Source organism: Schistocerca gregaria, unplaced genomic scaffold (assembly GCF_023897955.1).
Source record: "Schistocerca gregaria isolate iqSchGreg1 unplaced genomic scaffold, iqSchGreg1.2 ptg000169l, whole genome shotgun sequence".
Taxonomy (NCBI): Eukaryota; Metazoa; Arthropoda; class Insecta; order Orthoptera; family Acrididae; genus Schistocerca; species Schistocerca gregaria.
The window spans coordinates 4,413,429-4,485,517 of NW_026061724.1; positions in this window are offsets into that span (position 1 = coordinate 4,413,429).

Consider the following 72,089-nt stretch of genomic DNA (forward strand, 5'->3'; position numbering starts at 1 on the left):
TGAATGTAACGAATGGGTGGGAAAGAGCAAGGGGCAGCGGCTGTGTAGAACGAAAACACCAATCCTCAGGGGTGTGAGCGTTTCGAGATGAGTCGTATACATGTAAATGTTGGTCGTCAGTGACCGTGTGGCCTAATGGATAAGGCGTCGGACTTCGGATCTGAAGATTACAGGTTCGAATGCTGTCACGCTTGTGTTTTTCCAGTTGTGAAAAAGAAACATAACGTTGTAATGTAGCAATTGAGCAGTACGAAACAGTCTGAATGTTGCTGTTGACCATTTTTTGCTTGGAGATGCTCTTCAGCTTGAAACACACACAACAAGACCGGTGTTAACTAGCGAAATGGTCGGCAGAGTGCCGACACAGCGAGTTTTGACTATCACTTGCACATCTAAAACAACGTCGGAAAGTAACTCGTTCGGCTTTTGAGTCACATAAAGTATGTGTGTTAATTTTGACGCCACTAGCTCTGCATGTTGTCATGCAATTTCTTTACCTCTCAGAAATGATTATGACATAAAAGTGAAGTACGTGACGAGTGTGACGTTAGGAAAACATTAGGCATCATGGAGAGATTCTGTATGGGACCACCCAACCCAAACGAGTACTGTGTGACGTGCTACCCGGCAGGTATTCACCGAGGTAGCCGGCTAGCTCAGTCGGTAGAGCATCAGACTCTTAAACCCAGGGTCGTGGGTTCGAGCCAGACGCTGGGCGGAACGGAATTTTGTTCCACTGCCGGTGTAAATCACCGTTTTTCTGATTAACGAGATTTAATGGAAATAGCAACTTGAAACTTTGCCTACGTCTCTGTCAGTCGCAAGGAAATTGTATTTGAAGGCGAAGGTGATTTTGTAGACATGTGTGAAAGACATGTTCTGAAATGCAAGTGTTGTTGTTTGGAGAGCACATCGGTTACGTGTCAGATGTGTAGCCAAGCAGTAATTTGTCGCCATAGCTGCAAATATTAGCCGGTAATATGAAGTGTTGTCAGCTAAAGTCTGATGATGCAGACGACCGTTAGGACGAAGTACCCAACAGTACCGCTAGGCCGCGCCTCTTTAGCTCAGTGGTAGAGCACTGGTGTTATAAACCAGGGGTCGTAAGTTCCATCCTCACAGGAGAAAGATGAATTTTGGAAATCAGTTGCCCGTCGTGGCCGTATTGCAAACAGTACCTGTGATGACGAACAATTAGCGACAGGCGTTTTTTTAAGAATTACTCTCAGATGCGATTAAGGCGAATGGCGCAGATAAAGCATTTGCCAAAGCGGTACAGCATAAGGTGGGACGAGGCAGTCTGAATTACATTTTATAGATGTATTTCTCACATATCTCAGAGCCTCTCGCGATATTCGTCGTCGTCGTCGTCGTCGTCGTCGCCGCCGCTTCTGCAGAAGTAGCAAATGGCAATCGTAGCAAATGCGGCGAGGGACGCCCTGCCTTCGATTCCGAATGCACAAAGTGTGTGGTCTTGTTTCTCAGTCTATATTTGGTCGGTCACGTCAGAGGTTGAATGTAACGAATGGGTGGGAAAGAGCAAGGGGCAGCGGCTGTGTAGAACGAAAACACCAATCCTCAGGGGTGTGAGCGTTTCGAGATGAGTCGTATACATGTAAATGTTGGTCGTCAGTGACCGTGTGGCCTAATGGATAAGGCGTCGGACTTCGGATCTGAAGATTACAGGTTCGAATGCTGTCACGCTTGTGTTTTTCCAGTTGTGAAAAAGAAACATAACGTTTTAATGTAGCAATTGAGCAGTACGAAACAGTCTGAATGTTGCTGTTGACCATTTTTTGCTTGGAGATGCTCTTCAGCTTGAAACACACACAACAAGACCGGTGTTAACTAGCGAAATGGTCGGCAGAGTGCCGACACAGCGAGTTTTGACTATCACTTGCACATCTAAAACAACGTCGGAAAGTAACTCGTTCGGCTTTTGAGTCACATAAAGTATGTGTGTTAATTTTGACGCCACTAGCTCTGCATGTTGTCATGCAATTTCTTTACCTCTCAGAAATGATTATGACATAAAAGTGAAGTACGTGACGAGTGTGACGTTAGGAAAACATTAGGCATCATGGAGAGATTCTGTATGGGACCACCCAACCCAAACGAGTACTGTGTGACGTGCTACCCGGCAGGTATTCACCGAGGTAGCCGGCTAGCTCAGTCGGTAGAGCGTCAGACTCTTAAACCCAGGGTTGTGGGTTCGATCCAGACGCTGGGCGGAACGGAATTTTGTTCCACTGCCGGTGTAAATCACCGTTTTTCTGATTAACGAGATTTAATGGAAATAGCAACTTTAAACTTTGCCTACGTCTCTGTCAGTCGCAAGGAAACTGTATTTGAAGGTGAAGGTGATTTTGTAGACATGTGTGAAAGACATGTTCTGAAATGCAAGTGTTGTTGTTTGGAGAGCACATCGGTTACGTGTCAGATGTGTAGCCAAGCAGTAATTTGTCGCCATAGCTGCAAATATTAGCCGGTAATATGAAGTGTTGTCAGCTAAAGTCTGATGATGCAGACGACCGTTAGGACGAAGTACCCAAGAGTACCGCTAGGCCGCGCCTCTTTAGCTCAGTGGTAGAGCACTGGTGTAATAAACCAGGGGTCGTAAGTTCCATCCTCACAGGAGAAAGATGAATTTTGGAAATCAGTTGCCCGTCGTGGCCGTATTGCAAACAGTACCTGTGATGACGAACAATTAGCGACAGGCGTTTTTTTAAGAATTACACTCAGATGCGATTAAGGCGAATGGCGCAGATAAAGCATTTGCCAAAGCGGTACAGCATAAGGTGGGACGAGGCAGTCTGAATTACATTTTATAGATGTATTTCTCACATATCTCAGAGCCTCTCGCGATATTCGTCGTCGTCGTCGTCGTCGTCGTCGCCGCCGCTTCTGCAGAAGTAGCAAATGGCAATCGTAGCAAATGCGGCGAGGGACGCCCTGCCTTCGATTCCGAATGCACAAAGTGTGTGGTCTTGTTTCTCAGTCTATATTTGGTCGGTCACGTCAGAGGTTGAATGTAACGAATGGGTGGGAAAGAGCAAGGGGCAGCGGCTGTGTAGAACGAAAACACCAATCCTCAGGGGTGTGAGCGTTTCGAGATGAGTCGTATACATGTAAATGTTGGTCGTCAGTGACCGTGTGGCCTAATGGATAAGGCGTCGGACTTCGGATCTGAAGATTACAGGTTCTAATGCTGTCACGCTTGTGTTTTTCCAGTTGTGAAAAAGAAACATAACGTTTTAATGTAGCAATTGAGCAGTACGAAACAGTCTGAATGTTGCTGTTGACCATTTTTTGCTTGGAGATGCTCTTCAGCTTGAAACACACACAACAAGACCGGTGTTAACTAGCGAAATGGTCGGCAGAGTGCCGACACAGCGAGTTTTGACTATCACTTGCACATCTAAAACAACGTCGGAAAGTAACTCGTTCGGCTTTTGAGTCACATAAAGTATGTGTGTTAATTTTGACGCCACTAGCTCTGCATGTTGTCATGCAATTTCTTTACCTCTCAGAAATGATTATGACATAAAAGTGAAGTACGTGACGAGTGTGACGTTAGGAAAACATTAGGCATCATGGAGAGATTCTGTATGGGACCACCCAACCCAAACGAGTACTGTGTGACGTGCTACCCGGCAGGTATTCACCGAGGTAGCCGGCTAGCTCAGTCGGTAGAGCATCAGACTCTTAAACCCAGGGTCGTGGGTTCGAGCCAGACGCTGGGCGGAACGGAATTTTGTTCCACTGCCGGTGTAAATCACCGTTTTTCTGATTAACGAGATTTAATGGAAATAGCAACTTTAAACTTTGCCTACGTCTCTGTCAGTCGCAAGGAAACTGTATTTGAAGGTGAAGGTGATTTTGTAGACATGTGTGAAAGACATGTTCTGAAATGCAAGTGTTGTTGTTTGGAGAGCACATCGGTTACGTGTCAGATGTGTAGCCAAGCAGTAATTTGTCGCCATAGCTGCAAATATTAGCCGGTAATATGAAGTGTTGTCAGCTAAAGTCTGATGATGCAGACGACCGTTAGGACGAAGTACCCAAGAGTACCGCTAGGCCGCGCCTCTTTAGCTCAGTGGTAGAGCACTGGTGTAATAAACCAGGGGTCGTAAGTTCCATCCTCACAGGAGAAAGATGAATTTTGGAAATCAGTTGCCCGTCGTGGCCGTATTGCAAACAGTACCTGTGATGACGAACAATTAGCGACAGGCGTTTTTTTAAGAATTACTCTCAGATGCGATTAAGGCGAATGGCGCAGATAAAGCATTTGCCAAAGCGGTACAGCATAAGGTGGGACGAGGCAGTCTGAATTACATTTTATAGATGTATTTCTCACATATCTCAGAGCCTCTCGCGATATTCGTCGTCGTCGTCGTCGTCGTCGCCGCCGCTTCTGCAGAAGTAGCAAATGGCAATCGTAGCAAATGCGGCGAGGGACGCCCTGCCTTCGATTCCGAATGCACAAAGTGTGTGGTCTTGTTTCTCAGTCTATATTTGGTCGGTCACGTCAGAGGTTGAATGTAACGAATGGGTGGGAAAGAGCAAGGGGCAGCGGCTGTGTAGAACGAAAACACCAATCCTCAGGGGTGTGAGCGTTTCGAGATGAGTCGTATACATGTAAATGTTGGTCGTCAGTGACCGTGTGGCCTAATGGATAAGGCGTCGGACTTCGGATCTGAAGATTACAGGTTCGAATGCTGTCACGCTTGTGTTTTTCCAGTTGTGAAAAAGAAACATAACGTTTTAATGTAGCAATTGAGCAGTACGAAACAGTCTGAATGTTGCTGTTGACCATTTTTTGCTTGGAGATGCTCTTCAGCTTGAAACACACACAACAAGACCGGTGTTAACTAGCGAAATGGTCGGCAGAGTGCCGACACAGCGAGTTTTGACTATCACTTGCACATCTAAAACAACGTCGGAAAGTAACTCGTTCGGCTTTTGAGTCACATAAAGTATGTGTGTTAATTTTGACGCCACTAGCTCTGCATGTTGTCATGCAATTTCTTTACCTCTCAGAAATGATTATGACATAAAAGTGAAGTACGTGACGAGTGTGACGTTAGGAAAACATTAGGCATCATGGAGAGATTCTGTATGGGACCACCCAACCCAAACGAGTACTGTGTGACGTGCTACCCGGCAGGTATTCACCGAGGTAGCCGGCTAGCTCAGTCGGTAGAGCATCAGACTCTTAAACCCAGGGTCGTGGGTTCGAGCCAGACGCTGGGCGGAACGGAATTTTGTTCCACTGCCGGTGTAAATCACCGTTTTTCTGATTAACGAGATTTAATGGAAATAGCAACTTTAAACTTTGCCTACGTCTCTGTCAGTCGCAAGGAAACTGTATTTGAAGGTGAAGGTGATTTTGTAGACATGTGTGAAAGACATGTTCTGAAATGCAAGTGTTGTTGTTTGGAGAGCACATCGGTTACGTGTCAGATGTGTAGCCAAGCAGTAATTTGTCGCCATAGCTGCAAATATTAGCCGGTAATATGAAGTGTTGTCAGCTAAAGTCTGATGATGCAGACGACCGTTAGGACGAAGTACCCAAGAGTACCGCTAGGCCGCGCCTCTTTAGCTCAGTGGTAGAGCACTGGTGTAATAAACCAGGGGTCGTAAGTTCCATCCTCACAGGAGAAAGATGAATTTTGGAAATCAGTTGCCCGTCGTGGCCGTATTGCAAACAGTACCTGTGATGACGAACAATTAGCGACAGGCGTTTTTTTAAGAATTACTCTCAGATGCGATTAAGGCGAATGGCGCAGATAAAGCATTTGCCAAAGCGGTACAGCATAAGGTGGGACGAGGCAGTCTGAATTACATTTTATAGATGTATTTCTCACATATCTCAGAGCCTCTCGCGATATTCGTCGTCGTCGTCGTCGTCGTCGTCGCCGCCGCTTCTGCAGAAGTAGCAAATGGCAATCGTAGCAAATGCGGCGAGGGACGCCCTGCCTTCGATTCCGAATGCACAAAGTGTGTGGTCTTGTTTCTCAGTCTATATTTGGTCGGTCACGTCAGAGGTTGAATGTAACGAATGGGTGGGAAAGAGCAAGGGGCAGCGGCTGTGTAGAACGAAAACACCAATCTTCAGGGGTGTGAGCGTTTCGAGATGAGTCGTATACATGTAAATGTTGGTCGTCAGTGACCGTGTGGCCTAATGGATAAGGCGTCGGACTTCGGATCTGAAGATTACAGGTTCGAATGCTGTCACGCTTGTGTTTTTCCAGTTGTGAAAAAGAAACATAACGTTGTAATGTAGCAATTGAGCAGTACGAAACAGTCTGAATGTTGCTGTTGACCATTTTTTGCTTGGAGATGCTCTTCAGCTTGAAACACACACAACAAGACCGGTGTTAACTAGCGAAATGGTCGGCAGAGTGCCGACACAGCGAGTTTTGACTATCACTTGCACATCTAAAACAACGTCGGAAAGTAACTCGTTCGGCTTTTGAGTCACATAAAGTATGTGTGTTAATTTTGACGCCACTAGCTCTGCATGTTGTCATGCAATTTCTTTACCTCTCAGAAATGATTATGACATAAAAGTGAAGTACGTGACGAGTGTGACGTTAGGAAAACATTAGGCATCATGGAGAGATTCTGTATGGGACCACCCAACCCAAACGAGTACTGTGTGACGTGCTACCCGGCAGGTATTCACCGAGGTAGCCGGCTAGCTCAGTCGGTAGAGCGTCAGACTCTTAAACCCAGGGTTGTGGGTTCGATCCAGACGCTGGGCGGAACGGAATTTTGTTCCACTGCCGGTGTAAATCACCGTTTTTCTGATTAACGAGATTTAATGGAAATAGCAACTTTAAACTTTGCCTACGTCTCTGTCAGTCGCAAGGAAACTGTATTTGAAGGTGAAGGTGATTTTGTAGACATGTGTGAAAGACATGTTCTGAAATGCAAGTGTTGTTGTTTGGAGAGCACATCGGTTACGTGTCAGATGTGTAGCCAAGCAGTAATTTGTCGCCATAGCTGCAAATATTAGCCGGTAATATGAAGTGTTGTCAGCTAAAGTCTGATGATGCAGACGACCGTTAGGACGAAGTACCCAAGAGTACCGCTAGGCCGCGCCTCTTTAGCTCAGTGGTAGAGCACTGGTGTAATAAACCAGGGGTCGTAAGTTCCATCCTCACAGGAGAAAGATGAATTTTGGAAATCAGTTGCCCGTCGTGGCCGTATTGCAAACAGTACCTGTGATGACGAACAATTAGCGACAGGCGTTTTTTTAAGAATTACTCTCAGATGCGATTAAGGCGAATGGCGCAGATAAAGCATTTGCCAAAGCGGTACAGCATAAGGTGGGACGAGGCAGTCTGAATTACATTTTATAGATGTATTTCTCACATATCTCAGAGCCTCTCGCGATATTCGTCGTCGTCGTCGTCGTCGTCGTCGCCGCCGCTTCTGCAGAAGTAGCAAATGGCAATCGTAGCAAATGCGGCGAGGGACGCCCTGCCTTCGATTCCGAATGCACAAAGTGTGTGGTCTTGTTTCTCAGTCTATATTTGGTCGGTCACGTCAGAGGTTGAATGTAACGAATGGGTGGGAAAGAGCAAGGGGCAGCGGCTGTGTAGAACGAAAACACCAATCCTCAGGGGTGTGAGCGTTTCGAGATGAGTCGTATACATGTAAATGTTGGTCGTCAGTGACCGTGTGGCCTAATGGATAAGGCGTCGGACTTCGGATCTGAAGATTACAGGTTCGAATGCTGTCACGCTTGTGTTTTTCCAGTTGTGAAAAAGAAACATAACGTTTTAATGTAGCAATTGAGCAGTACGAAACAGTCTGAATGTTGCTGTTGACCATTTTTTGCTTGGAGATGCTCTTCAGCTTGAAACACACACAACAAGACCGGTGTTAACTAGCGAAATGGTCGGCAGAGTGCCGACACAGCGAGTTTTGACTATCACTTGCACATCTAAAACAACGTCGGAAAGTAACTCGTTCGGCTTTTGAGTCACATAAAGTATGTGTGTTAATTTTGACGCCACTAGCTCTGCATGTTGTCATGCAATTTCTTTACCTCTCAGAAATGATTATGACATAAAAGTGAAGTACGTGACGAGTGTGACGTTAGGAAAACATTAGGCATCATGGAGAGATTCTGTATGGGACCACCCAACCCAAACGAGTACTGTGTGACGTGCTACCCGGCAGGTATTCACCGAGGTAGCCGGCTAGCTCAGTCGGTAGAGCGTCAGACTCTTAAACCCAGGGTTGTGGGTTCGATCCAGACGCTGGGCGGAACGGAATTTTGTTCCACTGCCGGTGTAAATCACCGTTTTTCTGATTAACGAGATTTAATGGAAATAGCAACTTTAAACTTTGCCTACGTCTCTGTCAGTCGCAAGGAAACTGTATTTGAAGGTGAAGGTGATTTTGTAGACATGTGTGAAAGACATGTTCTGAAATGCAAGTGTTGTTGTTTGGAGAGCACATCGGTTACGTGTCAGATGTGTAGCCAAGCAGTAATTTGTCGCCATAGCTGCAAATATTAGCCGGTAATATGAAGTGTTGTCAGCTAAAGTCTGATGATGCAGACGATGGTTAGGACGAAGTACCCAAGAGTACCGCTAGGCCGCGCCTCTTTAGCTCAGTGGTAGAGCACTGGTGTAATAAACCACGGGTCGTAAGTTCCATCCTCACAGGAGAAAGATGAATTTTGGAAATCAGTTGCCCGTCGTGGCCGTATTGCAAACAGTACCTGTGATGACGAACAATTAGCGACAGGCGTTTTTTTAAGAGTTACACTCAGATGCGATTAAGGCGAATGGCGCAGATAAAGCATTTGCCAAAGCGGTACAGCATAAGGTGGGACGAGGCAGTCTGAATTACATTTTATAGATGTATTTCTCACATATCTCAGAGCCTCTCGCGATATTCGTCGTCGTCGTCGTCGTCGTCGTCGCCGCCGCTTCTGCAGAAGTAGCAAATGGCAATCGTAGCAAATGCGGCGAGGGACGCCCTGCCTTCGATTCCGAATGCACAAAGTGTGTGGTCTTGTTTCTCAGTCTATATTTGGTCGGTCACGTCAGAGGTTGAATGTAACGAATGGGTGGGAAAGAGCAAGGGGCAGCGGCTGTGTAGAACGAAAACACCAATCCTCAGGGGTGTGAGCGTTTCGAGATGAGTCGTATACATGTAAATGTTGGTCGTCAGTGACCGTGTGGCCTAATGGATAAGGCGTCGGACTTCGGATCTGAAGATTACAGGTTCGAATGCTGTCACGCTTGTGTTTTTCCAGTTGTGAAAAAGAAACATAACGTTTTAATGTAGCAATTGAGCAGTACGAAACAGTCTGAATGTTGCTGTTGACCATTTTTTGCTTGGAGATGCTCTTCAGCTTGAAACACACACAACAAGACCGGTGTTAACTAGCGAAATGGTCGGCAGAGTGCCGACACAGCGAGTTTTGACTATCACTTGCACATCTAAAACAACGTCGGAAAGTAACTCGTTCGGCTTTTGAGTCACATAAAGTATGTGTGTTAATTTTGACGCCACTAGCTCTGCATGTTGTCATGCAATTTCTTTACCTCTCAGAAATGATTATGACATAAAAGTGAAGTACGTGACGAGTGTGACGTTAGGAAAACATTAGGCATCATGGAGAGATTCTGTATGGGACCACCCAACCCAAACGAGTACTGTGTGACGTGCTACCCGGCAGGTATTCACCGAGGTAGCCGGCTAGCTCAGTCGGTAGAGCGTCAGACTCTTAAACCCAGGGTTGTGGGTTCGATCCAGACGCTGGGCGGAACGGAATTTTGTTCCACTGCCGGTGTAAATCACCGTTTTTCTGATTAACGAGATTTAATGGAAATAGCAACTTTAAACTTTGCCTACGTCTCTGTCAGTCGCAAGGAAACTGTATTTGAAGGTGAAGGTGATTTTGTAGACATGTGTGAAAGACATGTTCTGAAATGCAAGTGTTGTTGTTTGGAGAGCACATCGGTTACGTGTCAGATGTGTAGCCAAGCAGTAATTTGTCGCCATAGCTGCAAATATTAGCCGGTAATATGAAGTGTTGTCAGCTAAAGTCTGATGATGCAGACGACCGTTAGGACGAAGTACCCAAGAGTACCGCTAGGCCGCGCCTCTTTAGCTCAGTGGTAGAGCACTGGTGTAATAAACCAGGGGTCGTAAGTTCCATCCTCACAGGAGAAAGATGAATTTTGGAAATCAGTTGCCCGTCGTGGCCGTATTGCAAACAGTACCTGTGATGACGAACAATTAGCGACAGGCGTTTTTTTAAGAATTACACTCAGATGCGATTAAGGCGAATGGCGCAGATAAAGCATTTGCCAAAGCGGTACAGCATAAGGTGGGACGAGGCAGTCTGAATTACATTTTATAGATGTATTTCTCACATATCTCAGAGCCTCTCGCGATATTCGTCGTCGTCGTCGTCGTCGTCGCCGCCGCTTCTGCAGAAGTAGCAAATGGCAATCGTAGCAAATGCGGCGAGGGACGCCCTGCCTTCGATTCCGAATGCACAAAGTGTGTGGTCTTGTTTCTCAGTCTATATTTGGTCGGTCACGTCAGAGGTTGAATGTAACGAATGGGTGGGAAAGAGCAAGGGGCAGCGGCTGTGTAGAACGAAAACACCAATCCTCAGGGGTGTGAGCGTTTCGAGATGAGTCGTATACATGTAAATGTTGGTCGTCAGTGACCGTGTGGCCTAATGGATAAGGCGTCGGACTTCGGATCTGAAGATTACAGGTTCGAATGCTGTCACGCTTGTGTTTTTCCAGTTGTGAAAAAGAAACATAACGTTTTAATGTAGCAATTGAGCAGTACGAAACAGTCTGAATGTTGCTGTTGACCATTTTTTGCTTGGAGATGCTCTTCAGCTTGAAACACACACAACAAGACCGGTGTTAACTAGCGAAATGGTCGGCAGAGTGCCGACACAGCGAGTTTTGACTATCACTTGCACATCTAAAACAACGTCGGAAAGTAACTCGTTCGGCTTTTGAGTCACATAAAGTATGTGTGTTAATTTTGACGCCACTAGCTCTGCATGTTGTCATGCAATTTCTTTACCTCTCAGAAATGATTATGACATAAAAGTGAAGTACGTGACGAGTGTGACGTTAGGAAAACATTAGGCATCATGGAGAGATTCTGTATGGGACCACCCAACCCAAACGAGTACTGTGTGACGTGCTACCCGGCAGGTATTCACCGAGGTAGCCGGCTAGCTCAGTCGGTAGAGCGTCAGACTCTTAAACCCAGGGTTGTGGGTTCGATCCAGACGCTGGGCGGAACGGAATTTTGTTCCACTGCCGGTGTAAATCACCGTTTTTCTGATTAACGAGATTTAATGGAAATAGCAACTTTAAACTTTGCCTACGTCTCTGTCAGTCGCAAGGAAACTGTATTTGAAGGTGAAGGTGATTTTGTAGACATGTGTGAAAGACATGTTCTGAAATGCAAGTGTTGTTGTTTGGAGAGCACATCGGTTACGTGTCAGATGTGTAGCCAAGCAGTAATTTGTCGCCATAGCTGCAAATATTAGCCGGTAATATGAAGTGTTGTCAGCTAAAGTCTGATGATGCAGACGATGGTTAGGACGAAGTACCCAAGAGTACCGCTAGGCCGCGCCTCTTTAGCTCAGTGGTAGAGCACTGGTGTAATAAACCACGGGTCGTAAGTTCCATCCTCACAGGAGAAAGATGAATTTTGGAAATCAGTTGCCCGTCGTGGCCGTATTGCAAACAGTACCTGTGATGACGAACAATTAGCGACAGGCGTTTTTTTAAGAGTTACACTCAGATGCGATTAAGGCGAATGGCGCAGATAAAGCATTTGCCAAAGCGGTACAGCATAAGGTGGGACGAGGCAGTCTGAATTACATTTTATAGATGTATTTCTCACATATCTCAGAGCCTCTCGCGATATTCGTCGTCGTCGTCGTCGTCGTCGTCGCCGCCGCTTCTGCAGAAGTAGCAAATGGCAATCGTAGCAAATGCGGCGAGGGACGCCCTGCCTTCGATTCCGAATGCACAAAGTGTGTGGTCTTGTTTCTCAGTCTATATTTGGTCGGTCACGTCAGAGGTTGAATGTAACGAATGGGTGGGAAAGAGCAAGGGGCAGCGGCTGTGTAGAACGAAAACACCAATCCTCAGGGGTGTGAGCGTTTCGAGATGAGTCGTATACATGTAAATGTTGGTCGTCAGTGACCGTGTGGCCTAATGGATAAGGCGTCGGACTTCGGATCTGAAGATTACAGGTTCGAATGCTGTCACGCTTGTGTTTTTCCAGTTGTGAAAAAGAAACATAACGTTTTAATGTAGCAATTGAGCAGTACGAAACAGTCTGAATGTTGCTGTTGACCATTTTTTGCTTGGAGATGCTCTTCAGCTTGAAACACACACAACAAGACCGGTGTTAACTAGCGAAATGGTCGGCAGAGTGCCGACACAGCGAGTTTTGACTATCACTTGCACATCTAAAACAACGTCGGAAAGTAACTCGTTCGGCTTTTGAGTCACATAAAGTATGTGTGTTAATTTTGACGCCACTAGCTCTGCATGTTGTCATGCAATTTCTTTACCTCTCAGAAATGATTATGACATAAAAGTGAAGTACGTGACGAGTGTGACGTTAGGAAAACATTAGGCATCATGGAGAGATTCTGTATGGGACCACCCAACCCAAACGAGTACTGTGTGACGTGCTACCCGGCAGGTATTCACCGAGGTAGCCGGCTAGCTCAGTCGGTAGAGCGTCAGACTCTTAAACCCAGGGTTGTGGGTTCGATCCAGACGCTGGGCGGAACGGAATTTTGTTCCACTGCCGGTGTAAATCACCGTTTTTCTGATTAACGAGATTTAATGGAAATAGCAACTTTAAACTTTGCCTACGTCTCTGTCAGTCGCAAGGAAACTGTATTTGAAGGTGAAGGTGATTTTGTAGACATGTGTGAAAGACATGTTCTGAAATGCAAGTGTTGTTGTTTGGAGAGCACATCGGTTACGTGTCAGATGTGTAGCCAAGCAGTAATTTGTCGCCATAGCTGCAAATATTAGCCGGTAATATGAAGTGTTGTCAGCTAAAGTCTGATGATGCAGACGACCGTTAGGACGAAGTACCCAAGAGTACCGCTAGGCCGCGCCTCTTTAGCTCAGTGGTAGAGCACTGGTGTAATAAACCAGGGGTCGTAAGTTCCATCCTCACAGGAGAAAGATGAATTTTGGAAATCAGTTGCCCGTCGTGGCCGTATTGCAAACAGTACCTGTGATGACGAACAATTAGCGACAGGCGTTTTTTTAAGAATTACAGTCAGATGCGATTAAGGCGAATGGCGCAGATAAAGCATTTGCCAAAGCGGTACAGCATAAGGTGGGACGAGGCAGTCTGAATTACATTTTATAGATGTATTTCTCACATATCTCAGAGCCTCTCGCGATATTCGTCGTCGTCGTCGTCGTCGTCGTCGTCGTCGTCGTCGCCGCTTCTGCAGAAGTAGCAAATGGCAATCGTAGCAAATGCGGCGAGGGACGCCCTGCCTTCGATTCCGAATGCACAAAGTGTGTGGTCTTGTTTCTCAGTCTATATTTGGTCGGTCACGTCAGAGGTTGAATGTAACGAATGGGTGGGAAAGAGCAAGGGGCAGCGGCTGTGTAGAACGAAAACACCAATCCTCAGGGGTGTGAGCGTTTCGAGATGAGTCGTATACATGTAAATGTTGGTCGTCAGTGACCGTGTGGCCTAATGGATAAGGCGTCGGACTTCGGATCTGAAGATTACAGGTTCGAATGCCGTCACGCTTGTGTTTTTCCAGTTGTGAAAAAGAAACATAACGTTTTAATGTAGCAATTGAGCAGTACGAAACAGTCTGAATGTTGCTGTTGACCATTTTTTGCTTGGAGATGCTCTTCAGCTTGAAACACACACAACAAGACCGGTGTTAACTAGCGAAATGGTCGGCAGAGTGCCGACACAGCGAGTTTTGACTATCACTTGCACATCTAAAACAACGTCGGAAAGTAACTCGTTCGGCTTTTGAGTCACATAAAGTATGTGTGTTAATTTTGACGCCACTAGCTCTGCATGTTGTCACGCAATTTCTTTACCTCTCAGAAATGATTATGACATAAAAGTGAAGTACGTGACGAGTGTGACGTTAGGAAAACATTAGGCATCATGGAGAGATTCTGTATGGGACCACCCAACCCAAACGAGTACTGTGTGACGTGCTACCCGGCAGGTATTCACCGAGGTAGCCGGCTAGCTCAGTCGGTAGAGCATCAGACTCTTAAACCCAGGGTCGTGGGTTCGAGCCAGACGCTGGGCGGAACGGAATTTTGTTCCACTGCCGGTGTAAATCACCGTTTTTCTGATTAACGAGATTTAATGGAAATAGCAACTTTAAACTTTGCCTACGTCTCTGTCAGTCGCAAGGAAACTGTATTTGAAGGTGAAGGTGATTTTGTAGACATGTGTGAAAGACATGTTCTGAAATGCAAGTGTTGTTGTTTGGAGAGCACATCGGTTACGTGTCAGATGTGTAGCCAAGCAGTAATTTGTCGCCATAGCTGCAAATATTAGCCGGTAATATGAAGTGTTGTCAACTAAAGTCTGATGATGCAGACGACCGTTAGGACGAAGTACCCAAGAGTACCGCTAGGCCGCGCCTCTTTAGCTCAGTGGTAGAGCACTGGTGTAATAAACCAGGGGTCGTAAGTTCCATCCTCACAGGAGAAAGATGAATTTTGGAAATCAGTTGCCCGTCGTGGCCGTATTGCAAACAGTACCTGTGATGACGAACAATTAGCGACAGGCGTTTTTTTAAGAATTACACTCAGATGCGATTAAGGCGAATGGCGCAGATAAAGCATTTGCCAAAGCGGTACAGCATAAGGTGGGACGAGGCAGTCTGAATTACATTTTATAGATGTATTTCTCACATATCTCAGAGCCTCTCGCGATATTCGTCGTCGTCGTCGTCGTCGCCGCCGCCGCTTCTGCAGAAGTAGCAAATGGCAATCGTAGCAAATGCGGCGAGGGACGCCCTGCCTTCGATTCCGAATGCACAAAGTGTGTGGTCTTGTTTCTCAGTCTATATTTGGTCGGTCACGTCAGAGGTTGAATGTAACGAATGGGTGGGAAAGAGCAAGGGGCAGCGGCTGTGTAGAACGAAAACACCAATCCTCAGGGGTGTGAGCGTTTCGAGATGAGTCGTATACATGTAAATGTTGGTCGTCAGTGACCGTGTGGCCTAATGGATAAGGCGTCGGACTTCGGATCTGAAGATTACAGGTTCTAATGCTGTCACGCTTGTGTTTTTCCAGTTGTGAAAAAGAAACATAACGTTTTAATGTAGCAATTGAGCAGTACGAAACAGTCTGAATGTTGCTGTTGACCATTTTTTGCTTGGAGATGCTCTTCAGCTTGAAACACACACAACAAGACCGGTGTTAACTAGCGAAATGGTCGGCAGAGTGCCGACACAGCGAGTTTTGACTATCACTTGCACATCTAAAACAACGTCGGAAAGTAACTCGTTCGGCTTTTGAGTCACATAAAGTATGTGTGTTAATTTTGACGCCACTAGCTCTGCATGTTGTCATGCAATTTCTTTACCTCTCAGAAATGATTATGACATAAAAGTGAAGTACGTGACGAGTGTGACGTTAGGAAAACATTAGGCATCATGGAGAGATTCTGTATGGGACCACCCAACCCAAACGAGTACTGTGTGACGTGCTACCCGGCAGGTACTCACCGAGGTAGCCGGCTAGCTCAGTCGGTAGAGCATCAGACTCTTAAACCCAGGGTCGTGGGTTCGAGCCAGACGCTGGGCGGAACGGAATTTTGTTCCACTGCCGGTGTAAATCACCGTTTTTCTGATTAACGAGATTTAATGGAAATAGCAACTTTAAACTTTGCCTACGTCTCTGTCAGTCGCAAGGAAACTGTATTTGAAGGTGAAGGTGATTTTGTAGACATGTGTGAAAGACATGTTCTGAAATGCAAGTGTTGTTGTTTGGAGAGCACATCGGTTACGTGTCAGATGTGTAGCCAAGCAGTAATTTGTCGCCATAGCTGCAAATATTAGCCGGTAATATGAAGTGTTGTCAGCTAAAGTCTGATGATGCAGACGACCGTTAGGACGAAGTACCCAAGAGTACCGCTAGGCCGCGCCTCTTTAGCTCAGTGGTAGAGCACTGGTGTAATAAACCAGGGGTCGTAAGTTCCATCCTCACAGGAGAAAGATGAATTTTGGAAATCAGTTGCCCGTCGTGGCCGTATTGCAAACAGTACCTGTGATGACGAACAATTAGCGACAGGCGTTTTTTTAAGAATTACTCTCAGATGCGATTAAGGCGAATGGCGCAGATAAAGCATTTGCCAAAGCGGTACAGCATAAGGTGGGACGAGGCAGTCTGAATTACATTTTATAGATGTATTTCTCACATATCTCAGAGCCTCTCGCGATATTCGTCGTCGTCGTCGTCGTCGTCGCCGCCGCTTCTGCAGAAGTAGCAAATGGCAATCGTAGCAAATGCGGCGAGGGACGCCCTGCCTTCGATTCCGAATGCACAAAGTGTGTGGTCTTGTTTCTCAGTCTATATTTGGTCGGTCACGTCAGAGGTTGAATGTAACGAATGGGTGGGAAAGAGCAAGGGGCAGCGGCTGTGTAGAACGAAAACACCAATCCTCAGGGGTGTGAGCGTTTCGAGATGAGTCGTATACATGTAAATGTTGGTCGTCAGTGACCGTGTGGCCTAATGGATAAGGCGTCGGACTTCGGATCTGAAAATTACAGGTTCTAATGCTGTCACGCTTGTGTTTTTCCAGTTGTGAAAAAGAAACATAACGTTTTAATGTAGCAATTGAGCAGTACGAAACAGTCTGAATGTTGCTGTTGACCATTTTTTGCTTGGAGATGCTCTTCAGCTTGAAACACACACAACAAGACCGGTGTTAACTAGCGAAATGGTCGGCAGAGTGCCGACACAGCGAGTTTTGACTATCACTTGCACATCTAAAACAACGTCGGAAAGTAACTCGTTCGGCTTTTGAGTCACATAAAGTATGTGTGTTAATTTTGACGCCACTAGCTCTGCATGTTGTCATGCAATTTCTTTACCTCTCAGAAATGTTTATGACATAAAAGTGAAGTACGTGACGAGTGTGACGTTAGGAAAACATTAGGCATCATGGAGAGATTCTGTATGGGACCACCCAACCCAAACGAGTACTGTGTGACGTGCTACCCGGCAGGTATTCACCGAGGTAGCCGGCTAGCTCAGTCGGTAGAGCGTCAGACTCTTAAACCCAGGGTTGTGGGTTCGATCCAGACGCTGGGCGGAACGGAATTTTGTTCCACTGCCGGTGTAAATCACCGTTTTTCTGATTAACGAGATTTAATGGAAATAGCAACTTTAAACTTTGCCTACGTCTCTGTCAGTCGCAAGGAAACTGTATTTGAAGGTGAAGGTGATTTTGTAGACATGTGTGAAAGACATGTTCTGAAATGCAAGTGTTGTTGTTTGGAGAGCACATCGGTTACGTGTCAGATGTGTAGCCAAGCAGTAATTTGTCGCCATAGCTGCAAATATTAGCCGGTAATATGAAGTGTTGTCAGCTAAAGTCTGATGATGCAGACGACCGTTAGGACGAAGTACCCAAGAGTACCGCTAGGCCGCGCCTCTTTAGCTCAGTGGTAGAGCACTGGTGTAATAAACCAGGGGTCGTAAGTTCCATCCTCACAGGAGAAAGATGAATTTTGGAAATCAGTTGCCCGTCGTGGCCGTATTGCAAACAGTACCTGTGATGACGAACAATTAGCGACAGGCGTTTTTTTAAGAATTACAGTCAGATGCGATTAAGGCGAATGGCGCAGATAAAGCATTTGCCAAAGCGGTACAGCATAAGGTGGGACGAGGCAGTCTGAATTACATTTTATAGATGTATTTCTCACATATCTCAGAGCCTCTCGCGATATTCGTCGTCGTCGTCGTCGTCGTCGTCGTCGCCGCCGCTTCTGCAGAAGTAGCAAATGGCAATCGTAGCAAATGCGGCGAGGGACGCCCTGCCTTCGATTCCGAATGCACAAAGTGTGTGGTCTTGTTTCTCAGTCTATATTTGATCGGTCTCGTAAGAGGTTGAATGTAACGAATGGGTGGGAAAGAGCAAGGGGCAGCGGCTGTGTAGAACGAAAACACAAATCCTCAGGGGTGTGAGCGTTTCGAGATGAGTCGTATACATGTAAATGTTGGTCGTCAGTGACCGTGTGGCCTAATGGATAAGGCGTCGGACTTCGGATCTGAAGATTACAGGTTCGAATGCTGTCACGCTTGTGTTTTTCCAGTTGTGAAAAAGAAACATAACGTTTTAATGTAGCAATTGAGCAGTACGAAACAGTCTGAATGTTGCTGTTGACCATTTTTTGCTTGGAGATGCTCTTCAGCTTGAAACACACACAACAAGACCGGTGTTAACTAGCGAAATGGTCGGCAGAGTGCCGACACAGCGAGTTTTGACTATCACTTGCACATCTAAAACAACGTCGGAAAGTAACTCGTTCGGCTTTTGAGTCACATAAAGTATGTGTGTTAATTTTGACGCCACTAGCTCTGCATGTTGTCATGCAATTTCTTTACCTCTCAGAAATGATTATGACATAAAAGTGAAGTACGTGACGAGTGTGACGTTAGGAAAACATTAGGCATCATGGAGAGATTCTGTATGGGACCACCCAACCCAAACGAGTACTGTGTGACGTGCTACCCGGCAGGTATTCACCGAGGTAGCCGGCTAGCTCAGTCGGTAGAGCATCAGACTCTTAAACCCAGGGTCGTGGGTTCGAGCCAGACGCTGGGCGGAACGGAATTTTGTTCCACTGCCGGTGTAAATCACCGTTTTTCTGATTAACGAGATTTAATGGAAATAGCAACTTTAAACTTTGCCTACGTCTCTGTCAGTCGCAAGGAAACTGTATTTGAAGGTGAAGGTGATTTTGTAGACATGTGTGAAAGACATGTTCTGAAATGCAAGTGTTGTTGTTTGGAGAGCACATCGGTTACGTGTCAGATGTGTAGCCAAGCAGTAATTTGTCGCCATAGCTGCAAATATTAGCCGGTAATATGAAGTGTTGTCAGCTAAAGTCTGATGATGCAGACGACCGTTAGGACGAAGTACCCAAGAGTACCGCTAGGCCGCGCCTCTTTAGCTCAGTGGTAGAGCACTGGTGTAATAAACCAGGGGTCGTAAGTTCCATCCTCACAGGAGAAAGATGAATTTTGGAAATCAGTTGCCCGTCGTGGCCGTATTGCAAACAGTACCTGTGATGACGAACAATTAGCGACAGGCGTTTTTTTAAGAATTACTCTCAGATGCGATTAAGGCGAATGGCGCAGATAAAGCATTTGCCAAAGCGGTACAGCATAAGGTGGGACGAGGCAGTCTGAATTACATTTTATAGATGTATTTCTCACATATCTCAGAGCCTCTCGCGATATTCGTCGTCGTCGTCGTCGTCGTCGCCGCCGCTTCTGCAGAAGTAGCAAATGGCAATCGTAGCAAATGCGGCGAGGGACGCCCTGCCTTCGATTCCGAATGCACAAAGTGTGTGGTCTTGTTTCTCAGTCTATATTTGGTCGGTCACGTCAGAGGTTGAATGTAACGAATGGGTGGGAAAGAGCAAGAGGCAGCGGCTGTGTAGAACGAAAACACCAATCCTCAGGGGTGTGAGCGTTTCGAGATGAGTCGTATACATGTAAATGTTGGTCGTCAGTGACCGTGTGGCCTAATGGATAAGGCGTCGGACTTCGGATCTGAAGATTACAGGTTCGAATGCTGTCACGCTTGTGTTTTTCCAGTTGTGAAAAAGAAACATAACGTTTTAATGTAGCAATTGAGCAGTACGAAACAGTCTGAATGTTGCTGTTGACCATTTTTTGCTTGGAGATGCTCTTCAGCGTGAAACACACACAACAAGACCGGTGTTAACTAGCGAAATGGTCGGCAGAGTGCCGACACAGCGAGTTTTGACTATCACTTGCACATCTAAAACAACGTCGGAAAGTAACTCGTTCGGCTTTTGAGTCACATAAAGTATGTGTGTTAATTTTGACGCCACTAGCTCTGCATGTTGTCATGCAATTTCTTTACCTCTCAGAAATGATTATGACATAAAAGTGAAGTACGTGACGAGTGTGACGTTAGGAAAACATTAGGCATCATGGAGAGATTCTGTATGGGACCACCCAACCCAAACGAGTACTGTGTGACGTGCTACCCGGCAGGTATTCACCGAGGTAGCCGGCTAGCTCAGTCGGTAGAGCATCAGACTCTTAAACCCAGGGTCGTGGGTTCGAGCCAGACGCTGGGCGGAACGGAATTTTGTTCCACTGCCGGTGTAAATCACCGTTTTTCTGATTAACGAGATTTAATGGAAATAGCAACTTGAAACTTTGCCTACGTCTCTGTCAGTCGCAAGGAAACTGTATTTGAAGGTGAAGGTGATTTTGTAGACATGTGTGAAAGACATGTTCTGAAATGCAAGTGTTGTTGTTTGGAGAGCACATCGGTTACGTGTCAGATGTGTAGCCAAGCAGTAATTTGTCGCCATAGCTGCAAATATTAGCCGGTAATATGAAGTGTTGTCAGCTAAAGTCTGATGATGCAGACGACCGTTAGGACGAAGTACCCAAGAGTACCGCTAGGCCGCGCCTCTTTAGCTCAGTGGTAGAGCACTGGTGTAATAAACCAGGGGTCGTAAGTTCCATCCTCACAGGAGAAAGATGAATTTTGGAAATCAGTTGCCCGTCGTGGCCGTATTGCAAACAGTACCTGTGATGACGAACAATTAGCGACAGGCGTTTTTTTAAGAATTACTCTCAGATGCGATTAAGGCGAATGGCGCAGATAAAGCATTTGCCAAAGCGGTACAGCATAAGGTGGGACGAGGCAGTCTGAATTACATTTTATAGATGTATTTCTCACATATCTCAGAGCCTCTCGCGATATTCGTCGTCGTCGTCGTCGTCGTCGCCGCCGCTTCTGCAGAAGTAGCAAATGGCAATCGTAGCAAATGCGGCGAGGGACGCCCTGCCTTCGATTCCGAATGCACAAAGTGTGTGGTCTTGTTTCTCAGTCTATATTTGGTCGGTCACGTCAGAGGTTGAATGTAACGAATGGGTGGGAAAGAGCAAGGGGCAGCGGCTGTGTAGAACGAAAACACCAATCCTCAGGGGTGTGAGCGTTTCGAGATGAGTCGTATACATGTAAATATTGGTCGTCAGTGACCGTGTGGCCTAATGGATAAGGCGTCGGACTTCGGATCTGAAGATTACAGGTTCGAATGCTGTCACGCTTGTGTTTTTCCAGTTGTGAAAAAGAAACATAACGTTTTAATGTAGCAATTGAGCAGTACGAAACAGTCTGAATGTTGCTGTTGACCATTTTTTGCTTGGAGATGCTCTTCAGCTTGAAACACACACAACAAGACCGGTGTTAACTAGCGAAATGGTCGGCAGAGTGCCGACACAGCGAGTTTTGACTATCACTTGCACATCTAAAACAACGTCGGAAAGTAACTCGTTCGGCTTTTGAGTCACATAAAGTATGTGTGTTAATTTTGACGCCACTAGCTCTGCATGTTGTCATGCAATTTCTTTACCTCTCAGAAATGATTATGACATAAAAGTGAAGTACGTGACGAGTGTGACGTTAGGAAAACATTAGGCATCATGGAGAGATTCTGTATGGGACCACCCAACCCAAACGAGTACTGTGTGACGTGCTACCCGGCAGGTATTCACCGAGGTAGCCGGCTAGCTCAGTCGGTAGAGCATCAGACTCTTAAACCCAGGGTCGTGGGTTCGAGCCAGACGCTGGGCGGAACGGAATTTTGTTCCACTGCCGGTGTAAATCACCGTTTTTCTGATTAACGAGATTTAATGGAAATAGCAACTTGAAACTTTGCCTACGTCTCTGTCAGTCGCAAGGAAACTGTATTTGAAGGTGAAGGTGATTTTGTAGACATGTGTGAAAGACATGTTCTGAAATGCAAGTGTTGTTGTTTGGAGAGCACATCGGTTACGTGTCAGATGTGTAGCCAAGCAGTAATTTGTCGCCATAGCTGCAAATATTAGCCGGTAATATGAAGTGTTGTCAGCTAAAGTCTGATGATGCAGACGACCGTTAGGACGAAGTACCCAAGAGTACCGCTAGGCCGCGCCTCTTTAGCTCAGTGGTAGAGCACTGGTGTAATAAACCAGGGGTCGTAAGTTCCATCCTCACAGGAGAAAGATGAATTTTGGAAATCAGTTGCCCGTCGTGGCCGTATTGCAAACAGTACCTGTGATGACGAACAATTAGCGACAGGCGTTTTTTTAAGAATTACTCTCAGATGCGATTAAGGCGAATGGCGCAGATAAAGCATTTGCCAAAGCGGTACAGCATAAGGTGGGACGAGGCAGTCTGAATTACATTTTATAGATGTATTTCTCACATATCTCAGAGCCTCTCGCGATATTCGTCGTCGTCGTCGTCGTCGTCGTCGTCGTCGCCGCCGCTTCTGCAGAAGTAGCAAATGGCAATCGTAGCAAATGCGGCGAGGGACGCCCTGCCTTCGATTCCGAATGCACAAAGTGTGTGGTCTTGTTTCTCAGTCTATATTTGGTCGGTCACGTCAGAGGTTGAATGTAACGAATGGGTGGGAAAGAGCAAGGGGCAGCGGCTGTGTAGAACGAAAACACCAATCCTCAGGGGTGTGAGCGTTTCGAGATGAGTCGTATACATGTAAATGTTGGTCGTCAGTGACCGTGTGGCCTAATGGATAAGGCGTCGGACTTCGGATCTGAAGATTACAGGTTCGAATGCTGTCACGCTTGTGTTTTTCCAGTTGTGAAAAAGAAACATAACGTTTTAATGTAGCAATTGAGCAGTACGAAACAGTCTGAATGTTGCTGTTGACCATTTTTTGCTTGGAGATGCTCTTCAGCTTGAAACACACACAACAAGACCGGTGTTAACTAGCGAAATGGTCGGCAGAGTGCCGACACAGCGAGTTTTGACTATCACTTGCACATCTAAAACAACGTCGGAAAGTAACTCGTTCGGCTTTTGAGTCACATAAAGTATGTGTGTTAATTTTGACGCCACTAGCTCTGCATGTTGTCATGCAATTTCTTTACCTCTCAGAAATGATTATGACATAAAAGTGAAGTACGTGACGAGTGTGACGTTAGGAAAACATTAGGCATCATGGAGAGATTCTGTATGGGACCACCCAACCCAAACGAGTACTGTGTGACGTGCTACCCGGCAGGTATTCACCGAGGTAGCCGGCTAGCTCAGTCGGTAGAGCATCAGACTCTTAAACCCAGGGTCGTGGGTTCGAGCCAGACGCTGGGCGGAACGGAATTTTGTTCCACTGCCGGTGTAAATCACCGTTTTTCTGATTAACGAGATTTAATGGAAATAGCAACTTGAAACTTTGCCTACGTCTCTGTCAGTCGCAAGGAAACTGTATTTGAAGGTGAAGGTGATTTTGTAGACATGTGTGAAAGACATGTTCTGAAATGCAAGTGTTGTTGTTTGGAGAGCACATCGGTTACGTGTCAGATGTGTAGCCAAGCAGTAATTTGTCGCCATAGCTGCAAATATTAGCCGGTAATATGAAGTGTTGTCAGCTAAAGTCTGATGATGCAGACGACCGTTAGGACGAAGTACCCAAGAGTACCGCTAGGCCGCGCCTCTTTAGCTCAGTGGTAGAGCACTGGTGTAATAAACCAGGGGTCGTAAGTTCCAACCTCACAGGAGAAAGATGAATTTTGGAAATCAGTTGCCCGTCGTGGCCGTATTGCAAACAGTACCTGTGGTGACGAACAATTAGCGACAGGCGTTTTTTTAAGAATTACTCTCAGATGCGATTAAGGCCAATGGCGCAGATAAAGCATTTGCCAAAGCGGTACAGCATAAGGTGGGACGAGGCAGTCTGAATTACATTTTATAGATGTATTTCTCACATATCTCAGAGCCTCTCGCGATATTCGTCGTCGTCGTCGTCGTCGTCGTCGCCGCCGCTTCTGCAGAAGTAGCAAATGGCAATCGTAGCAAATGCGGCGAGGGACGCCCTGCCTTCGATTCCGAATGCACAAAGTGTGTGGTCTTGTTTCTCAGTCTATATTTGGTCGGTCACGTCAGAGGTTGAATGTAACGAATGGGTGGGAAAGAGCAAGGGGCAGCGGCTGTGTAGAACGAAAACACCAATCCTCAGGGGTGTGAGCGTTTCGAGATGAGTCGTATACATGTAAATGTTGGTCGTCAGTGACCGTGTGGCCTAATGGATAAGGCGTCGGACTTCGGATCTGAAGATTACAGGTTCGAATGCTGTCACGCTTGTGTTTTTCCAGTTGTGAAAAAGAAACATAACGTTTTAATGTAGCAATTGAGCAGTACGAAACAGTCTGAATGTTGCTGTTGACCATTTTTTGCTTGGAGATGCTCTTCAGCGTGAAACACACACAACAAGACCGGTGTTAACTAGCGAAATGGTCGGCAGAGTGCCGACACAGCGAGTTTTGACTATCACTTGCACATCTAAAACAACGTCGGAAAGTAACTCGTTCGGCTTTTGAGTCACATAAAGTATGTGTGTTAATTTTGACGCCACTAGCTCTGCATGTTGTCATGCAATTTCTTTACCTCTCAGAAATGATTATGACATAAAAGTGAAGTACGTGACGAGTGTGACGTTAGGAAAACATTAGGCATCATGGAGAGATTCTGTATGGGACCACCCAACCCAAACGAGTACTGTGTGACGTGCTACCCGGCAGGTATTCACCGAGGTAGCCGGCTAGCTCAGTCGGTAGAGCATCAGACTCTTAAACCCAGGGTCGTGGGTTCGAGCCAGACGCTGGGCGGAACGGAATTTTGTTCCACTGCCGGTGTAAATCACCGTTTTTCTGATTAACGAGATTTAATGGAAATAGCAACTTGAAACTTTGCCTACGTCTCTGTCAGTCGCAAGGAAACTGTATTTGAAGGTGAAGGTGATTTTGTAGACATGTGTGAAAGACATGTTCTGAAATGCAAGTGTTGTTGTTTGGAGAGCACATCGGTTACGTGTCAGATGTGTAGCCAAGCAGTAATTTGTCGCCATAGCTGCAAATATTAGCCGGTAATATGAAGTGTTGTCAGCTAAAGTCTGATGATGCAGACGACCGTTAGGACGAAGTACCCAAGAGTACCGCTAGGCCGCGCCTCTTTAGCTCAGTGGTAGAGCACTGGTGTAATAAACCAGGGGTCGTAAGTTCCATCCTCACAGGAGAAAGATGAATTTTGGAAATCAGTTGCCCGTCGTGGCCGTATTGCAAACAGTACCTGTGATGACGAACAATTAGCGACAGGCGTTTTTTTAAGAATTACTCTCAGATGCGATTAAGGCGAATGGCGCAGATAAAGCATTTGCCAAAGCGGTACAGCATAAGGTGGGACGAGGCAGTCTGAATTACATTTTATAGATGTATTTCTCACATATCTCAGAGCCTCTCGCGATATTCGTCGTCGTCGTCGTCGTCGTCGCCGCCGCTTCTGCAGAAGTAGCAAATGGCAATCGTAGCAAATGCGGCGAGGGACGCCCTGCCTTCGATTCCGAATGCACAAAGTGTGTGGTCTTGTTTCTCAGTCTATATTTGGTCGGTCACGTCAGAGGTTGAATGTAACGAATGGGTGGGAAAGAGCAAGGGGCAGCGGCTGTGTAGAACGAAAACACCAATCCTCAGGGGTGTGAGCGTTTCGAGATGAGTCGTATACATGTAAATGTTGGTCGTCAGTGACCGTGTGGCCTAATGGATAAGGCGTCGGACTTCGGATCTGAAGATTACAGGTTCGAATGCTGTCACGCTTGTGTTTTTCCAGTTGTGAAAAAGAAACATAACGTTTTAATGTAGCAATTGAGCAGTACGAAACAGTCTGAATGTTGCTGTTGACCATTTTTTGCTTGGAGATGCTCTTCAGCTTGAAACACACACAACAAGACCGGTGTTAACTAGCGAAATGGTCGGCAGAGTGCCGACACAGCGAGTTTTGACTATCACTTGCACATCTAAAACAACGTCGGAAAGTAACTCGTTCGGCTTTTGAGTCACATAAAGTATGTGTGTTAATTTTGACGCCACTAGCTCTGCATGTTGTCATGCAATTTCTTTACCTCTCAGAAATGATTATGACATAAAAGTGAAGTACGTGACGAGTGTGACGTTAGGAAAACATTAGGCATCATGGAGAGATTCTGTATGGGACCACCCAACCCAAACGAGTACTGTGTGACGTGCTACCCGGCAGGTATTCACCGAGGTAGCCGGCTAGCTCAGTCGGTAGAGCATCAGACTCTTAAACCCAGGGTCGTGGGTTCGAGCCAGACGCTGGGCGGAACGGAATTTTGTTCCACTGCCGGTGTAAATCACCGTTTTTCTGATTAACGAGATTTAATGGAAATAGCAACTTTAAACTTTGCCTACGTCTCTGTCAGTCGCAAGGAAACTGTATTTGAAGGTGAAGGTGATTTTGTAGACATGTGTGAAAGACATGTTCTGAAATGCAAGTGTTGTTGTTTGGAGAGCACATCGGTTACGTGTCAGATGTGTAGCCAAGCAGTAATTTGTCGCCATAGCTGCAAATATTAGCCGGTAATATGAAGTGTTGTCAGCTAAAGTCTGATGATGCAGACGACCGTTAGGACGAAGTACCCAAGAGTACCGCTAGGCCGCGCCTCTTTAGCTCAGTGGTAGAGCACTGGTGTAATAAACCAGGGGTCGTAAGTTCCATCCTCACAGGAGAAAGATGAATTTTGGAAATCAGTTGCCCGTCGTGGCCGTATTGCAAACAGTACCTGTGGTGACGAACAATTAGCGACAGGCGTTTTTTTAAGAATTACTCTCAGATGCGATTAAGGCGAATGGCGCAGATAAAGCATTTGCCAAAGCGGTACAGCATAAGGTGGGACGAGGCAGTCTGAATTACATTTTATAGATGTATTTCTCACATATCTCAGAGCCTCTCGCGATATTCGTCGTCGTCGTCGTCGTCGTCGTCGTCGTCGTCGCCGCCGCTTCTGCAGAAGTAGCAAATGGCAATCGTAGCAAATGCGGCGAGGGACGCCCTGCCTTCGATTCCGAATGCACAAAGTGTGTGGTCTTGTTTCTCAGTCTATATTTGGTCGGTCACGTCAGAGGTTGAATGTAACGAATGGGTGGGAAAGAGCAAGGGGCAGCGGCTGTGTAGAACGAAAACACCAATCCTCAGGGGTGTGAGCGTTTCGAGATGAGTCGTATACATGTAAATGTTGGTCGTCAGTGACCGTGTGGCCTAATGGATAAGGCGTCGGACTTCGGATCTGAAAATTACAGGTTCTAATGCTGTCACGCTTGTGTTTTTCCAGTTGTGAAAAAGAAACATAACGTTTTAATGTAGCAATTGAGCAGTACGAAACAGTCTGAATGTTGCTGTTGACCATTTTTTGCTTGGAGATGCTCTTCAGCTTGAAACACACACAACAAGACCGGTGTTAACTAGCGAAATGGTCGGCAGAGTGCCGACACAGCGAGTTTTGACTATCACTTGCACATCTAAAACAACGTCGGAAAGTAACTCGTTCGGCTTTTGAGTCACATAAAGTATGTGTGTTAATTTTGACGCCACTAGCTCTGCATGTTGTCATGCAATTTCTTTACCTCTCAGAAATGATTATGACATAAAAGTGAAGTACGTGACGAGTGTGACGTTAGGAAAACATTAGGCATCATGGAGAGATTCTGTATGGGACCACCCAACCCAAACGAGTACTGTGTGACGTGCTACCCGGCAGGTATTCACCGAGGTAGCCGGCTAGCTCAGTCGGTAGAGCATCAGACTCTTAAACCCAGGGTCGTGGGTTCGAGCCAGACGCTGGGCGGAACGGAATTTTGTTCCACTGCCGGTGTAAATCACCGTTTTTCTGATTAACGAGATTTAATGGAAATAGCAACTTTAAACTTTGCCTACGTCTCTGTCAGTCGCAAGGAAACTGTATTTGAAGGTGAAGGTGATTTTGTAGACATGTGTGAAAGACATGTTCTGAAATGCAAGTGTTGTTGTTTGGAGAGCACATCGGTTACGTGTCAGATGTGTAGCCAAGCAGTAATTTGTCGCCATAGCTGCAAATATTAGCCGGTAATATGAAGTGTTGTCAGCTAAAGTCTGATGATGCAGACGACCGTTAGGACGAAGTACCCAAGAGTACCGCTAGGCCGCGCCTCTTTAGCTCAGTGGTAGAGCACTGGTGTAATAAACCAGGGGTCGTAAGTTCCATCCTCACAGGAGAAAGATGAATTTTGGAAATCAGTTGCCCGTCGTGGCCGTATTGCAAACAGTACCTGTGATGACGAACAATTAGCGACAGGCGTTTTTTTAAGAATTACTCTCAAATGCGATTAAGGCGAATGGCGCAGATAAAGCATTTGCCAAAGCGGTACAGCATAAGGTGGGACGAGGCAGTCTGAATTACATTTTATAGATGTATTTCTCACATATCTCAGAGCCTCTCGCGATATTCGTCGTCGTCGTCGTCGTCGTCGTCGTCGTCGCCGCCGCTTCTGCAGAAGTAGCAAATGGCAATCGTAGCAAATGCGGCGAGGGACGCCCTGCCTTCGATTCCGAATGCACAAAGTGTGTGGTCTTGTTTCTCAGTCTATATTTGGTCGGTCACGTCAGAGGTTGAATGTAACGAATGGGTGGGAAAGAGCAAGGGGCAGCGGCTGTGTAGAACGAAAACACCAATCCTCAGGGGTGTGAGCGTTTCGAGATGAGTCGTATACATGTAAATGTTGGTCGTCAGTGACCGTGTGGCCTAATGGATAAGGCGTCGGACTTCGGATCTGAAGATTACAGGTTCGAATGCTGTCACGCTTGTGTTTTTCCAGTTGTGAAAAAGAAACATAACGTTTTAATGTAGCAATTGAGCAGTACGAAACAGTCTGAATGTTGCTGTTGACCATTTTTTGCTTGGAGATGCTCTTCAGCTTGAAACACACACAACAAGACCGGTGTTAACTAGCGAAATGGTCGGCAGAGTGCCGACACAGCGAGTTTTGACTATCACTTGCACATCTAAAACAACGTCGGAAAGTAACTCGTTCGGCTTTTGAGTCACATAAAGTATGTGTGTTAATTTTGACGCCACTAGCTCTGCATGTTGTCATGCAATTTCTTTACCTCTCAGAAATGATTATGACATAAAAGTGAAGTACGTGACGAGTGTGACGTTAGGAAAACATTAGGCATCATGGAGAGATTCTGTATGGGACCACCCAACCCAAACGAGTACTGTGTGACGTGCTACCCGGCAGGTATTCACCGAGGTAGCCGGCTAGCTCAGTCGGTAGAGCATCAGACTCTTAAACCCAGGGTCGTGGGTTCGAGCCAGACGCTGGGCGGAACGGAATTTTGTTCCACTGCCGGTGTAAATCACCGTTTTTCTGATTAACGAGATTTAATGGAAATAGCAACTTTAAACTTTGCCTACGTCTCTGTCAGTCGCAAGGAAACTGTATTTGAAGGTGAAGGTGATTTTGTAGACATGTGTGAAAGACATGTTCTGAAATGCAAGTGTTGTTGTTTGGAGAGCACATCGGTTACGTGTCAGATGTGTAGCCAAGCAGTAATTTGTCGCCATAGCTGCAAATATTAGCCGGTAATATGAAGTGTTGTCAGCTAAAGTCTGATGATGCAGACGACCGTTAGGACGAAGTACCCAAGAGTACCGCTAGGCCGCGCCTCTTTAGCTCAGTGGTAGAGCACTGGTGTAATAAACCAGGGGTCGTAAGTTCCATCCTCACAGGAGAAAGATGAATTTTGGAAATCAGTTGCCCGTCGTGGCCGTATTGCAAACAGTACCTGTGGTGACGAACAATTAGCGACAGGCGTTTTTTTAAGAATTACTCTCAGATGCGATTAAGGCCAATGGCGCAGATAAAGCATTTGCCAAAGCGGTACAGCATAAGGTGGGACGAGGCAGTCTGAATTACATTTTATAGATGTATTTCTCACATATCTCAGAGCCTCTCGCGATATTCGTCGTCGTCGTCGTCGTCGTCGTCGCCGCCGCTTCTGCAGAAGTAGCAAATGGCAATCGTAGCAAATGCGGCGAGGGACGCCCTGCCTTCGATTCCGAATGCACAAAGTGTGTGGTCTTGTTTCTCAGTCTATATTTGGTCGGTCACGTCAGAGGTTGAATGTAACGAATGGGTGGGAAAGAGCAAGGGGCAGCGGCTGTGTAGAACGAAAACACAAATCCTCAGGGGTGTGAGCGTTTCGAGATGAGTCGTATACATGTAAATGTTGGTCGTCAGTGACCGTGTGGCCTAATGGATAAGGCGTCGGACTTCGGATCTGAAAATTACAGGTTCTAATGCTGTCACGCTTGTGTTTTTCCAGTTGTGAAAAAGAAACATAACGTTTTAATGTAGCAATTGAGCAGTACGAAACAGTCTGAATGTTGCTGTTGACCATTTTTTGCTTGGAGATGCTCTTCAGCTTGAAACACACACAACAAGACCGGTGTTAACTAGCGAAATGGTCGGCAGAGTGCCGACACAGCGAGTTTTGACTATCACTTGCACATCTAAAACAACGTCGGAAAGTAACTCGTTCGGCTTTTGAGTCACATAAAGTATGTGTGTTAATTTTGACGCCACTAGCTCTGCATGTTGTCATGCAATTTCTTTACCTCTCAGAAATGATTATGACATAAAAGTGAAGTACGTGACGAGTGTGACGTTAGGAAAACATTAGGCATCATGGAGAGATTCTGTATGGGACCACCCAACCCAAACGAGTACTGTGTGACGTGCTACCCGGCAGGTATTCACCGAGGTAGCCGGCTAGCTCAGTCGGTAGAGCATCAGACTCTTAAACCCAGGGTCGTGGGTTCGAGCCAGACGCTGGGCGGAACGGAATTTTGTTCCACTGCCGGTGTAAATCACCGTTTTTCTGATTAACGAGATTTAATGGAAATAGCAACTTTAAACTTTGCCTACGTCTCTGTCAGTCGCAAGGAAACTGTATTTGAAGGTGAAGGTGATTTTGTAGACATGTGTGAAAGACATGTTCTGAAATGCAAGTGTTGTTGTTTGGAGAGCACATCGGTTACGTGTCAGATGTGTAGCCAAGCAGTAATTTGTCGCCATAGCTGCAAATATTAGCCGGTAATATGAAGTGTTGTCAGCTAAAGTCTGATGATGCAGACGACCGTTAGGACGAAGTACCCAAGAGTACCGCTAGGCCGCGCCTCTTTAGCTCAGTGGTAGAGCACTGGTGTAATAAACCAGGGGTCGTAAGTTCCATCCTCACAGGAGAAAGATGAATTTTGGAAATCAGTTGCCCGTCGTGGCCGTATTGCAAACAGTACCTGTGATGACGAACAATTAGCGACAGGCGTTTTTTTAAGAATTACTCTCAAATGCGATTAAGGCGAATGGCGCAGATAAAGCATTTGCCAAAGCGGTACAGCATAAGGTGGGACGAGGCAGTCTGAATTACATTTTATAGATGTATTTCTCACATATCTCAGAGCCTCTCGCGATATTCGTCGTCGTCGTCGTCGTCGTCGTCGTCGTCGCCGCCGCTTCTGCAGAAGTAGCAAATGGCAATCGTAGCAAATGCGGCGAGGGACGCCCTGCCTTCGATTCCGAATGCACAAAGTGTGTGGTCTTGTTTCTCAGTCTATATTTGGTCGGTCACGTCAGAGGTTGAATGTAACGAATGGGTGGGAAAGAGCAAGGGGCAGCGGCTGTGTAGAACGAAAACACCAATCCTCAGGGGTGTGAGCGTTTCGAGATGAGTCGTATACATGTAAATGTTGGTCGTCAGTGACCGTGTGGCCTAATGGATAAGGCGTCGGACTTCGGATCTGAAGATTACAGGTTCGAATGCTGTCACGCTTGTGTTTTTCCAGTTGTGAAAAAGAAACATAACGTTTTAATGTAGCAATTGAGCAGTACGAAACAGTCTGAATGTTGCTGTTGACCATTTTTTGCTTGGAGATGCTCTTCAGCTTGAAACACACACAACAAGACCGGTGTTAACTAGCGAAATGGTCGGCAGAGTGCCGACACAGCGAGTTTTGACTATCACTTGCACATCTAAAACAACGTCGGAAAGTAACTCGTTCGGCTTTTGAGTCACATAAAGTATGTGTGTTAATTTTGACGCCACTAGCTCTGCATGTTGTCATGCAATTTCTTTACCTCTCAGAAATGATTATGACATAAAAGTGAAGTACGTGACGAGTGTGACGTTAGGAAAACATTAGGCATCATGGAGAGATTCTGTATGGGACCACCCAACCCAAACGAGTACTGTGTGACGTGCTACCCGGCAGGTATTCACCGAGGTAGCCGGCTAGCTCAGTCGGTAGAGCATCAGACTCTTAAACCCAGGGTCGTGGGTTCGAGCCAGACGCTGGGCGAAACGGAATTTTGTTCCACTGCCGGTGTAAATCACCGTTTTTCTGATTAACGAGATTTAATGGAAATAGCAACTTTAAACTTTGCCTACGTCTCTGTCAGTCGCAAGGAAACTGTATTTGAAGGTGAAGGTGATTTTGTAGACATGTGTGAAAGACATGTTCTGAAATGCAAGTGTTGTTGTTTGGAGAGCACATCGGTTACGTGTCAGATGTGTAGCCAAGCAGTAATTTGTCGCCATAGCTGCAAATATTAGCCGGTAATATGAAGTGTTGTCAGCTAAAGTCTGATGATGCAGACGACCGTTAGGACGAAGTACCCAAGAGTACCGCTAGGCCGCGCCTCTTTAGCTCAGTGGTAGAGCACTGGTGTAATAAACCAGGGGTCGTAAGTTCCATCCTCACAGGAGAAAGATGAATTTTGGAAATCAGTTGCCCGTCGTGGCCGTATTGCAAACAGTACCTGTGATGACGAACAATTAGCGACAGGCGTTTTTTTAAGAATTACTCTCAGATGCGATTAAGGCGAATGGCGCAGATAAAGCATTTGCCAAAGCGGTACAGCATAAGGTGGGACGAGGCAGTCTGAATTACATTTTATAGATGTATTTCTCACATATCTCAGAGCCTCTCGCGATATTCGTCGTCGTCGTCGTCGTCGTCGTCGTCGCCGCCGCTTCTGCAGAAGTAGCAAATGGCAATCGTAGCAAATGCGGCGAGGGACGCCCTGCCTTCGATTCCGAATGCACAAAGTGTGTGGTCTTGTTTCTCAGTCTATATTTGGTCGGTTACGTCAGAGGTTGAATGTAACGAATGGGTGGGAAAGAGCAAGGGGCAGCGGCTGTGTAGAACGAAAACACCAATCCTCAGGGGTGTGAGCGTTTCGAGATGAGTCGTATACATGTAAATGTTGGTCGTCAGTGACCGTGTGGCCTAATGGATAAGGCGTCGGACTTCGGATCTGAAAATTACAGGTTCTAATGCTGTCACGCTTGTGTTTTTCCAGTTCTGAAAAAGAAACATAACGTTTTAATGTAGCAATTGAGCAGTACGAAACAGTCTGAATGTTGCTGTTGACCATTTTTTGCTTGGAGATGCTCTTCAGCTTGAAACACACACAACAAGACCGGTGTTAACTAGCGAAATGGTCGGCAGAGTGCCGACACAGCGAGTTTTGACTATCACTTGCACATCTAAAACAACGTCGGAAAGTAACTCGTTCGGCTTTTGAGTCACATAAAGTATGTGTGTTAATTTTGACGCCACTAGCTCTGCATGTTGTCATGCAATTTCTTTACCTCTCAGAAATGATTATGACATAAAAGTGAAGTACGTGACGAGTGTGACGTTAGGAAAACATTAGGCATCATGGAGAGATTCTGTATGGGACCACCCAACCCAAACGAGTACTGTGTGACGTGCTACCCGGCAGGTATTCACCGAGGTAGCCGGCTAGCTCAGTCGGTAGAGCGACAGATTCTTAAACCCAGGGTCGTGGGTTCGAGCCAGACGCTGGGCGGAACGGAATTTTGTTCCGCTGCCGGTGTAAATCACCGTTTTTCTGATTAACGAGATTTAATGGAAATAGCAACTTGAAACTTTGCCTACGTCTCTGTCAGTCGCAAGGAAACTGTATTTGAAGGTGAAGGTGATTTTGTAGACATGTGTGAAAGACATGTTCTGAAATGCAAGTGTTGTTGTTTGGAGAGCACATCGGTTACGTGTCAGATGTGTAGCCAAGCAGTAATTTGTCGCCATAGCTGCAAATATTAGCCGGTAATATGAAGTGTTGTCAGCTAAAGTCTGATGATGCAGACGACCGTTAGTACGAAGTACCCAAGAGTACCGCTAGGCCGCGCCTCTTTAGCTCAGTGGTAGAGCACTGGTCTAATAAACCAGGGGTCGTAAGTTCTATCCTCACAGGAGAAGGATGAATTTTGGAAATCAGTTGCCCGTCGTGGCCGTATTGCAAACAGTACCTGTGATGACGAACAATTAGCGACAGGCTTTTTTTTAAGAATTACTCTCAGATGCGATTAAGGCGAATGGCGCAGATAAAGCATTTGCCAAAGCGGTACAGCATAAGGTGGGACGAGGCAGTCTGAATTACATTTTATAGATGTATTTCTCACATATCTCAGAGCCTCTCGCGATATTCGTCGTCGTCGCCGCCGCTTCTGCAGAAGTAGCAAATGGCAATCGTAGCAAATGCGGCGAGGGACGCCCTGCCTTCGATTCCGAATGCACAAAGTGTGTGGTCTTGTTTCTCAGTCTATATTTGGTCGGTCACGTCAGAGGTTGAATGTAACGAATGGGTGGGAAAGAGCAAGGGGCAGCGGCTGTGTAGAACGAAAACACAATCCTCAGGGGTGTGAGCGTTTCGAGATGAGTCGTATACATGTAAATGTTGGTCGTCAGTGACCGTGTGGCCTAATGGATAAGACGTCGGACTTCGGATCTGAAGATTACAGGTTCGAATGCTGTCACGCTTGTGTTTTTCCAGTTGTGAAAAAGAAACATAACGTTTTAATGTAGCAATTGAGCAGTACGAAACAGTCTGAATGTTGCTGTTGACCATTTTTTGCTTGGAGATGCTCTTCAGCTTGAAACACACACAACAAGACCGGTGTTAACTAGCGAAATGGTCGGCAGAGTGCCGACACAGCGAGTTTTGACTATCACTTGCACATCTAAAACAACGTCGGAAAGTAACTCGTTCGGCTTTTGAGTCACATAAAGTATGTGTGTTAATTTTGACGCCACTAGCTCTGCATGTTGTCATGCAATTTCTTTACCTCTCAGAAATGATTATGACATAAAAGTGAAGTACGTGACGAGTGTGACGTTAGGAAAACATTAGGCATCATGGAGAGATTCTGTATGGGACCACCCAACCCAAACGAGTACTGTGTGACGTGCTACCCGGCAGGTATTCACCGAGGTAGCCGGCTAGCACAGTCGGTAGAGCGTCAGACTCTTAAACCCAGGGTCGTGGGTTCGAGCCAGACGCTGGGCGGAACGGAATTTTGTTCCGCTGCCGGTGTAAATCACCGTTTTTCTGATTAACGAGATTTAATGGAAATAGCAACTTGAAACTTTGCCTACGTCTCTGTCAGTCGCAAGGAAACTGTATTTGAAGGTGAAGGTGATTTTGTAGACATGTGTGAAAGACATGTTCTGAAATGCAAGTGTTGTTGTTTGGAGAGCACATCGGTTACGTGTCAGATGTGTAGCCAAGCAGTAATTTGTCGCCATAGCTGCAAATATTAGCCGGTAATATGAAGTGTTGTCAGCTAAAGTCTGATGATGCAGACGACCGTTAGGACGAAGTACCCAAGAGTACCGCTAGGCCGCGCCTCTTTAGCTCAGTGGTAGAGCACTGGTGTAATAAACCAGGGGTCGTAAGTTCCATCCTCACAGGAGAAAGATGAATTTTGGAAATCAGTTGCCCGTCGTGGCCGTATTGCAAACAGTACCTGTGATGACGAACAATTAGCGACAGGCGTTTTTTTAAGAATTACTCTCAGATGTGATTAAGGCGAATGGCGCAGATAAAGCATTTGCCAAAGCGGTACAGCATAAGGTGGGACGAGGCAGTCTGAATTACATTTTATAGATGTATTTCTCACATATCTCAGAGCCTCTCGCGATATTCGTCGTCGTCGTCGTCGTCGTCGTCGCCGCCGCTTCTGCAGAAGTAGCAAATGGCAATCGTAGCAAATGCGGCGAGGGACGCCCTGCCTTCGATTCCGAATGCACAAAGTGTGTGGTCTTGTTTCTCAGTCTATATTTGGTCGGTCACGTCAGAGGTTGAATGTAACGAATGGGTGGGAAAGAGCAAGGGGCAGCGGCTGTGTAGAACGAAAACACAATCCTCAGGGGTGTGAGCGTTTCGAGATGAGTCGTATACATGTAAATGTTGGTCGTCAGTGACCGTGTGGCCTAATGGATAAGACGTCGGACTTCGGATCTGAAGATTACAGGTTCGAATGCTGTCACGCTTGTGTTTTTCCAGTTGTGAAAAAGAAACATAACGTTTTAATGTAGCAATTGAGCAGTACGAAACAGTCTGAATGTTGCTGTTGACCATTTTTTGCTTGGAGATGCTCTTCAGCTTGAAACACACACAACAAGACCGGTGTTAACTAGCGAAATGGTCGGCAGAGTGCCGACACAGCGAGTTTTGACTATCACTTGCACATCTAAAACAACGTCGGAAAGTAACTCGTTCGGCTTTTGAGTCACATAAAGTATGTGTGTTAATTTTGACGCCACTAGCTCTGCATGTTGTCATGCAATTTCTTTACCTCTCAGAAATGATTATGACATAAAAGTGAAGTACGTGACGAGTGTGACGTTAGGAAAACATTAGGCATCATGGAGAGATTCTGTATGGGACCACCCAACCCAAACGAGTACTGTGTGACGTGCTACCCGGCAGGTATTCACCGAGGTAGCCGGCTAGCTCAGTCGGTAGAGCGTCAGACTCTTAAACCCAGGGTCGTGGGTTCGAGCCAGACGCTGGGCGGAACGGAATTTTGTTCCGCTGCCGGTGTAAATCACCGTTTTTCTGATTAACGAGATTTAATGGAAATAGCAACTTGAAACTTTGCCTACGTCTCTGTCAGTCGCAAGGAAACTGTATTTGAAGGTGAAGGTGATTTTGTAGACATGTGTGAAAGACATGTTCTGAAATGCAAGTGTTGTTGTTTGGAGAGCACATCGGTTACGTGTCAGATGTGTAGCCAAGCAGTAATTTGTCGCCATAGCTGCAAATATTAGCCGGTAATATGAAGTGTTGTCAGCTAAAGTCTGATGATGCAGACGACCGTTAGGACGAAGTACCCAAGAGTACCGCTAGGCCGCGCCTCTTTAGCTCAGTGGTAGAGCACTGGTGTAATAAACCAGGGGTCGTAAGTTCCATCCTCACAGGAGAAAGATGAATTTTGGAAATCAGTTGCCCGTCGTGGCCGTATTGCAAACAGTACCTGTGATGACGAACAATTAGCGACAGGCGTTTTTTTAAGAATTACTCTCAGATGTGATTAAGGCGAATGGCGCAGATAAAGCATTTGCCAAAGCGGTACAGCATAAGGTGGGACGAGGCAGTCTGAATTACATTTTATAGATGTATTTCTCACATATCTCAGAGCCTCTCGCGATATTCGTCGTCGTCGTCGTCGTCGTCGTCGCCGCCGCTTCTGCAGAAGTAGCAAATGGCAATCGTAGCAAATGCGGCGAGGGACGCCCTGCCTTCGATTCCGAATGCACAAAGTGTGTGGTCTTGTTTCTCAGTCTATATTTGGTCGGTCACGTCAGAGGTTGAATGTAACGAATGGGTGGGAAAGAGCAAGGGGCAGCGGCTGTGTAGAACGAAAACACCAATCCTCAGGGGTGTGAGCGTTTCGAGATGAGTCGTATACATGTAAATGTTGGTCGTCAGTGACCGTGTGGCCTAATGGATAAGACGTCGGACTTCGGATCTGAAGATTACAGGTTCGAATGCTGTCACGCTTGTGTTTTTCCAGTTGTGAAAAAGAAACATAACGTTTTAATGTAGCAATTGAGCAGTACGAAACAGTCTGAATGTTGCTGTTGACCATTTTTTGCTTGGAGATGCTCTTCAGCTTGAAACACACACAACAAGACCGGTGTTAACTAGCGAAATGGTCGGCAGAGTGCCGACACAGCGAGTTTTGACTATCACTTGCACATCTAAAACAACGTCGGAAAGTAACTCGTTCGGCTTTTGAGTCACATAAAGTATGTGTGTTAATTTTGACGCCACTAGCTCTGCATGTTGTCATGCAATTTCTTTACCTCTCAGAAATGATTATGACATAAAAGTGAAGTACGTGACGAGTGTGACGTTAGGAAAACATTAGGCATCATGGAGAGATTCTGTATGGGACCACCCAACCCAAACGAGTACTGTGTGACGTGCTACCCGGCAGGTATTCACCGAGGTAGCCGGCTAGCTCAGTCGGTAAAGCGTCAGACTCTTAAACCCAGGGTCGTGGGTTCGAGCCAGACGCTGGGCGGAACGGAATTTTGTTCCGCTGCCGGTGTAAATCACCGTTTTTCTGATTAACGAGATTTAATGGAAATAGCAACTTGAAACTTTGCCTACGTCTCTGTCAGTCGCAAGGAAACTGTATTTGAAGGTGAAGGTGATTTTGTAGACATGTGTGAAAGACATGTTCTGAAATGCAAGTGTTGTTGTTTGGAGAGCACATCGGTTACGTGTCAGATGTGTAGCCAAGCAGTAATTTGTCGCCATAGCTGCAAATATTAGCCGGTAATATGAAGTGTTGTCAGCTAAAGTCTGATGATGCAGACGACCGTTAGGACGAAGTACCCAGGAGTACCGCTAGGCCGCGCCTCTTTAGCTCAGTGGTAGAGCACTGGTGTAATAAACCAGGGGTCGTAAGTTCCATCCTCACAGGAGAAAGATGAATTTTGGAAATCAGTTGCCCGTCGTGGCCGTATTGCAAACAGTACCTGTGATGACGATCAATTAGCGACAGGCGTTTTTTTAAGAATTACTCTCAGATGCGATTAAGGCGAATGGCGCAGATAAAGCATTTGCCAAAGCGGTACAGCATAAGGTGGGACGAGGCAGTCTGAATTACATTTTATAGATGTATTTCTCACATATCTCAGAGCCTCTCGCGATATTCGTCGTCGTCGTCGTCGTCGCCGCCGCTTCTGCAGAAGTAGCAAATGGCAATCGTAGCAAATGCGGCGAGGGACGCCCTGCCTTCGATTCCGAATGCACAAAGTGTGTGGTCTTGTTTCTTAGTCTATATTTGGTCGGTCACGTCAGAGGTTGAATGTAACGAATGGGTGGGAAAGAGCAAGGGGCAGCGGCTGTGTAGAACGAAAACACCAATCCTCAGGGGTGTGAGCGTTTCGAGATGAGTCGTATACATGTAAATGTTGGTCGTCAGTGACCGTGTGGCCTAATGGATAAGACGTCGGACTTCGGATCTGAAGATTACAGGTTCGAATGCTGTCACGCTTGTGTTTTTCCAGTTGTGAAAAAGAAACATAACGTTTTAATGTAGCAATTGAGCAGTACGAAACAGTATGAATGTTGCTGTTGACCATTTTTTGCTTGGAGATGCTCTTCAGCTTGAAACACACACAACAAGACCGGTGTTAACTAGCGAAATGGTCGGCAGAGTGCCGACACAGCGAGTTTTGACTATCACTTGCACATCTAAAACAACGTCGGAAAGTAACTCGTTCGGCTTTTGAGTCACATAAAGTATGTGTGTTAATTTTGACGCCACTAGCTCTGCATGTTGTCATGCAATTTCTTTACCTCTCAGAAATGATTATGACATAAAAGTGAAGTACGTGACGAGTGTGACGTTAGGAAAACATTAGGCATCATGGAGAGATTCTGTATGGGACCACCCAACCCAAACGAGTACTGTGTGACGTGCTACCCGGCAGGTATTCACCGAGGTAGCCGGCTAGCTCAGTCGGTAGAGCGTCAGACTCTTAAACCCAGGGTCGTGGGTTCGAGCCAGACGCTGGGCGGAACGGAATTTTGTTCCGCTGCCGGTGTAAATCACCGTTTTTCTGATTAACGAGATTTAATGGAAATAGCAACTTGAAACTTTGCCTACGTCTCTGTCAGTCGCAAGGAAACTGTATTTGAAGGTGAAGGTGATTTTGTAGACATGTGTGAAAGACATGTTCTGAAATGCAAGTGTTGTTGTTTGGAGAGCACATCGGTTACGTGTCAGATGTGTAGCCAAGCAGTAATTTGTCGCCATAGCTGCAAATATTAGCCGGTAATATGAAGTGTTGTCAGCTAAAGTCTGATGATGCAGACGACCGTTAGGACGAAGTACCCAAGAGTACCGCTAGGCCGCGCCTCTTTAGCTCAGTGGTAGAGCACTGGTGTAATAAACCAGGGGTCGTAAGTTCCATCCTCACAGGAGAAAGATGAATTTTGGAAATCAGTTGCCCGTCGTGGCCGTATTGCAAACAGTACCTGTGATGACGAACAATTAGCGACAGGCGTGTTTTTAAGAATTACTCTCAGATGCGATTAAGGCGAATGGCGCAGATAAAGCATTTGCCAAAGCGGTACAGCATAAGGTGGGACGAGGCAGTCTGAATTACATTTTATAGATGTATTTCTCACATATCTCAGAGCCTCTCGCGATATTCGTCGTCGTCGTCGTCGTCGTCGTCGAGGCCGCTTCTGCAGAAGTAGCAAATGGCAATCGTAACAAATGCGGCAAGGGACGCCCTGCCTTCGATTCCGAATGCACAAAGTGTGTGGTCTTGTTTCTCAGTCTATATTTGGTCGGTCACGTCAGAGGTTGAATGTAACGAATGGGTGGGAAAGAGCAAGGGGCAGCGGCTGTGTAGAACGAAAACACCAATCCTCAGGGGTGTGAGCGTTTCGAGATGAGTCGTATACATGTAAATGTTGGTCGTCAGTGACCGTGTGGCCTAATGGATAAGGCGTCGGACTTCGGATCTGAAGATTACAGGTTCGAATACTGTCACGCTTGTGTTTTTCCAGTTGTGAAAAAGAAACATAACGTTTTAATGTAGCAATTGAGCAGTACGAAACAGTCTGAATGTTGCTGTTGACCATTTTTTGCTTGGAGATGCTCTTCAGCTTGAAACACACACAACAAGACCGGTGTTAACTAGCGAAATGGTCGGCAGAGTGCCGACACAGCGAGTTTTGACTATCACTTGCACATCTAAAACAACGTCGGAAAGTAACTCGTTCGGCTTTTGAGTCACATAAAGTATGTGTGTTAATTTTGACGCCACTAGCTCTGCATGTTGTCATGCAATTTCTTTACCTCTCAGAAATGATTATGACATAAAAGTGAAGTACGTGACGAGTGTGACGTTAGGAAAACATTAGGCATCATGGAGAGATTCTGTATGGGACCACCCAACCCAAACGAGTACTGTGTGACGTGCTAACCGGCAGGTATTCACCGAGGTAGCTGGCTAGCTCAGTCGGTAGAGCGTCAGACTCTTAAACCCAGGGTTGTGGTTCGAGCCAGACGCTGGGCGGAACGGAATTTTGTTCCACTGCCGGTGTAAATCACTGTTTTTCTGATTAACGAGATTTAATGGAAATAGCAACTTGAAACTTTGCCTACGTCTCTGTCAGTCGCAAGGAAACTGTATTTGAAGGTGAAGGTGATTTTGTAGACATGTGTGAAAGACATGTTCTGAAATGCAAGTGTTGTTGTTTGGAGAGCACATCGGTTACGTGTCAGATGTGTAGCCAAGCAGTAATTTGTCGCCATAGCTGCAAATATTAGCCGGTAATATGAAGTGTTGTCAGCTAAAGTCTGATGATGCAGACGACCGTTAGGACGAAGTACCCAAGAGTACCGCTAGGCCGCGCCTCTTTAGCTCAGTGGTAGAGCACTGGTGTAATAAACCAGGGGTCGTAAGTTCCATCTTCACAGGAGAAAGATGAATTTTGGAAATCAGTTGCCCGTCTTGGCCGTATTGCAAACAGTACCTGTGATGACGAACAATTAGCGACAGGCGTTTTTTTAAGAATTACTCTCAGATGCGATTAAGGCGAATGGCGCAGATAAAGCATTTGCCAAAGCGGTACAGCATAAGGTGGGACGAGGCAGTCTGAATTACATTTTATAGATGTATTTCTCACATATCTCAGAGCCTCTCGCGATATTCGTCGTCGTCGTCGTCGTCGTCGTCGTCGTCGTCGTCGAGGCCGCTTCTGCAGAAGTAGCAAATGGCAATCGTAGCAAATGCGGCGAGGGACGCCCTGCCTTCGATTCCGAATGCACAAAGTGTGTGGTCTTGTTTCTCAGTCTATATTTGGTCGGTCACGTCAGAGGTTGAATGTAACGAATGGGTGGGAAAGAGCAAGGGGCAGCGGCTGTGTAGAACGAAAACACCAATCCTCAGGGGTGTGAGCGTTAAGAGATGAGTCGTATACATGTAAATGTTGGTCGTCAGTGACCGTGTGGCCTAATGGATAAGGCGTCGGACTTCGGATCTGAAGATTACAGGTTCGAATGCTGTCACGCTTATGTTTTTCCAGTTGTGAAAAGGAAACATAACGTTGTAATGTAGCAATTGAGCAGTACGAAACAGTCTGAATGTTGCTGTTGACCATTTTTTGCTTGGAGATGCTCTTCAGCTTGAAACACACACAACAAGACCGGTGTTAACTAGCGAAATGGTCGGCAGAGTGCCGACACAGCGAGTTTTGACTATCACTTGCACATCTAAAACAACGTCGGAAAGTAACTCGTTCGGCTTTTGAGTCACATAAAGTATGTGTGTTAATTTTGACGCCACTAGCTCTGCATGTTGTCATGCAATTTCTTTACCTCTCAGAAATGATTATGACATAAAAGTGAAGTACGTGACGAGTGTGACGTTAGGAAAACATTAGGCATCATGGAGAGATTCTGTATGGGACCACCCAACCCAAACGAGTACTGTGTGACGTGCTACCCGGCAGGTATTCACCGAGGTATCCGGCTAGCTCAGTCGGTAGAGCGTCAGACTCTTAAACCCAGGGTTGTGGGTTCGAGCCAGACGCTGGGCGGAACGGAATTTTGTTCCACTGCCGGTGTAAATCACCGTTTTTCTGATTAACGAGATTTAATGGAAATAGCAACTTGAAACTTTGCCTACGTCTCTGTCAGTCGCAAGGAAACTGTATTTGAAGGTGAAGGTGATTTTGTAGACATGTGTGAAAGACATGTTCTGAAATGCAAGTGTTGTTGTTTGGAGAGCACATCGGTTACGTGTCAGATGTGTAGCCAAGCAGTAATTTGTCGCCATAGCTGCAAATATTAGCCGGTAATATGAAGTGTTGTCAGCTAAAGTCTGATGATGCAGACGACCGTTAGGACGAAGTACCCAAGAGTACCGCTAGGCCGCGCCTCGTTAGCTCAGTGGTAGAGCACTGGTGTAATAAACCAGGGGTCGTAAGTTCCATCCTCACAGGAGAAAGATGAATTTTGGAAATCAGTTGCCCGTCGTGGCCGTATTGCAAACAGTACCTGTGATGACGAACAATTAGCGACAGGCGTTTTTTTAAGAATTACTCTCAGATGCGATTAAGGCGAATGGCGCAGATAAAGCATTTGCCAAAGCGGTACAGCATAAGGTGGGACGAGGCAGTCTGAATTACATTTTATAGATGTATTTCTCACATATCTCAGAGCCTCTCGCGATATTCGTCGTCGTCGTCGTCGTCGTCGTCGTCGTCGTCGCCGCCGCTTCTGCAGAAGTAGCAAATGGCAATCGTAGCAAATGCGGCGAGGGACGCCCTGCCTTCGATTCCGAATGCACAAAGTGTGTGGTCTTGTTTCTCAGTCTATATTTGGTCGGTCACGTCAGAGGTTGAATGTAACGAATGGGTGGGAAAGAGCAAGGGGCAGCGGCTGTGTAGAACGAAAACACCAATCCTCAGGGGTGTGAGCGTTTCGAGATGAGTCGTATACATGTAAATGTTGGTCGTCAGTGACCGTGTGGCCTAATGGATAAGACGTCGGACTTCGGATCTGAAGATTACAGGTTCGAATGCTGTCACGCTTGTGTTTTTCCAGTTGTGAAAAAGAAACATAACGTTTTAATGTAGCAATTGAGCAGTACGAAACAGTCTGAATGTTGCTGTTGACCATTTTTTGCTTGGAGATGCTCTTCAGCTTGAAACACACACAACAAGACCGGTGTTAACTAGCGAAATGGTCGGCAGAGTGCCGACACAGCGAGTTTTGACTATCACTTGCACATCTAAAACAACGTCGGAAAGTAACTCGTTCGGCTTTTGAGTCACATAAAGTATGTGTGTTAATTTTGACGCCACTAGCTCTGCATGTTGTCATGCAATTTCTTTACCTCTCAGAAATGATTATGACATAAAAGTGAAGTACGTGACGAGTGTGACGTTAGGAAAACATTAGGCATCATGGAGAGATTCTGTATGGGACCACCCAACCCAAACGAGTACTGTGTGACGTGCTACCCGGCAGGTATTCACCGAGGTAGCCGGCTAGCTTAGTCGGTAGAGCGTCAGACTCTTAAACCCAGGGTTGTGGGTTCGAGCCAGACGCTGGGCGGAACGGAATTTTGTTCCGCTGCCGGTGTAAATCACCGTTTTTCTGATTAACGAGATTTAATGGAAATAGCAACTTGAAACTTTGCCTACGTCTCTGTCAGTCGCAAGGAAACTGCATTTGAAGGTGAAGGTGATTTTGTAGACATGTGTGAAAGACATGTTCTGAAATGCAAGTGTTGTTGTTTGGAGAGCACATCGGTTACGTGTCAGATGTGTAGCCAAGCAGTAATTTGTCGCCATAGCTGCAAATATTAGCCGGTAATATGAAGTGTTGTCAGCTAAAGTCTGATGATGCAGACGACCGTTAGGACGAAGTACCCAAGAGTACCGCTAGGCCGCGCCTCTTTAGCTCAGTGGTAGAGCACTGGTGTAATAAACCAGGGGTCGTAAGTTCCATCCTCACAGGAGAAAGATGAATTTTGGAAATCAGTTGCCCGTCGTGGCCGTATTGCAAACAGTACCTGTGATGACGAACAATTAGCGACAGGCGTTTTTTTTAAGAATTACTCTCAGATGCGATTAAGGCGAATGGCGCAGATAAAGCATTTGCCAAAGCGGTACAGCATAAGGTGGGACGAGGCAGTCTGAATTACATTTTATAGATGTATTTCTCACATATCTCAGAGCCTCTCGCGATATTCGTCGTCGTCGTCGTCGTCGTCGTCGTCGTCGTCGTCGAGGCCGCTTCTGCAGAAGTAGCAAATGGCAATCGTAGCAAATGCGGCGAGGGACGCCCTGCCTTCGATTCCGAATGCACAAAGTGTGTGGTCTTGTTTCTCAGTCTATATTTGGTCGGTCACGTCAGAGGTTGAATGTAACGAATGGGTGGGAAAGAGCAAGGGGCAGCGGCTGTGTAGAACGAAAACACCAATCCTCAGGGGTGTGAGCGTTTCGAGATGAGTCGTATACATGTAAATGTTGGTCGTCAGTGACCGTGTGGCCTAATGGATAAGGCGTCGGACTTCGGATCTGAAGATTACAGGTTCGAATGCTGTCACGCTTATGTTTTTCCAGTTGTGAAAAGGAAACATAACGTTGTAATGTAGCAATTGAGCAGTACGAAACAGTCTGAATGTTGCTGTTGACCATTTTTTGCTTGGAGATGCTCTTCAGCTTGAAACACACACAACAAGACCGGTGTTAACTAGCGAAATGGTCGGCAGAGTGCCGACACAGCGAGTTTTGACTATCACTTGCACATCTAAAACAACGTCGGAAAGTAACTCGTTCGGCTTTTGAGTCACATAAAGTATGTGTGTTAATTTTGACGCCACTAGCTCTGCATGTTGTCATGCAATTTCTTTACCTCTCAGAAATGATTATGACATAAAAGTGAAGTACGTGACGAGTGTGACGTTAGGAAAACATTAGGCATCATGGAGAGATTCTGTATGGGACCACCCAACCCAAACGAGTACTGTGTGACGTGCTACCCGGCAGGTATTCACCGAGGTATCCGGCTAGCTCAGTCGGTAGAGCGTCAGACTCTTAAACCCAGGGTTGTGGGTTCGAGCCAGACGCTGGGCGGAACGGAATTTTGTTCCACTGCCGGTGTAAATCACCGTTTTTCTGATTAACGAGATTTAATGGAAATAGCAACTTGAAACTTTGCCTACGTCTCTGTCAGTCGCAAGGAAACTGTATTTGAAGGTGAAGGTGATTTTGTAGACATGTGTGAAAGACATGTTCTGAAATGCAAGTGTTGTTGTTTGGAGAGCACATCGGTTACGTGTCAGATGTGTAGCCAAGCAGTAATTTGTCGCCATAGCTGCAAATATTAGCCGGTAATATGAAGTGTTGTCAGCTAAAGTCTGATGATGCAGACGACCGTTAGGACGAAGTACCCAAGAGTACCGCTAGGCCGCGCCTCTTTAGCTCAGTGGTAGAGCACTGGTGTAATAAACCAGGGGTCGTAAGTTCCATCCTCACAGGAGAAAGATGAATTTTGGAAATCAGTTGCGCGTCGTGGCCGTATTGCAAACAGTACCTGTGATGACGAACAATTAGCGACAGGCGTTTTTTTAAGAATTACTCTCAGATGCGATTAAGGCGAATGGCGCAGATAAAGCATTTGCCAAAGCGGTACAGCATAAGGTGGGACGAGGCAGTCTGAATTACATTTTATAGATGTATTTCTCACATATCTCAGAGCCTCTCGCGATATTCGTCGTCGTCGTCGTCGTCGTCGTCGTCGTCGCCGCCGCTTCTGCAGAAGTAGCAAATGGCAATCGTAGCAAATGCGGCGAGGGACGCCCTGCCTTCGATTCCGAATGCACAAAGTGTGTGGTCTTGTTTCTCAGTCTATATTTGGTCGGTCACGTCAGAGGTTGAATGTAACGAATGGGTGGGAAAGAGCAAGGGGCAGCGGCTGTGTAGAACGAAAACACAAATCCTCAGGGGTGTGAGCGTTTCGAGATGAGTCGTATACATGTAAATGTTGGTCGTCAGTGACTGTGTGGCCTAATGGATAAGGCGTCGGACTTCGGATCTGAAAATTACAGGTTCTAATGCTGTCACGCTTGTGTTTTTCCAGTTCTGAAAAAGAAACATAACGTTTTAATGTAGCAATTGAGCAGTACGAAACAGTCTGAATGTTGCTGTTGACCATTTTTTGCTTGGAGATGCTCTTCAGCTTGAAACACACACAACAAGACCGGTGTTAACTAGCGAAATGGTCGGCAGAGTGCCGACACAGCGAGTTTTGACTATCACTTGCACATCTAAAACAACGTCGGAAAGTAACTCGTTCGGCTTTTGAGTCACATAAAGTATGTGTGTTAATTTTGACGCCACTAGCTCTGCATGTTGTCATGCAATTTCTTTACCTCTCAGAAATGATTATGACATAAAAGTGAAGTACGTGACGAGTGTGACGTTAGGAAAACATTAGGCATCATGGAGAGATTCTGTATGGGACCACCCAACCCAAACGAGTACTGTGTGACGTGCTACCCGGCAGGTATTCACCGAGGTAGCCGGCTAGCTCAGTCGGTAGAGCGTCAGACTCTTAAACCCAGGGTTGTGGGTTCGAGCCAGACGCTGGGCGGAACGGAATTTTGTTCCACTGCCGGTGTAAATCACCGTTTTTCTGATTAACGAGATTTAATGGAAATAGCAACTTGAAACTTTGCCTACGTCTCTGTCAGTCGCAAGGAAACTGTATTTGAAGGTGAAGGTGATTTTGTAGACATGTGTGAAAGACATGTTCTGAAATGCAAGTGTTGTTGTTTGGAGAGCACATCGGTTACGTGTCAGATGTGTAGCCAAGCAGTAATTTGTCGCCATAGCTGCAAATATTAGCCGGTAATATGAAGTGTTGTCAGCTAAAGTCTGATGATGCAGACGACCGTTAGGACGAAGTACCCAAGAGTACCGCTAGGCCGCGCCTCTTTAGCTCAGTGGTAGAGCACTGGTGTAATAAACCAGGGGTCGTAAGTTCCATCCTCACAGGAGAAAGATGGATTTTGGAAAACAGTTGCCCGTCGTGGCCGTATTGCAAACAGTACCTGTGATGACGAACAATTAGCGACAGGCGTTTTTTTAAGAATTACTCTCAGATGCGATTAAGGCGAATGGCGCAGATAAAGCATTTGCCAAAGCGGTACAGCATAAGGTGGGACGAGGCAGTCTGAATTACATTTTATAGATGTATTTCTCACATATCTCAGAGTCTCTCGCGATATTCGTCGTCGTCGTCGTCGTCGTCGTCGTCGTCGCCGCCGCTTCTGCAGAAGTAGCAAATGGCAATCGTAGCAAATGCGGCGAGGGACGCCCTGCCTTCGATTCCGAATGCACAAAGTGTGTGGTCTTGTTTCTCAGTCTATATTTGGTCGGTCACGTCAGAGGTTGAATGTAACGAATGGGTGGGAAAGAGCAAGGGGCAGCGGCTGTGTAGAAGGAAAAAAAAAACCTCAGGGGTGTGAGCGTTTCGAGATGAGTCGTATACATGTAAATGTTGGTCGTCAGTGACCGTGTGGCCTAATGGATAAGGTGTCGGACTTCGGATCTGAAAATTACAGGTTCGAATGCTGTCACGCTTGTGTTTTTCCAGTTCTGAAAAAGAAACATAACGTTTTAATGTAGCAATTGAGCAGTACGAAACAGTCTGAATGTTGCTGTTGACCATTTTTTGCTTGGAGATGCTCTTCAGCTTGAAACACACACAACAAGACCGGTGTTAACTAGCGAAATGGTCGGCAGAGTGCCGACACAGCGAGTTTTGACTATCACTTGCACATCTAAAACAACGTCGGAAAGTAACTCGTTCGGCTTTTGAGTCACATAAAGTATGTGTGTTAATTTTGACGCCACTAGCTCTGCATGTTTTCATGCAATTTCTTTACCTCTCAGAAATGATTATGACATAAAAGTGAAGTACGTGACGAGTGTGACGTTAGGAAAACATTAGGCATCATGGAGAGATTCTGTATGGGACCACCCAACCCAAACGAGTACTGTGTGACGTGCTACCCGGCAGGTATTCACCGAGGTAGCCGGCTAGCTCAGTCGGTAGAGCGTCAGACTCTTAAACCCAGGGTCGTGGGTTCGAGCCAGACGCTGGGCGGAACGGAATTTTGTTCCGCTGCCGGTGTAAATCACCGTTTTTCTGATTAACGAGATTTAATGGAAATAGCAACTTGAAACTTTGCCTACGTCTCTGTCAGTCGCAAGGAAACTGTATTTGAAGGTGAAGGTGATTTTGTAGACATGTGTGAAAGACATGTTCTGAAATGCAAGTGTTGTTGTTTGGAGAGCACATCGGTTACGTGTCAGATGTGTAGCCAAGCAGTAATTTGTCGCCATAGCTGCAAATATTAGCCGGTAATATGAAGTGTTGTCAGCTAAAGTCTGATGATGCAGACGACCGTTAGGACGAAGTACCCAAGAGTACCGCTAGGCCGCGCCTCTTTAGCTCAGTGGTAGAGCACTGGTGTAATAAACCAGGGGTCGTAAGTTCCATCCTCACAGGAGAAAGATGAATTTTGGAAATCAGTTGCCCGTCGTGGCCGTATTGCAAACAGTACCTGTGATGACGAACAATTAGCGACAGGCGTTTTTTTAAGAATTACTCTCAGATGCGATTAAGGCGAATGGCGCAGATAAAGCATTTGCCAAAGCGGTACAGCATAAGGTGGGACGAGGCAGTCTGAATTACATTTTATAGATGTATTTCTCACATATTTCAGAGCCTCTCGCGATATTCGTCGTCGTCGTCGTCGTCGTCGTCGTCGTCGCCGCCGCTTCTGCAGAAGTAGCAAATGGCAATCGTAACAAATGCGGCGAGGGACGCCCTGCCTTCGATTCCGAATGCACAAAGTGTGTGGTCTTGTTTCTCAGTCTATATTTGGTCGGTCACGTCAGAGGTTGAATGTAACGAATGGGTGGGAAAGAGCAAGGGGCAGCGGCTGTGTAGAACGAAAACACCAATCCTCAGGGGTGTGAGCGTTTTGAGATGAGTCGTATACATGTAAATGTTGGTCGTCAGTGACCGTGTGGCCTAATGGATAAGGCGTCGGACTTCGGATCTGAAGATTACAGGTTCGAATGCTGTCACGCTTGTGTTTTTCCAGTTGTGAAAAAGAAACATAACGTTGTAATGTAGCAATTGAGCAGTACGAAACAGTCTGAATGTTGCTGTTGACCATTTTTTGCTTGGAGATGCTCTTCAGCTTGAAACACACACAACAAGACCGGTGTTAACTAGCGAAATGGTCGGCAGAGTGCCGACACAGCGAGTTTTGACTATCACTTGCACATCTAAAACAACGTCGGAAAGTAACTCGTTCGGCTTTTGAGTCACATAAAGTATGTGTGTTAATTTTGACGCCACTAGCTCTGCATGTTGTCATGCAATTTCTTTACCTCTCAGAAATGATTATGACATAAAAGTGAAGTACGTGACGAGTGTGACGTTAGGAAAACATTAGGCATCATGGAGAGATTCTGTATGGGACCACCCAACCCAAACGAGTACTGTGTGACGTGCTACCCGGCAGGTATTCACCGAGGTAGCCGGCTAGCTCAGTCGGTAGAGCGTCAGACTCTTAAACCCAGGGTCGTGGGTTCGAGCCAGACGCTGGGCGGAACGGAATTTTGTTCCGCTGCCGGTGTAAATCACCGTTTTTCTGATTAACGAGATTTAATGGAAATAGCAACTTTAAACTTTGCCTACGTCTCTGTCAGTCGCAAGGAAACTGTATTTGAAGGTGAAGGTGATTTTGTAGACATGTGTGAAAGACATGTTCTGAAATGCAAGTGTTGTTGTTTGGAGAGCACATCGGTTACGTGTCAGATGTGTAGCCAAGCAGTAATTTGTCGCCATAGCTGCAAATATTAGCCGGTAATATGAAGTGTTGTCAGCTAAAGTCTGATGATGCAGACGACCGTTAGGACGAAGTACCCAAGAGTACCGCTAGGCCGCGCCTCTTTAGCTCAGTGGTAGAGCACTGGTGTAATAAACCAGGGGTCGTAAGTTCCATCCTCACAGGAGAAAGATGAATTTTGGAAATCAGTTGCCCGTCGTGGCCGTATTGCAAACAGTACCTGTGATGACGAACAATTAGCGACAGGCGTTTTTTTAAGAATTACTCTCAGATGCGATTAAGGCGAATGGCGCAGATAAAGCATTTGCCAAAGCGGTACAGCATAAGGTGGGACGAGGCAGTCTGAATTACATTTTATAGATGTATATCTCACATATTTCAGAGCCTCTCGCGATATTCGTCGTCGTCGTCGTCGTCGTCGTCGTCGTCGTCGTCGTCGTCGCCGCCGCTTCTGCAGAAGTAGCAAATGGCAATCGTAGCAAATGCGGCGAGGGACGCCCTGCCTTCGATTCCGAATGCACAAAGTGTGTGGTCTTGTTTCTCAGTCTATATTTGGTCGGTCACGTCAGAGGTTGAATGTAACGAATGGGTGGGAAAGAGCAAGGGGCAGCGGCTGTGTAGAACGAAAACACCAATCCTCAGGGGTGTGAGCGTTTTGAGATGAGTCGTATACATGTAAATGTTGGTCGTCAGTGACCGTGTGGCCTAATGGATAAGGCGTCGGACTTCGGATCTGAAGATTACAGGTTCGAATGCTGTCACGCTTGTGTTTTTCCAGTTGTGAAAAAGAAACATAACGTTTTAATGTAGCAATTGAGCAGTACGAAACAGTCTGAATGTTGCTGTTGACCATTTTTTGCTTGGAGATGCTCTTCAGCTTGAAACACACACAACAAGACCGGTGTTAACTAGCGAAATGGTCGGCAGAGTGCCGACACAGCGAGTTTTGACTATCACTTGCACATCTAAAACAACGTCGGAAAGTAACTCGTTCGGCTTTTGAGTCACATAAAGTATGTGTGTTAATTTTGACGCCACTAGCTCTGCATGTTGTCATGCAATTTCTTTACCTCTCAGAAATGATTATGACATAAAAGTGAAGTACGTGACGAGTGTGACGTTAGGAAAACATTAGGCATCATGGAGAGATTCTGTATGGGACCACCCAACCCAAACGAGTACTGTGTGACGTGCTACCCGGCAGGTATTCACCGAGGTAGCCGGCTAGCTCAGTCGGTAGAGCGTCAGACTCTTAAACCCAGGGTCGTGGGTTCGAGCCAGACGCTGGGCGGAACGGAATTTTGTTCCGCTGCCGGTGTAAATCACCGTTTTTCTGATTAACGAGATTTAATGGAAATAGCAACTTTAAACTTTGCCTACGTCTCTGTCAGTCGCAAGGAAACTGTATTTGAAGGTGAAGGTGATTTTGTAGACATGTGTGAAAGACATGTTCTGAAATGCAAGTGTTGTTGTTTGGAGAGCACATCGGTTACGTGTCAGATGTGTAGCCAAGCAGTAATTTGTCGCCATAGCTGCAAATATTAGCAGGTAATATGAAGTGTTGTCAGCTAAAGTCTGATGATGCAGACGACCGTTAGGACGAAGTACCCAAGAGTACCGCTAGGCCGCGCCTCTTTAGCTCAGTGGTAGAGCACTGGTGTAATAAACCAGGGGTCGTAAGTTCCATCCTCACAGGAGAAAGATGAATTTTGGAAATCAGTTGCGCGTCGTGGCCGTATTGCAAACAGTACCTGTGATGACGAACAATTAGCGACAGGCGTTTTTTTAAGAATTACTCTCAGATGCGATTAAGGCGAATGGCGCAGATAAAGCATTTGCCAAAGCGGTACAGCATAAGGTGGGACGAGGCAGTCTGAATTACATTTTATAGATGTATTTCTCACATATCTCAGAGCCTCTCGCGATATTCGTCGTCGTCGTCGTCGTCGTCGTCGTCGTCGTCGTCGTCGTCGTCGCCGCCGCCGCTTCTGCAGAAGTAGCAAATGGCAATCGTAGCAAATGCGGCGAGGGACGCCCTGCCTTCGATTCCGAATGCACAAAGTGTGTGGTCTTGTTTCTCAGTCTATATTTGGTCGGTCACGTCAGAGGTTGAATGTAACGAATGGGTGGGAAAGAGCAAGGGGCAGCGGCTGTGTAGAACGAAAACACAAATCCTCAGGGGTGTGAGCGTTTCGAGATGAGTCGTATACATGTAAATGTTGGTCGTCAGTGACCGTGTGGCCTAATGTCAGTTCCGCTTGAGACGCGACAGCGATCGGACGTGCTGTGTATTCGATCCGCCGTTACCCTCGGGTTGTGAATATTTACCTTCTGTGTGTGACGTTTCTTTGTCTTCTGTTTTTCGTTGTTTCTTTGCCTTAGTGTTTGTTTTGTGTCTTGCGTTGTATTGCGGCTTTTGCCGCATTAATTAAGTGTTATGGCTTCCCGGTTGTTTCCGCGGAAGTGTACTCTCAGTTTTCAGTTTAACAAGTCTACCAGGAATGTCCAACCGACATCGTTGGAAATTCACGAATGGATTGTGGACACAATTGGCATTACATCGGACCAGGTACATACGGCGTATTTTGATACAGAATTATACTGCTTTTTTGTGAAATTGTTGAACCCGGTTTTGCTGGATAAGATATTACTTAAACATGGTGAGCAAGTGTCGTTCCGTCATAGGGATGGTTCTGTTAGCAGTGTTACTGTTTCAAATGCTGAAATTACGTATACCACAGTTCGGGTTTATAATTTACCCCCTGAAGTTGACAACACCTATCTTAAGGAAGCTTTGCTTGGTTATGGTACTGTTCGGTCAATTCGAAATGAACGTTGGTCTGCACAACATAAGCTGCAATGTTATAATGGTGTCAGATCAGTTGAAATGCATATTAAGTCTAATATACCGTCCCATCTGATTGTATGTGGTTATCGTGTACATCTTACTTATGAGGGGCAGCTTGGTACATGTTTCCTATGTAATGAACATGGTCATGTTCGAGCTAATTGCCCTAAGCGGGTATTTGTGCTTAAAAATGGCCTAGCACATCGCCGCAAATTAACGGTTGCCGATCTTGTGCCAGCAGCTTCCTCCACTGTTTCCTATCTGCCTCCTGCAGTAGCTTCTTCACAACAGGTGTCACCCTCCCCTGATGCAGGTTTTCCTCCTCTACCCACTCGCCCAGACGTATCGGCTGCTCCTATACCGATTCCGTCTGTTTCCAACAACAAACGCCGTCGTGCTAGTGATACCGGTAGCACTGATGACGAAGCTGCTGTTTCGCAGCCGGTTTGCGAATCTGATGAAAGAATTCCAGAATCTCCCATGCCTGTTTCGGAATCTGTTCCCGCTGTGTCTCCTGCTTTGCCTGATGACGTCAAACTTGCTGCCATGCCGTCGGCGCAAGAGCCACAACATTCGGTAGAGGTGTTGTTGACATCCCCACCGCCACAGGCATCACAACATGTTGACGACACTTCGGTGGAGACGGCTGTTTGTCGGAAAACCGCTCCTAGAACTGCGCGCTCCGCATCAGCAGACTCCAAACCTATCTTACCACCTCCTACACTTCCAATACCTACACATTCTGAAACCGTTGCCGATGTTCCTGATGCAGTTTTCCCCTTGATGGCTCCTCCTTCTGACTCCTCTCGCCCTGCTAATCCTTCGGACGCTTTGGTTGACGTGCCTGATCTCGAACCCCCCACTCCACCTGCTCTTGAATCTGGTGTGCATCAGATACGTCGTCGGGTGAAAGTGCCCCCCAATCTCCACGCGGTGCGGAAGAAACATAAGCATGCGAAGGACGACTCTGATTCCGTTGATTCTGGACAATCACCCTCTGCCATGTCTGATGTTGATGATATGGATGTAGTTGCTTCTAGTGTGGTGTAATTTGGGTTCATTTCCCATTTTTTGGTTGATGTTGCAGGCGTACACGTTTATTACCTTAAATATAAATGGCATTCAATCTGCTCTGAAGTTAGCGTCTCTGCAGCAGTTTATTTATGACTCTGCAGCTGATATTGTTTTCCTGCAGGAAGTCTCCGTTGCACACCTGTTTGTTCCTGGATTTCGCACTATTATAAATTTTGCACCTGAGTTTTCTGCAGGTACTGCTTTCCTAATTCGTGACGGTATCCCCGTTACCGAAATTGAGCTTTTAGACTCGGGACGGGGCATTGGTTGTCGGTTATTTGACACGACCTTGGTTAACATTTATGCCCCCTCTGGTTCTAGCAAGCGGCAGGAAAGGTCTCGTTTTTATAAAGAGGATCTGATTTACCTTTTACGAAAAAATCCTGCGACCTTGATATTGGGGGGCGATTTTAATTGTGTGTTACAAGCTAAAGACCAATCCCCTCATTTTAATTATTGTTTCGAGCTACATTCTCTTGTACGTCAATTACGACTACGCGATGCGTGGGAGGTTAAACACCCCACTTTAGTTAAATTTACATTTTTTACTGCCACCTCAAGTAGTCGACTTGACCGATTGTATATTTCTGATCCCCTTAGTGTTGCTGTTTTAGATGTAGATGTTATTCCAGCCAGTTTTACGGATCATTGTGCCCTTTCTGTTATAATTAATTTGGAGCGTCAACCTCTTAAACTTTATAGGCCGCTGTGGAAATTAAATGTCTCCTTGCTCGATGACCCTGACATCGAACTTCTAATACAGACGGCGTGGGACTTTTGTTTACGTTCTCAGCGATACTATCCGTCTAAGCTTCATTGGTGGATCCACTGTGTGAAGCCAAAACTACGTCGCACTTTAATGTCCTACAGTTATAATAGAGCGCGAGATCTGAAACTGACTTTTGAATATTACTATTCGGTGCTTCGCGAACTTTATGATACTTCTACAATGACATGTGCCACCTTTCTGAGATTCGGAAAATTAAGGCCAAGCTACTTAGTATTAAGCGGCTTCAGATGGAAGGATTGAAGATTAAATCTAAACCTCCGTCCACGTTAGCACATGAAATGACTTCTATGTACCATCTGTTTCGTCACCACAAGAACCGTCGACGTGTATTGATTGACGGCCTTATGGCAGCTGATGGTCGCCGGCTTACCTTACAGAATCAAATAACCCATGAACTTACCTGCTACTATGAGACGTTATATACTGCGGCTGATTCTGATCCGAATGATGTTGACGAGATTTTAACTGCTATCCCATCAGTTTTAACAGAGGACCATAATGCGAAATTTTTAGCTCCTTTTACTGCAGACGAAATTTCAGCTTTCATTGTTTGTTCAGCATCTCACAAATCTCCTGGTCCTGATGGCCTACCTAAGGAGTTTTTTGTTCGCTTTTGGCCTATTATAGGGCCTGTTTTTACGGATATTGTGAATGAAATCTTGAATGGTGGCACAATTCCAGCCGATTTCAAGAGAGGTACGGTTGTCCTGATACCTAAATCTGCTGGTTTGAAGACAGCTAGTGACTTTCGTCCTTTAACCCTATTAAATTTTGACTATAAGACGGCCGCTAGGGCTGTTAATGCACGTCTATCCCTCTTGCTTACACCTGTGATACCTCCTTGTCAAAGCTGCTTTCCAGGGCGCTCTATATTGACGTCTCTGGCGGGGTATCGTGATGTCGTGTCGATTGTCGCTGTCACCAATATTTCCTGTGCGCTTTTATTTGTTGATTTTAGTAAGGCCTTTGATCGTGTGTCCCATTCGTTTTTAGAGCTTCTGCTGCGCCGGCTCGGTTTTAATGAACAGGCGCTGCTGGTACTTAAGAATATGACTACTGGCATTTCTGCTAAGATTGACATTAATGGCCAGCTGACAAAGGTCATTGATATTCAACGTGGCTTCCCGCAAGGTAGTCCTTTATCCATGACCCTTTATGCTCTCTCCCTTCAACCAGTCCTTACACGTCTCAACTCGACACTTCGTGGTCTTACGATCTCTGGGGTTACCCAGACGGCAACAGATTATGCTGATGATTTGGTTGTTTTGCTTCGTTCCACCGCAGAAGTGCCGCAGTTGAAAATGGAACTCGATAAATTTTCTGCGGCCTCAGGTTCTCGTATCAATCCCCGTAAAAGCAAGGTCCTGAATTTGCGGGGCTTTGAACGTGTGGTTGTTCCGTGGGTTACAGCTGTTGAACACCATACACATTTAGGTATCTATCTTGAACGTTGTCCTCTTCGGATGGCTGCAAAAAATTGGCAAGTGGCCATTTCCAAGCTGCAAGGTGTTTTATTGGAACAGTCATGGCGTTCGATACCGCTACTGCAAAAAAAGCGTGTATTAGACACTTATGTTTTATGTAAAGTATATTACGTTGCTCAGCTGTTTCCGCTTCCCCGAATGCAGGGTGCAAAAATGGTCCAGCTTATTAACAGATATATTTGGCGGGGGCATATTTTTAAATTACGTTGTGATGTTCTTACGAAGTCGCGTCTTGAGGGCGGCTTGTCGTTCACCGACGTCCGTGTCAAGGCTGCTGCCCTTTATGTTAAGCGAACCCTCCATCTTTTATTATCTGAGTCCCCGACTGTTACTTCGCGATTATTCCATGTCGTTCGTCCTGCGAGCTTGTCACCGCCCATTAACGTTGGGCCTCTAAATGCGAAGCTACGGCATGTTCGGGACTTCTACACTGAGATTAGTTACCTAGATCTCCACTTACAACGTCGTCCTGTTATTACTACGCTAACCCTGCTTGACCAATGGCGACGGTCTTCTTCTTCCAACCCGATTGTTTTGCATTATCCCAGTTTTAATTGGCGTAACATATGGACGAATATTAGCTTACCCGTTCATTCAGCAACTGTTGCCTCCCTATGGTATAAGGTAGTTAATCAGCTGATTCCTACGAACGAACGCCTTCATCGTATAGGTTTATGTGTCTCTCCGCTTTGTCAAACGTGTGGTTGTGTTGATACACTCCAACACCGATTTACCTGCGCTGACCGTCATCGCATGTGGCACTGGCTGCGCCGACAATTGGCTTTACTCACCAGGAGCTCCGAATCGGCATTTAAGACTGATATTCTCTGCTGGCCGGACACGGTTTTTTATCCCCGGACCAAGAACAACACCGTTATGTGGCTTCTTGGCCGTTACATTTTTGCAGTGGTTGATGATCATGGTATTACCGATTTCATTTCGTTTACTGGTTACATGCTTCATGAGTACTGGACGCAAAAGTCTTTCCCACACCTTAAGAGGGACTTTGCGAATATGCTTACTATTGTTTTCGAAAAGGAAGGAGTTGGTTAAGTTTCAATTTCTATTGATCGCTCCTGCGCCTGAATCATTAATGGAACCGGTATAGGGGCATACTGAGCTAACTTCATGACAGGAAAGTCATTCTCGCTAGTTCTTAGGTACAACCTTGGCAGGAAGGCAAAATAACTGTTTCGATAGACAACGCTTCATAAGTCCCGTGTTCACATATAAGTATCATAAGACTCCGAACCAAAGGCAATTACAACGTATTGGTGACACTGTGCTTCAGTGCAGGGAGGAGGAGACGTCATGGCCAGGCCTCGGGATACGACCCCTGCCCAATGCGCCTCCACCTACCTGCCCTGGGTCATTACAAAGGAAAAACGAAAAAACAGTGTTAAAAAAATATGAATAAAGAAAAACCTAAAAAAAAAATGGATAAGGCGTCGGACTTCGGATCTGAAGATTACAGGTTCGAATGCTGTCACGCTCGGTTTTTTTCCAGTTCTGAAAAAAAAATAAAAAAAAAATGGATAAGGCGTCGGACTTCGGATCTGAAGATTAAAAAAAAAAAAAAAAGTGGTAGAGCACTGCTCTAATAAACCAGGCATCGGACGTTCCATCCACACAGGAGAAAGATGAATTTTGGAAATCAGTTGCGCGTCGTGGCCGTATAGCAAACAGTATCTGTGATGGCGAACAATTAGCGACAGGCGTTTTTTTTTAAGAATTACTCTAAGATGTGATAAAGGCGAATGGCGCAGATAAAGCATAAAAAAAAAATGGATAAGGCGTCGGACTTCGGATCTGAAGATTACAGTTTCGAATGCTGTCACGCTTGTGTTTTTCCAGTTCTGAAAAAGAAACATAACGTTGTAATGTAGCAATTGAGCAGTACGAAACAGTCTGAATGTTGCTGTTGACCATTTTTTGCTTGGAGATGCTCTTCAGCTTGAAACACACACAACAAGACCGGTGTTAACTAGCGAAATGGTCGGCAGAGTGCCGACACAGCGAGTTTTGACTATCACTTGCACATCTAAAACAACGTCGGAAAGTAACTCGTTCGGCTTTTGAGTCACATAAAGTATGTGTGTTAATTTTGACGCCACTAGCTCTGCATGTTGTCATGCAATTTCTTTACCTCTCAGAAATGATTATGACATAAAAGTGAAGTACGTGACGAGTGTGACGTTAGGAAAACATTAGGCATCATGGAGAGATTCTGTATATGACCACCCAACCCAAACGAGTACTGTGTGACGTGCTACCCGGCAGGTATTCACCGAGGTAGCCGGCTAGCTCAGTCGGTAGAGCGTCAGACTCTTAAACCCAGGGTCGTGGGTTCGAGCCAGACGCTGGGCGGAACGGAACTTTGTTCCGCTGCAGGTGTAAATCACCGTTTTTCTGATTAACGAGATTTAATGGAAATAGCAACTTTAAACTTTGCCTACGTCTCTGTCAGTCGCAAGGAAACTGTATTTGAAGGTGAAGGTGATTTTGTAGACATGTGTGAAAGACATGTTCTGAAATGCAAGTGTTGTTGTTTGGAGAGCACATCGGTTACGTGTCAGATGTGTAGCCAAGCAGTAATTTGTCGCCATAGCTGCAAATATTAGCAGGTAATATGAAGTGTTGTCAGCTAAAGTCTGATGATGCAGACGACCGTTAGGACGAAGTACCCAAGAGTACCGCTAGGCCGCGCCTCTTTAGCTCAGTGGTAGAGCACTGGTGTAATAAACCAGGGGTCGTAAGTTCCATCCTCACAGGAGAAAGATGAATTTTGGAAATCAGTTGCGCGTCGTGGCCGTATTGCAAACAGTACCTGTGATGACGAACAATTAGCGACAGGCGTTTTTTTAAGAATTACTCTCAGATGTGATTAAGGCGAATGGCGCAGATAAAGCATTTGCCAAAGCGGTACAGCATAAGGTGGGACGAGGCAGTCTGAATTACATTTTATAGATGTATTTCTCACATATCTCAGAGCCTCTCGCGATATTCGTCGTCGTCGTCGTCGCCGCCGCCGCCGCTTCTGCAGAAGTAGCAAATGGCAATCGTAGCAAATGCGGCGAGGGACGCCCTGCCTTCGATTCCGAATGCACAAAGTGTGTGGTCTTGTTTCTCAGTCTATATTTGGTCGGTCACGTCAGAGGTTGAATGTAACGAATGGGTGGGAAAGAGCAAGGGCAGCGGCTGTGTAGAACGAAAACACAAATCCTCAGGGGTGTGAGCGTTTCGAGATGAGTCGTATACATGTAAATGTTGGTCGTCAGTGACCGTGTGGCCTAATGGATAAGGCGTCGGACTTCGGATGTGAAGATTACAGTTTCGAATGCTGTCACGCTTGTGTTTTTCCAGTTCTGAAAAAGAAACATAACGTTGTAATGTAGCAATTGAGCAGTACGAAACAGTCTGAATGTTGCTGTTGACCATTTTTTGCTTGGAGATGCTCTTGAGCTTGAAACACACACAACAAGACCGGTGTTAACTAGCGAAACGGTCGGCAGAGTGCCGACACAGCGAGTTTTGACTATCACTTGCACATCTAAAACAACGTCGGAAAGTAACTCGTTCGGCTTTTGAGTCACATAAAGTATGTGTGTTAATTTTGACGCCACTAGCTCTGCATGTTGTCATGCAATTTCTTTACCTCTCAGAAATGATTATGACATAAAAGTGAAGTACGTGACGAGTGTGACGTTAGGAAAACATTAGGCATCATGGAGAGATTCTGTATGGGACCACCCAACCGAAACGAGTACTGTGTGACGTGCTACCCGGCAGGTATTCACCGAAGTAGCCGGCTAGCTCAGTCGGTAGAGCGTCAGACTTTTAAACCCAGGGTCGTGGGTTCGAGCCAGACGCTGTGCGGAACGGAATTTTGTTCCGCTGCCGGTGTAAATCACCGTTTTTCTGATTAACGAGATTTAATGGAAATAGCAACTTTAAACTTTGCCTACGTCTCTGTCAGTCGCAAGGAAACTGTATTTGAAGGTGAAGGTGATTTTGTAGACATGTGTGAAAGACATGTTCTGAAATGCAAGTGTTGTTGTTTGGAGAGCACATCGGTTACGTGTCAGATGTGTAGCCAAGCAGTAATTTGTCGCCATAGCTGCAAATATTAGCCGGTAATATGAAGTGTTGTCAGCTAAAGTCTGATGATGCAGACGACCGTTAGGACGAAGTACCCAAGAGTACCGCTAGGCCGCGCCTCTTTAGCTCAGTGGTAGAGCACTGGTGTAATAAACCAGGGGTCGTAAGTTCCATCCTCACAGGAGAAAGATGAATTTTGGAAATCAGTTGCGCGTCGTGGCCGTATTGCAAACAGTACCTGTGATGACGAACAATTAGCGACAGGCGTTTTTTTAAGAATTACTCTCAGATGTGATTAAGGCGAATGGCGCAGATAAAGCATTTGCCAAAGCGGTACAGCATAAGGTGGGACGAGGCAGTCTGAATTACATTTTATAGATGTATTTCTCACATATCTCAGAGCCTCTCGCGATATTCGTCGTCGTCGTCGTCGTCGTCGTCGTCGTCGTCGTCGTCGTCGTCGCCGCCGCTTCTGCAGAAGTAGCAAATGGCAATCGTAGCAAATGCGGCGAGGGACGCCCTGCCTTCGATTCCGAATGCACAAAGTGTGTGGTCTTGTTTCTCAGTCTATATTTGGTCGGTCTCGTCAGAGGTTGAATGTAACGAATGGGTGGGAAAGAGCAAGGGGCAGCGGCTGTGTAGAACGAAAACACAAATCCTCAGGGGTGTGAGCGTTTCGAGATGAGTCGTATACATGTATATGTTAGTTGTCAGTGACCGTGTGGCCTAATGGATAAGGCGTCGGACTTCGGATGTGAAGATTACAGGTTTGAATGCTGTCACGCTTGTGTTTTTCCAGTTGTGAAAAAGAAACATAACGTTTTAATGTAGCAATTGAGCAGTACGAAACAGTCTGAATGTTGCTGTTGACCATTTTTTGCTTGGAGATGCTCTTCAGCTTGAAACACACACAACAAGACCGGTGTTAACTAGCGAAACGGTCGGCAGAGTGCCGACACAGCGAGTTTTGACTATCACTTGCACATCTAAAACAACGTCGGAAAGTAACTCGTTCGGCTTTTGAGTCACATAAAGTATGTGTGTTAATTTTGACGCCACTAGCTCTGCATGTTGTCATGCAATTTCTTTACCTCTCAGAAATGATTATGACATAAAAGTGAAGTACGTGACGAGTGTGACGTTAGGAAAACATTAGGCATCATGGAGAGATTCTGTATGGGACCACCCAACCGAAACGAGTACTGTGTGACGTGCTACCCGGCAGGTATTCACCGAGGTAGCCGGCTAGCTCAGTCGGTAGAGCGTCAGGCTTTTAAACCCAGGGTCGTGGGTTCGAGCCAGACGCTGGGCGGAACGGAATTTTGTTCCGCTGCCGGTGTAAATCACCGTTTTTCTGATTAACGAGATTTAATGGAAATAGCAACTTTAAACTTTGCCTACGTCTCTGTCAGTCGCAAGGAAACTGTATTTGAAGGTGAAGGTGATTTTGTAGACATGTGTGAAAGACATGTTCTGAAATGCAAGTGTTGTTGTTTGGAGAGCACATCGGTTACGTGTCAGATGTGTAGCCAAGCAGTAATTTGTCGCCATAGCTGCAAATATTAGCCGGTAATATGAAGTGTTGTCAGCTAAAGTCTGATGATGCAGACGACCGTTAGGACGAAGTACCCAAGAGTACCGCTAGGCCGCGCCTCTTTAGCTCAGTGGTAGAGCACTGGTGTAATAAACCAGGGGTCGTAAGTTCCATCCTCACAGGAGAAAGATGAATTTTGGAAATCAGTTGCGCGTCGTGGCCGTATTGCAAACAGTACCTGTGATGACGAACAATTAGCGACAGGCGTTTTTTTAAGAATTACTCTCAGATGTGATTAAGGCGAATGGCGCAGATAAAGCATTTGCCAAAGCGGTACAGCATAAGGTGGGACGAGGCAGTCTGAATTACATTTTATAGATGTATTTCTCACATATCTCAGAGCCTCTCGCGATATTCGTCGTCGTCGTCGTCGTCGTCGTCGTCGTCGCCGCCGCTTCTGCAGAAGTAGCAAATGGCAATCGTAGCAAATGCGGCGAGGGACGCCCTGCCTTCGATTCCGAATGCACAAAGTGTGTGGTCTTGTTTCTCAGTCTATATTTGGTCGGTCTCGTCAGAGGTTGAATGTAACGAATGGGTGGGAAAGAGCAAGGGGCAGCGGCTGTGTAGAACGAAAACACAAATCCTCAGGGGTGTGAGCGTTTCGAGATGAGTCGTATACATGTATATGTTAGTTGTCAGTGACCGTGTGGCCTAATGGATAAGGCGTCGGACTTCGGATGTGAAGATTACAGGTTTGAATGCTGTCACGCTTGTGTTTTTCCAGTTGTGAAAAAGAAACATAACGTTTTAATGTAGCAATTGAGCAGTACGAAACAGTCTGAATGTTGCTGTTGACCATTTTTTGCTTGGAGATGCTCTTCAGCTTGAAACACACACAACAAGACCGGTGTTAACTAGCGAAACGGTCGGCAGAGTGCCGACACAGCGAGTTTTGACTATCACTTGCACATCTAAAACAACGTCGGAAAGTAACTCGTTCGGCTTTTGAGTCACATAAAGTATGTGTGTTAATTTTGACGCCACTAGCTCTGCATGTTGTCATGCAATTTCTTTACCTCTCAGAAATGATTATGACATAAAAGTGAAGTACGTGACGAGTGTGACGTTAGGAAAACATTAGGCATCATGGAGAGATTCTGTATGGGACCACCCAACCGAAACGAGTACTGTGTGACGTGCTACCCGGCAGGTATTCACCGAGGTAGCCGGCTAGCTCAGTCGGTAGAGCGTCAGGCTTTTAAACCCAGGGTCGTGGGTTCGAGCCAGACGCTGGGCGGAACGGAATTTTGTTCCGCTGCCGGTGTAAATCACCGTTTTTCTGATTAACGAGATTTAATGGAAATAGTAACTTTAAACTTTGCCTACGTCTCTGTCAGTCGCAAGGAAACTGTATTTGAAGGTGAAGGTGATTTTGTAGACATGTGTGAAAGACATGTTCTGAAATGCAAGTGTTGTTGTTTGGAGAGCACATCGGTTACGTGTCAGATGTGTAGCCAAGCAGTAATTTGTCGCCATAGCTGCAAATATTAGCCGGTAAAATGAAGTGTTGTCAGCTAAAGTCTGATGATGCAGACGACCGTTAGGACGAAGTACCCAAGAGTACCGCTAGGCCGCGCCTCTTTAGCTCAGTGGTAGAGCACTGGTGTAATAAACCAGGGGTCGTAAGTTCCATCCTCACAGGAGAAAGATGAATTTTGGAAATCAGTTGCGCGTCGTGGCCGTATTGCAAACAGTACCTGTGATGACGAACAATTAGCGACAGGCGTTTTTTTAAGAATTACTCTCAGATGTGATTAAGGCGAATGGCGCAGATAAAGCATTTGCCAAAGCGGTACAGCATAAGGTGGGACGAGGCAGTCTGAATTACATTTTATAGATGTATTTCTCACATATCTCAGAGCCTCTCGCGATATTCGTCGTCGTCGTCGTCGTCGTCGTCGTCGTCGTCGCCGCCGCCGCTTCTGCAGAAGTAGCAAATGGCAGTCGTAGCAAATGCGGCGAGGGACGCCCTGCCTTCGATTCCGAATGCACAAAGTGTGTGGTCTTGTTTCTCAGTCTATATTTGGTCGGTCTCGTCAGAGGTTGAATGTAACGAATGGGTGGGAAAGAGCAAGGGGCAGCGGCTGTGTAGAACGAAAACACAAATCCTCAGGGGTGTGAGCGTTTCGAGATGAGTCGTATACATGTATATGTTAGTTGTCAGTGACCGTGTGGCCTAATGGATAAGGCGTCGGACTTCGGATGTGAAGATTACAGGTTTGAATGCTGTCACGCTTGTGTTTTTCCAGTTGTGAAAAAGAAACATAACGTTTTAATGTAGCAATTGAGCAGTACGAAACAGTCTGAATGTTGCTGTTGACCATTTTTTGCTTGGAGATGCTCTTCAGCTTGAAACACACACAACAAGACCGGTGTTAACTAGCGAAACGGTCGGCAGAGTGCCGACACAGCGAGTTTTGACTATCACTTGCACATCTAAAACAACGTCGGAAAGTAACTCGTTCGGCTTTTGAGTCACATAAAGTATGTGTGTTAATTTTGACGCCACTAGCTCTGCATGTTGTCATGCAATTTCTTTACCTCTCAGAAATGATTATGACATAAAAGTGAAGTACGTGACGAGTGTGACGTTAGGAAAACATTAGGCATCATGGAGAGATTCTGTATGGGACCACCCAACCGAAACGAGTACTGTGTGACGTGCTACCCGGCAGGTATTCACCGAGGTAGCCGGCTAGCTCAGTCGGTAGAGCGTCAGGCTTTTAAACCCAGGGTCGTGGGTTCGAGCCAGACGCTGGGCGGAACGGAATTTTGTTCCGCTGCCGGTGTAAATCACCGTTTTTCTGATTATCGAGATTTAATGGAAATAGCAACTTTAAACTTTGCCTACGTCTCTGTCAGTCGCAAGGAAACTGTATTTGAAGGTGAAGGTGATTTTGTAGACATGTGTGAAAGACATGTTCTGAAATGCAAGTGTTGTTGTTTGGAGAGCACATCGGTTACGTGTCAGATGTGTAGCCAAGCAGTAATTTGTCGCCATAGCTGCAAATATTAGCCGGTAAAATGAAGTGTTGTCAGCTAAAGTCTGATGATGCAGACGACCGTTAGGACGAAGTACCCAAGAGTACCGCTAGGCCGCGCCTCTTTAGCTCAGTGGTAGAGCACTGGTGTAATAAACCAGGGGTCGTAAGTTCCATCCTCACAGGAGAAAGATGAATTTTGGAAATCAGTTGCGCGTCGTGGCCGTATTGCAAACAGTACCTGTGATGACGAACAATTAGCGACAGGCGTTTTTTTAAGAATTACTCTCAGATGTGATTAAGGCGAATGGCGCAGATAAAGCATTTGCCAAAGCGGTACAGCATAAGGTGGGACGAGGCAGTCTGAATTACATTTTATAGATGTATTTCTCACATATCTCAGAGCCTCTCGCGATATTCGTCGTCGTCGTCGTCGTCGTCGTCGTCGCCGCCGCCGCTTCTGCAGAAGTAGCAAATGGCAGTCGTAGCAAATGCGGCGAGGGACGCCCTGCCTTCGATTCCGAATGCACAAAGTGTGTGGTCTTGTTTCTCAGTCTATATTTGGTCGGTCTCGTCAGAGGTTGAATGTAACGAATGGGTGGGAAAGAGCAAGGGGCAGCGGCTGTGTAGAACGAAAACACAAATCCTCAGGGGTGTGAGCGTTTCGAGATGAGTCGTATACATGTATATGTTAGTTGTCAGTGACCGTGTGGCCTAATGGATAAGGCGTCGGACTTCGGATGTGAAGATTACAGGTTTGAATGCTGTCACGCTTGTGTTTTTCCAGTTGTGAAAAAGAAACATAACGTTTTAATGTAGCAATTGAGCAGTACGAAACAGTCTGAATGTTGCTGTTGACCATTTTTTGCTTGGAGATGCTCTTCAGCTTGAAACACACACAACAAGACCGGTGTTAACTAGCGAAACGGTCGGCAGAGTGCCGACACAGCGAGTTTTGACTATCACTTGCACATCTAAAACAACGTCGGAAAGTAACTCGTTCGGCTTTTGAGTCACATAAAGTATGTGTGTTAATTTTGACGCCACTAGCTCTGCATGTTGTCATGCAATTTCTTTACCTCTCAGAAATGATTATGACATAAAAGTGAAGTACGTGACGAGTGTGACGTTAGGAAAACATTAGGCATCATGGAGAGATTCTGTATGGGACCACCCAACCGAAACGAGTACTGTGTGACGTGCTACCCGGCAGGTATTCACCGAGGTAGCCGGCTAGCTCAGTCGGTAGAGCGTCAGGCTTTTAAACCCAGGGTCGTGGGTTCGAGCCAGACGCTGGGCGGAACGGAATTTTGTTCCGCTGCCGGTGTAAATCACCGTTTTTCTGATTAACGAGATTTAATGGAAATAGCAACTTTAAACTTTGCCTACGTCTCTGTCAGTCGCAAGGAAACTGTATTTGAAGGTGAAGGTGATTTTGTAGACATGTGTGAAAGACATGTTCTGAAATGCAAGTGTTGTTGTTTGGAGAGCACATCGGTTACGTGTCAGATGTGTAGCCAAGCAGTAATTTGTCGCCATAGCTGCAAATATTAGCCGGTAAAATGAAGTGTTGTCAGCTAAAGTCTGATGATGCAGACGACCGTTAGGACGAAGTACCCAAGAGTACCGCTAGGCCGCGCCTCTTTAGCTCAGTGGTAGAGCACTGGTGTAATAAACCAGGGGTCGTAAGTTCCATCCTCACAGGAGAAAGATGAATTTTGGAAATCAGTTGCGCGTCGTGGCCGTATTGCAAACAGTACCTGTGATGACGAACAATTAGCGACAGGCGTTTTTTTAAGAATTACTCTCAGATGTGATTAAGGCGAATGGCGCAGATAAAGCATTTGCCAAAGCGGTACAGCATAAGGTGGGACGAGGCAGTCTGAATTACATTTTATAGATGTATTTCTCACATATCTCAGAGCCTCTCGCGATATTCGTCGTCGTCGTCGTCGTCGTCGTCGTCGTCGCCGCCGCCGCTTCTGCAGAAGTAGCAAATGGCAGTCGTAGCAAATGCGGCGAGGGACGCCCTGCCTTCGATTCCGAATGCACAAAGTGTGTGGTCTTGTTTCTCAGTCTATATTTGGTCGGTCTCGTCAGAGGTTGAATGTAACGAATGGGTGGGAAAGAGCAAGGGGCAGCGGCTGTGTAGAACGAAAACACAAATCCTCAGGGGTGTGAGCGTTTCGAGATGAGTCGTATACATGTATATGTTAGTTGTCAGTGACCGTGTGGCCTAATGGATAAGGCGTCGGACTTCGGATGTGAAGATTACAGGTTTGAATGCTGTCACGCTTGTGTTTTTCCAGTTGTGAAAAAGAAACATAACGTTTTAATGTAGCAATTGAGCAGTACGAAACAGTCTGAATGTTGCTGTTGACCATTTTTTGCTTGGAGATGCTCTTCAGCTTGAAACACACACAACAAGACCGGTGTTAACTAGCGAAACGGTCGGCAGAGTGCCGACACAGCGAGTTTTGACTATCACTTGCACATCTAAAACAACGTCGGAAAGTAACTCGTTCGGCTTTTGAGTCACATAAAGTATGTGTGTTAATTTTGACGCCACTAGCTCTGCATGTTGTCATGCAATTTCTTTACCTCTCAGAAATGATTATGACATAAAAGTGAAGTACGTGACGAGTGTGACGTTAGGAAAACATTAGGCATCATGGAGAGATTCTGTATGGGACCACCCAACCGAAACGAGTACTGTGTGACGTGCTACCCGGCAGGTATTCACCGAAGTAGCCGGCTAGCTCAGTCGGTAGAGCGTCAGACTTTTAAACCCAGGGTCGTGGGTTCGAGCCAGACGCTGGGCGGAACGGAATTTTGTTCCGCTGCCGGTGTAAATCACCGTTTTTCTGATTAACGAGATTTAATGGAAATAGCAACTTTAAACTTTGCCTACGTCTCTGTCAGTCGCAAGGAAACTGTATTTGAAGGTGAAGGTGATTTTGTAGACATGTGTGAAAGACATGTTCTGAAATGCAAGTGTTGTTGTTTGGAGAGCACATCGGTTACGTGTCAGATGTGTAGCCAAGCAGTAATTTGTCGCCATAGCTGCAAATATTAGCCGGTAATATGAAGTGTTGTCAGCTAAAGTCTGATGATGCAGACGACCGTTAGGACGAAGTACCCAAGAGTACCGCTAGGCCGCGCCTCTTTAGCTCAGTGGTAGAGCACTGGTGTAATAAACCAGGGGTCGTAAGTTCCATCCTCACAGGAGAAAGATGAATTTTGGAAATCAGTTGCGCGTCGTGGCCGTATTGCAAACAGTACCTGTGATGACGAACAATTAGCGACAGGCGTTTTTTTAAGAATTACTCTCAGATGTGATTAAGGCGAATGGCGCAGATAAAGCATTTGCCAAAGCGGTACAGCATAAGGTGGGACGAGGCAGTCTGAATTACATTTTATAGATGTATTTCTCACATATCTCAGAGCCTCTCGCGATATTCGTCGTCGTCGTCGTCGTCGTCGTCGTCGTCGTCGTCGTCGCCGCCGCCGCTTCTGCAGAAGTAGCAAATGGCAATCGTAGCAAATGCGGCGAGGGACGCCCTGCCTTCGATTCCGAATGCACAAAGTGTGTGGTCTTGTTTCTCAGTCTATATTTGGTCGGTCTCGTCAGAGGTTGAATGTAACGAATGGGTGGGAAAGAGCAAGGGGCAGCGGCTGTGTAGAACGAAAACACAAATCCTCAGGGGTGTGAGCGTTTCGAGATGAGTCGTATACATGTATATGTTAGTTGTCAGTGACCGTGTGGCCTAATGGATAAGGCGTCGGACTTCGGATGTGAAGATTACAGGTTTGAATGCTGTCACGCTTGTGTTTTTCCAGTTGTGAAAAAGAAACATAACGTTTTAATGTAGCAATTGAGCAGTACGAAACAGTCTGAATGTTGCTGTTGACCATTTTTTGCTTGGAGATGCTCTTCAGCTTGAAACACACACAACAAGACCGGTGTTAACTAGCGAAACGGTCGGCAGAGTGCCGACACAGCGAGTTTTGACTATCACTTGCACATCTAAAACAACGTCGGAAAGTAACTCGTTCGGCTTTTGAGTCACATAAAGTATGTGTGTTAATTTTGACGCCACTAGCTCTGCATGTTGTCATGCAATTTCTTTACCTCTCAGAAATGATTATGACATAAAAGTGAAGTACGTGACGAGTGTGACGTTAGGAAAACATTAGGCATCATGGAGAGATTCTGTATGGGACCACCCAACCGAAACGAGTACTGTGTGACGTGCTACCCGGCAGGTATTCACCGAAGTAGCCGGCTAGCTCAGTCGGTAGAGCGTCAGACTTTTAAACCCAGGGTCGTGGGTTCGAGCCAGACGCTGGGCGGAACGGAATTTTGTTCCGATGCCGGTGTAAATCACCGTTTTTCTGATTAACGAGATTTAATGGAAATAGCAACTTTAAACTTTGCCTACGTCTCTGTCAGTCGCAAGGAAACTGTATTTGAAGGTGAAGGTGATTTTGTAGACATGTGTGAAAGACATGTTCTGAAATGCAAGTGTTGTTGTTTGGAGAGCACATCGGTTACGTGTCAGATGTGTAGCCAAGCAGTAATTTGTCGCCATAGCTGCAAATATTAGCCGGTAAAATGAAGTGTTGTCAGCTAAAGTCTGATGATGCAGACGACCGTTAGGACGAAGTACCCAAGAGTACCGCTAGGCCGCGCCTCTTTAGCTCAGTGGTAGAGCACTGGTGTAATAAACCAGGGGTCGTAAGTTCCATCCTCACAGGAGAAAGATGAATTTTGGAAATCAGTTGCGCGTCGTGGCCGTATTGCAAACAGTACCTGTGATGACGAACAATTAGCGACAGGCGTTTTTTTAAGAATTACTCTCAGATGTGATTAAGGCGAATGGCGCAGATAAAGCATTTGCCAAAGCGGTACAGCATAAGGTGGGACGAGGCAGTCTGAATTACATTTTATAGATGTATTTCTCACATATCTCAGAGCCTCTCGCGATATTCGTCGTCGTCGTCGTCGTCGTCGCCGCCGCCGCTTCTGCAGAAGTAGCAAATGGCAATCGTAGCAAATGCGGCGAGGGACGCCCTGCCTTCGATTCCGAATGCACAAAGTGTGTGGTCTTGTTTCTCAGTCTATATTTGGTCGGTCTCGTCAGAGGTTGAATGTAACGAATGGGTGGGAAAGAGCAAGGGGCAGCGGCTGTGTAGAACGAAAACACAAATCCTCAGGGGTGTGAGCGTTTCGAGATGAGTCGTATACATGTATATGTTAGTTGTCAGTGACCGTGTGGCCTAATGGATAAGGCGTCGGACTTCGGATGTGAAGATTACAGGTTTGAATGCTGTCACGCTTGTGTTTTTCCAGTTGTGAAAAAGAAACATAACGTTTTAATGTAGCAATTGAGCAGTACGAAACAGTCTGAATGTTGCTGTTGACCATTTTTTGCTTGGAGATGCTCTTCAGCTTGAAACACACACAACAAGACCGGTGTTAACTAGCGAAACGGTCGGCAGAGTGCCGACACAGCGAGTTTTGACTATCACTTGCACATCTAAAACAACGTCGGAAAGTAACTCGTTCGGCTTTTGAGTCACATAAAGTATGTGTGTTAATTTTGACGCCACTAGCTCTGCATGTTGTCATGCAATTTCTTTACCTCTCAGAAATGATTATGACATAAAAGTGAAGTACGTGACGAGTGTGACGTTAGGAAAACATTAGGCATCATGGAGAGATTCTGTATGGGACCACCCAACCGAAACGAGTACTGTGTGACGTGCTACCCGGCAGGTATTCACCGAAGTAGCCGGCTAGCTCAGTCGGTAGAGCGTCAGACTTTTAAACCCAGGGTCGTGGGTTCGAGCCAGACGCTGGGCGGAACGGAATTTTGTTCCGCTGCCGGTGTAAATCACCGTTTTTCTGATTAACGAGATTTAATGGAAATAGCAACTTTAAACTTTGCCTACGTCTCTGTCAGTCGCAAGGAAACTGTATTTGAAGGTGAAGGTGATTTTGTAGACATGTGTGAAAGACATGTTCTGAAATGCAAGTGTTGTTGTTTGGAGAGCACATCGGTTACGTGTCAGATGTGTAGCCAAGCAGTAATTTGTCGCCATAGCTGCAAATATTAGCCGGTAATATGAAGTGTTGTCAGCTAAAGTCTGATGATGCAGACGACCGTTAGGACGAAGTACCCAAGAGTACCGCTAGGCCGCGCCTCTTTAGCTCAGTGGTAGAGCACTGGTGTAATAAACCAGGGGTCGTAAGTTCCATCCTCACAGGAGAAAGATGAATTT